Here is a 72,089-nt window from a genome sequence, read left to right as displayed (position 1 = left end):
ATGGTGGTGGGGGGATGAAAGAGAGTGTTGGATGGATGGGAAGGATCATTGACAAAGTGTACGCAGTGCTCCAGATAGGTATCTCTACTGGATGGAGGAGAGACCCTGCTGATCATCTCAGGAGCCATCACAATCCTTCGTAGGGTCTCGCAGTCAGGTGCCTTGCAATTCCCATACCAGACGATGATGCGGCTGGTCAGGAAACTCTCAGTGGTTAGAATAGAGGGGTGGGGGGAGCCTCACTCACCTCAGGAAGTGGAGATGCTGCTGTGTGCTGCTGGACTGAAGAGGTGTTGTTGAGGGACCAGGAGTTACATGCACTACCAGAAACTTGGCGCTCCTAACTCTCGTTGCGTGCATAGAGGAGTGGTCAGTCTGCACCTTCCTGAAGTCCACAATCTTCTCTTTAGTCTTGTCCATGTTGAGACTCGAGTTGTTCTGCTCGCACCAATTCTACCAGCTGCTGTACCTCTTCGCTGTCCGCCACCTTGTTGTTGTCTGTGAGGCCAACCACTGTTGTGTCATCAGCAAACTTGATGACTTGGTTTTGGATCTGGTCGTGCAGTCATGCATCAGCAGTGGGCTGAGCACAAAGAGAAGCAACAAAGTTCATTTATTTTATTATCTAAAGGTATTCACCACTGGTGATAACAAATTGTTTGGAAACAACAAGTAATAATTATAGAGCCACAAACTAACATGGCACAGAAGCCAGTCTTTTGCCAACTTGTCCATGCAAGCCCCAGTGCCAAGCTGAGCTGGTCTATTTACCTGAGTCTGGACTATATGCCTCTAACTCTTTCCTATCCACGAATGCGCCCAAATGTCTCTTAAATGTCCCCGCCTCTACCAATTCCTCTGGCAGCTCATTCTATACGCATCACCCTCTGTTTAAAAGTACCTTTAAACATGCCCCTTTAAATCTTCCTCTAATGTCTTAAACACAGGGCATTGTTTTAGTCTCCCCTACACCAGGAAAATTACTGTAACCTTAATTATACCCCTTGTGATTTTATAAACCATTACAATGTCACCTGTCAGCCTGCCGCACTCCGGAGAAGATAGTCCCAGCCTGCCGAACCTCTCCTTTCACTCAAGCCTGTCAGTCCCAGTTAGGAAATGTTGGTTCGTTATGAATTATACACAGCGATCATTCCAACCCACCTCGAAGTATTAAGTGAGATCTTGTGAGACTCAATTTTCCATCCTTAAAAGCGTCTTTGCCATTTTCATTGAGTCATAAGAACATAAGAGATAGGAGCAGGAGTAGGCCAATCGGCCCCTCAAGCCTGCTCCGCTATTCAACAAGATCATGGCTGATCCAATCTTAACTCTAGTTTTCACCGAATCCCACAAGGCAACAGTGCCAACCAACAGGGCACCATGCCGCCCATTTTATTTTATTATTCATCCCACCCAAACCCATGTGATCACCCAGGGAAAAAAAAAACAATTTGCCAATTGAGGAGAAAAAATCTGGAAAATTCCTCTCCAACCCATCCAGGCTATCAAAAACTGGTCCAGGAGATCACATGGCTGATCTAAATCTAGCCTCATGTCCACTTACCTGCTCGCTCACCGTATCCCCTAATGCCATTTTTATCCAGGAAAATGTCTATTCCGTTTTGAATTTATTGAGTGTAGTAGCTTCCACAGCTCTCTGGGGCAATAAATTCCACTGCCCCACTACCCTCTGAGTGAAGAAATTTCTCCTCATCTCAGTCCTGGAACGGCATCCCCTATTTTAAGACTATGCCCCCTAGTCCTAGTTTCACCCATCATTGGGAACATTCTCCCCGCATCCACCCGATCAAGCCCCTTCACAATCTTATATGTTTCAATAAGATCGCCTTTTATTCTTCGGAACTCCAATGAGTAGAGTCCCAATCTACTCAACCTCTCATCATACATCAACCCACCCATCCCTGGAATTAACCTAGTGAACCTTCTCTGCACTGCCTCGAGAGCCAGTATGTCCTTTCTTAAATATGGACACCAGAACTGCACGCAGTACTTCAGGTGTGGTCTCACCAATACCCGGTACAACTGCAGTAAGACCTCCCTGTTCTTATACTCCATCCCCCTAGCAATAAAAGCCAGCATTCCATTGGCCTTCTTGACTACCTGCTGCACTTGCATACTAACTTTTTGTGTTTCCTGCACCAGGACCCCCAGATCCCTTTGCACAGAAGCACTTTCCAGTTTCTCTCCATTTAGATAATAACTTGCTCTATTATTTTTCCTGCCAAAGTGCAAGACCTCACACTTTTCAGTATTATATTTCATCTGCCAAATGTCTGCCCAATCACTCAGCCTATCTATGTCCCCCTGCAGGGTTTCAATGTCCTCCGCACTCATTACACTCCCATCTTTGTGTCAACAGCAAACTTCGATACGTTGCACTTAGTCCCTTTCTCCAAATCATTAATATAGGTTGTAAAGAGTTGGGGTCCCAACACCGACCCCTGCGGAACACCACTAGTCACCAACTGCCAGTCTGAGAATAAACCATTTATTCCAACTCTCTGTTTTCTGTTAGAAAGCCAATCCTCCACCCATGCCAGAATATTATCCCCAATCCCATGATTTTTTACTTTAAGTAATAATCTTTGGTGTGGCACCTTGTCAAATGCCTTTTGGAAGTCCAAATACACCACATCCACTGGTTCCCCTTTATCTACCCTATATGTTATGTCCTCAAAGAACTCCAACAAATTTGTCAAACATGATTTCCCTTTTGTAAAGCCATGCTGACTTTGTCCTATTAAGCTATGTTTATCCAAATGCCCTGTTACTGTTTCCTTAATTATCGATTCCAACATTTTGCCAACCACAGATGTTAGGCTAACTGGCTTATAATTCCCAGCCTTCTGTCTATTGCCCTTTTTAAATAAAGGAGTTACATTAGCATTTTTCCAATCTGCCGGGACCATTGCCGAGTCCAGCGAGTTTTGAAAAATTATCACTAATGCATCCACAATCCCGACCGCCACTTCCCTTAAGACCCTAGGATGCAAGCCATCCGGTCCAGGGGATTTATCCACCTTCAGTCCCATTAATTTATCAAGTACCATTTCCTTGGTGATTTGAATCGTAGTTAGCTTCTCTCCCCCTAGAGCCCCCTGCTTATCCAGTGTTGGGATATTTTGAGTGTCCTCTACTGTAAAAACTGATACAAAATATTTGTTCAGCATTTCCGCCATCTCCATGTCCCCTACCATTAATTTCCCAGTCTCAACTTCTAGGGGACCAACATTTACTTTAGCCACCCTTTTTCTTTTTATGTAACTATAAAAACTCTTACTATCTGCTTTTATGTTTTTTGCCAATTTACTTTCATAATCTATCTTCCCATTCTTAATCAATCTTTTTGTTATTTGCGGCTGATCTTTAAAAGCTTCTCGATCTTCAATCTTCCCACTAGATTTAGCTACCTTATATAACTTTCTTTTTATTCGTATACTTTGCTTTATTTCTTTACTTAGCCACGGATAACTATTTTTTCTTTTACACCCTTTTTTCTTCAGTGGAATATATTTTTCTTGATAGTTGTAAAATAACTCCTTAAATATACACCACTGATCAAGTACCGATCTACCCTTTAATCTATTTTCCCAATCCATCTTAAGCAATTCCGCTCTCATACCATCATAGTCTCCTTTATTTAAGCTCAGTACGCTTGTTTGAGATCCAACCCTCTCATCCTCTAATTGAATATGGAATTCGACCATGTTATGGTCACTCATTCCAAGGGGATCCTTTACTAGGACATTTTTTATTAGTCCTGTCTCATTACACAGGACCAGATCTAAGATTGCTTGCCCCCTTGTCAGCTCAGTAATGTATTGTTCAAGGAACCCATCCCGAATACTCTCAATAAACTCTTCTTCAAGGCTGCTGTGTCCGACTTGATTAGTCCAGTCAATATGAAAGTTAAAATCTCCCATAATTATAGCTGTTCCCTTATTACAAGCCCCAACTATTTCCTGATTTATGCTCCGACCAACTGAGTTACAGTTGTTTGGAGGCCTATAGACTACTCCCACCACTGCTTTTTTCCCTTTACTATTTCTTATTTCTACCCAAATTGTTTCATTATCCTGATCCTTTGAGCCAATATCATTTCGCTTTATTGCAGTGATTTCTTGCTTTATTAACATAGCCACCCCACCTCCTTTTCCTTCTTGCCTGTCTCTCCTAATTGTCGAATACCCTTGTATGTTTAATTCCCAGTCCTGGTCACCCTGCAGCCACGTTTCCGTAATTGCCACAATATCATAACCATACGTAATTATTTGTACCGTCAACTCATCAATTTTATTCCTAATACTACGTGCATTCAAATAAAGGACTTTCAAATATGTTTGACACTTATTTCCTACCTTTTCCTTTTGTACAACGTTACACTTATCTCCATACATTCTTTCCCCTCCTGACACACTCTGTCTTTTTATTCCTCCACTTTTACCTACATCCATTACCTTCTCCATTGTCTTTTTAATTATTTGCTCTCTAGAATCCTCCCCCCCACTAGTTAGTTTAAAGACCTCTCTGCAGCCCTAGTTATATGATTCGCCAGGACACTAACCCCAGCCCGGTTCAGTCACCTGATTCATTTTACCCTAGCCTTCTGATCACCCACTAAGGTTGAGGTTGTCCAGACTAATTATTTTAAAATGAAAATTACGCCTGATTCCAGGAAATATCCTCCTGTTTGAGACAAATGTCTAATCATTCCATAACCTCGCAGTGAATTGTACTCCATCGATATATTATCCCAGCTGATTATGGACAATCACAAATTTAAAGGGTAAATAACCATATAACTATATAACAATTACAGCACAGAAACAGGGCATCTCAGCCCTTCTAGTCTGTGCCGAACGTTTACTGACGCTTACCTAGTCCCACTGACCCGCACTCAGCCCATAACCCTCCATTCCTTTCCTGTCCATATACCTCTCCAATTTTACTTTAAATGACAATGCTGAACCTGTCTCTACCACTTCTACTGGAAGCTCATTCCACACAGCTACCACTCTCTGAGTAAAGAAATTCCCCCTCGTGTTACCCCTAAACTTTTGCCCCCATCTCTCAACTCATGTCCTCTTGCTTGAATCTCCCCTACTCTCAATGGAAAAAGCCTATCCATGTCAACTCTATCAATCCCCCTCATAATTTTAAATGCCTCTATCAAGTCCCCCCTCAACCTTCTATGCTCCAAAGAATAAAGACCTAACTTGTTCAACCTTTCTCTGTAACTGAAGTGCTGAAACCCAGATAACATTCTAATAAATCTTCTTTGTACTCTCTCTATTTTGTTGACATCTTTCCTATAATTTGGTGACCAGAGCTGTACACAATACTCCAAATTTGGCCTTACCAATGCCTTGTACAATTTTAACTTCTAAATCCTTTCTCATCTCCTCAAAGTTAGCCTTTCTCCAACCAAAAATCTCAACCCTAGGTCCAGTCCTGTCCTTCTCCATAATTATATTGAAACTAATAGCATTGTGATCACTGGACCCGAAGTGCTCCCCAACACATACCTCCGTCATCTGACCTATTTCATTCCCTAACAGAAGATCCAACACTGCCCCTTCTCTAGTTGGTACTTCTATGTATTGCTGCAAAAAACTATCCTGCACACATTTTACAAACTCAAAACCATCCATCCCTTTTACAGTATGGGCTTCCCAGTCTATGTGTGGAAAAATAACATCTCCCACAACCACAACCTTGTGCTTACTACAAATATCTGCTATCTCCTTGCAAATTTGCTCCTCCAATTCTTGCTCCCCATTAGGTGGTCTATAATACACCCCTATAAATGTTACTACACCTTTCCCATTCCTCAATTCCACCCAAATAGCCTCCCTAGACGAGCACTCTAATCTATCCTGCCAAAGCACCGCTGTAATATTTTCCCTGACAAGCAATGCAACACCTCCCCCTCTTGTCCCTCCGATTCTATCTCACCTGAAGCAACGAAATCCAGCAATATTTAGTTGCCAATCATACCCCTCCTGCAACCATGTTTCACTGATAGCTACAACATCATATTTCCAGGTATCAATCATTGCTCTAAGCACATCCACCTTTCTTACAATGCTCCTAGCATTAAAATAAATGCATTTAAGAAATTCTCCACCTCTTCCTTTCTGTTTATCATTAACGGTGCAAACAACTTTACTGTCTTCTTTTTCTTCCTTCTCCCATACATCTGTTCCTACACTCTGGTTCCTCTCCCCCCCCCCCCCTTGTATCTAGTTTAAATCCACTGGAGCCTCTCTAGCAAACCTACCTGCATGAATATTTGTCCCCTTCCAGTTCAGATGTAACCCGTCCCGCCGGAAAAGGTTCCACCTTCCCTGGAAAACTGCCCAATTATCTATAAATCGGAAGCCCTCCCTCCTGCACCATGTCTTCAGCCACGTGTTGATCTGCACTATCTTACTATTTCTAAACCCACCTGCACGTGGCACTGGTAGCAATCCTGAGATTGCTATCCTGGAGGTCCTGTCCTTTAACTTGTTGCCTAACTCCCTAAACTCACCTTTTAGGACCTCCTCACTCTTCCTACTCATGTCATCGGTCCCTACATGGACCACGACATCTGGCTGCTCACCCCCCCCCCCCCCGAGAATACTGGGAACTCGATCTGAAATATCGCAAACCCTGGCACTAGGGAGGCAACAGACCATCCGGGATTCTCAATCTCTTCCACAGAACCTCCTCTCTGTCCCCCTAACTATCGAATCCCCTATCACCACTGCTCTCCTCTTTTCCCTCCTTCCCTTCTGAGCTGAGGGTCCATTCTCATAGCAGTAATGGCAAAAGTGCTCTACACTGGTTTCTCGAGAAATTTACATAGCGTGTAAAATATTCTACATTTTACGTAGCTGCGTGACACCTTCGGCACCCCATCAAGTGGAGCACAGCCGCAAGCCGCCTGGACACGATCGGACAGCTCAGCCCGCTCCTGGGTCAACTTCCTCTTCCTATCCAGGTCCCTCACGGTCAGATCGACCAACGTCACGCTAGTGTACGTCTCTGACCACGACCTTCTGCAAGCCTCCTATGGAAGGACCAGAAAGCTGCCAGGGGAATGTGGAAGCTGAACGTTAAGCTGCTGACCCCAGAGAACATTAAGGAACTAGAGAAGGAGTACACAGCTTGGAGAACCTTGAAAACCTTCTTTGATTCCCCGGTTCTCTGGTGGGAAGCCACCAAGGAGAACGTCAAGAGGTTCTTCATCCACAAGGGTACCCAGAGAGCAAGGCAGGAGCAGAGGGAACTGCACAAACTCCAGACTGAGTTGCAGCAACTCCTCCTTCTGCAGTCGAGGGGGGTGGACGTCAGGGAGGAACTGCGGGAGATGAAGGGCCGGCAGGCCCAGCACTTTGCCACCGAGTCCTCCAAGATCATCTTCTGATCGAGGGTCCAAACCGTGGAGCAGGACGAGACGTGTTCACGATTCTTCTTTCAAAAGGTGCACGGGGGTGCTCTGTGATCCACAACCTTAGGGAAGAAGATGGCTCAGTCGCGTCCTCACAGACAGACATACTGAGGATCTGCAGGTCCTTCTATGCCGGTCTGTACGGAGAAAAGGCCACAGACTCCACAGCCTCCTGCAGCTTCCTGTCGTCTATCACGCAGGTCTCAGACGACGGCAAGCGGGAGAGTCTGGTGCAGCCACTGACCCTGGACGAGCTGACTGGCTCCATCTGTTCCTTTGAGTCGGTAAGACTCCCGGAAGTGACGGCTTACCGGTTGAGTTGTATTCGGCTCTGTGGAATCGGGTGGGCCCCGACCTGCTGGAAGTGTACAACGCTACGCTCCTGGCAGGCAGCATGTCAGAATCCATGAGGAAGGGCATCATCACCCTCATCTACAAGCAGAAGGGGGAGAGGGAGGATATTAGAAATTGGAGGTCCATCTCACTCCTGAATGTGGACTACAAGATCCTGTCCAAGGCTGTCGCCAACAGGGTCAAGTCTGCACTGGAGCAGGTGATCCACCCGGACCAAACCTGTGCTGTACTGGGCAGGAAGATCTCGGACAGCCTCACACTGCTGAGGGACACCATCGCCTACATGCAGGATGGGGGATGGACGCCTGCCTGGTCAGCTTGGGCCAGGAGAAAGCCTTCAACAGGATATCGCACACGTACATGGCGGATGTACTCTTCAAAATGGGATTTGGGGAGGGAATCCAGAATTGGTTCAAACTGCTCTACACAGACATCTGTAGTGCAGTCCAGGTCAACGGGTGGGAAACAGACAGCTTCCCCATCAGGTCTGGAGTCAGGCAGGGCTGCCCTCTCTCCCCTGTCTTGTTCATGGGCTGCATAGAACCTTTTGCCAAAAGTGAAATTTTATCTCTTACTAAAGGAGATTATAGTCAATGTCGATTAATAACTCAATTTAGATGGCCGACAAATGGTATAAAATATTTAGGTATAAGAGTTGATAATGATATAAAGAACTTACATAAATTAAATTACTTACCATTACTGAAAAAAATTCAAGAAGATCTTGATAAATGGATGGTATTACCAATAACATTAGTAGGTAGAGTAAATACCATAAAAATGAATATATTTCCTAGACTACAATACTTATTTCAATCACTACCAATACAACTACCTCAGAAGTTTTTTCAAGAGTTAAATAAATATGTGAGGAAGTTTCTTTGGAAAGGAAGCTGTCAAGAATATCGTTGGAAAAATTGACATGGAAATTTGATCTTGGAGGGTTACAACTTCCAAATTTTAAGAATTATTATAAAGCAATCAACTTAGATTTATTGCATCTTTTTCTGATAAAGAAAAACCGGCATGGATTAGAATAGAACTAGATAAAATAGGAGAAAATACACCAGAAGATTTTATATATAAATGGGAATCTAAATGGATACAGGAAAAAAAAGAATCTCCTATATTAAAACATTCGATTGACTAATGGAATAAGGTAAGTATTGATGATGAGACAAAGAAATTTTTATTAGCAAAGAGATCTTTAATTCAAAATAGACTTATTCCTTTTACAATGGATAATCAACTTTTATATAATTGGTTTCAAAAAGAGATTAGATATATAGGAGATTGTTTTGAAGGAAGTATATTAATGTCATTTGATCAATTAAAGAATAAATATAAAGTATCAAACAATACTCTTTTTTGTTACTTCCAACTAAGAGCTTATTTAAGAGAAAAATTAGGTCAAACAATGTTATTGCCGAAATCTAATGAAATAGAAACTTTAATTCAAAAAGGAAAGATTAAAAAATTTATCTCTTGTTTGTATAACTTGATTCAAAAACAGGCAATTAAACAAGGAGTCCATAAGTCAAGACAAAAATGGGAAAGGGATTTGAATATTAAAATTGAAGAAACAAATTGGTCAAGACTATGTCTTGATAGTATGACAAATACAATAAATGTCCGGTTAAGATTAGTGCAGTATAATTTTTTACATCAATTATATATTACACCACAAAAAATAAATAAATTAAAACCAAATTTATCCAATCAGTGTTTCCAATGTAACCAAGAAATCGGTAATTTTTTACATTTTACTTGGTCTTGTTCTAAAATTCAACCTTTTTGGACAAATTTAAGAGTATTATTGGAACACAACTTCCACATAATCCAATATTATTTTTACTAGGCGATATTGAAGGGATAAAACCGATATCCAAATTGAATAAATATCAGAAAGAATTTATAAAAATTGATTTGGCAGTAGCCAAAAGGGCTATTGCAGTTACTTGGAAAACGGATACATACTTAAGTATAGATCGTTGGAAGAAGGAAATTTATGGCTCTATTCCACTTGAAAAAATTGCTTACAATTTAAGAGATAAATATGAAACATTTTTGAAAATTTGGCACCCTTATTTACAAAAGACAGGATTAAATATATAGGTGCTCTGAAGATGAAATAATTGGTTATTTGGGGAAATAAATAAATATATATACAAGTTATTATGAACTCCGTGGAGCATGTGGGGATCTTCCGATATCCAGGCATCCTTTCTTTCTTTTTTTTCCCTTTCTTTCTTTTTTTTATATAGGGATGTTAGGGGGGAGGGGTTAAGGGGGAGGGGGGAAGGGTATAGATACTTTTTATCATATATTTTCTTTTATTTCTGTAATTATTTGAAAAATCAATAAAAAAAGTTTATAAAAAAAAAGAACCCTTTGCCGAAGCCATCAGGAGGGATGAGGGCATAGGAGGGGTGACGCTGCCAGGCAGTGGAGGGAGCCAAGTCAAAACCTCCCTGTACATGGACGACGTCACCGTCTTCTGCTCTGATCCGAGGTCGGTTCACAGGCTGATCAGCATCTGTGAACAGTTCGAGCAGGCATCGGGGGCCAGGGTCAACCGCACGAAGAGTGAAGCCATGCTCCGACAACTGGCCTGACCGATCCAGCGTCCCCTTCACCATCAGGGCTGATCACATGAAGGTGTTGGGGAGCTGGTTCAGAGGGGCCGAGGCGTGCAACAAGAACTGGCGGGAGCGGACTGCCAAGGTGAAACAGAAACCGGGGCTGTGGGGAGGGCACTCCCTATCGATAGCGGGCAGGAACCTGGTCGTCAGGTGTGAGGTGCTCTCGGGGCTGCTGTACTTGGCGCAGGTGTGGCCAGTCCCCCGCTCCTTCAGCTTGGAAATCACCCGAGCCGTCTTCAGATTCCTCTGGGGATCCAAGATGGAGCGGGTCAGACGGACCACCATGCACAAGTCCCTGGACAACGGGGACAAAAACGTCCCCAATGTCGCCCTCGCCCTGATGGCCAGCTTCGTGTGTGGCTGCATCAGGTTGTGTGTGGATCCCAGATACGTGGGCACCAAGTACCACTACGTGCCCAGGTTCTACCTGTCGCCCTGGCTACGAAGGATGGGTCTGGCCCATTTCCCATGTAACACCCCTGTCAGCTGGTCATTGGCACCATACCTGTCCTTCGTAGAGAAGTTCTTTCAGGTCAACGCCTTTGACCACAGGGCCATCAGGCAGTGGTCAGCACGTAAGGTCCTGCAGGCACTGCAGGAGAAGGACGTGATGGACACAGTGGGGTGGTTCCCTGAGCAGACTGTCCAGTTCATCTGGCAGAATGCCTCATCGCCAGACCTCACCAACAGGCACTAAGACCTTGCCTGGCTGGTGGTGAGAGGGGCCCTCCCAGTCCGATCCCTCCTGTACGCCCGGAATGTCGTCTCCACACCCCTCTGCCCACGAGAGGACTGCAGAGAGGAGGAGTCGGTGACCCACCTCTTTGCACACTGTGGGTTCGTGGAGAAGGTGTGGAGGAGGATGGAAGGGACAGTGTCGAGGTTCATCCCCAGCAGCTGCGTAACAGAGGACTCTCTGATCTTCGGGCTGTTCCCGGGGACACACACTGAGACCAACATCTGGTGCTGCTGGCAGATCATCAACTCGGTGAAAGATGCTCTTTGGTCGGCCCGAAACTTGATGGTCCACCAGCACACGGAGATGTCCGTGGGGAATGCTGCCGACTGGCACATTCTCGGCTGAGGGACGCACTCAAACTTGGTGCAGCCACTGCAAGAGCCCAGTGGGAAAGGACCATGGTTTAGGGTTCTTCTCCCGTGGGAGTGGGAGGGGTAGGGGGCGGGGAGTTTACCCGCAACAATGGTGGGTAAAGATGAACCAACAGAGAGTCATGTGAGTGGCGGAAAGTGTGGAAACGTCTGTAAAGGATTGCGAGTCAGTGAACGGTTTATTGTAAATAATTTTATTTTGAATAAAGAATATTTTGTTTAAATAAAAATAAAATCAAACTTAACTATAAATGGCAAGGAAGAATTCCAGTACTACCAGCTACCAGAAACAAGCAGGACAAATGCCAGCAGTGCTTTCCAACTACATCATTCAAACCACCAATTTAACACTCCAGGTGCTTGAAGCAGTGCCCTTACTACAGAGCGCCACATAGCAGGTCATGGATAACGTTACCACCAACAAGACTGTGGGCGCCATGGAAAATGTAAAACATTGTTTTTAAAGTCTATGGTTCTACTGTGAATGCCTGCAAGAAATGAATTTCAGAGTAGTATATGGTGATGTATGCACACATTGATAATTATTTATTATTATTATTTAAAGATACAGCACAGAATAGGCCCTTTCAGACCTTTGAGCTGTGGCAAGCAGTTTGCCATTAACTTATTTACCAGCATAATCCAAGGGCTCTCGATGCAATTACCCAGATGGGACCTTGTGACCTGGGAGCTAATCATTTCTTTTTAAATGCAGTATTGTAATAGCTGAAATTGAGTTGCAGAATTCTTCCCATTCTTTAAAAATAATGAATAACATTTTTCTTACATATAAATGAAATGTTAAACCAATATCCTGCTTATCCTGGTGAAGGGTCTCAGCCCAAAACGACAATGTGTTTACTCTTTTCCATAGATGCTGGTTGGCTGTCTGAGTTCCTCCATCACTCTGTGTGTTTTTCCCGCTTATCCTCCCAGGATAACAGAAGAAAACCCGATCTTCCTTTGACACTTCTTGAAGAAGAGGATGAGTGATATCCTAACGTCCATTCACCAACATCATAACAAAGTTTTAAATTTGAAACTGATTTTCAGTTCCCTCTACTGCCTTCACACACCAACGCCCATGCACCAAGTGCCAGTCTTTTAGCCTTCATGGCGATAATCCAGTCACGTGTCAAGGCACAAGGTAAATTTGTGAAGAGCCACACATCTTGACAGGGAGTTGTACTGCATTATGCGTGAGCACTTGTCCGTTGTCTTTGCCATTCAGGATTTGAATAAAGCTAAATACATACGTTCACTTTTTGTCCGTTGTCTTTGCCATTCAGGATTTGAATAAAGCTAAATACATACGTTCACTTTTTGTCCGTTGTCTTTGCCATTCAGGATTTGAATAAAGCTAAATACATACGTTCACTTTTTATCAGTGTGTCTCTTGTATACAGTGAATTCAGCATAAATTAGATACCGATCGATTAATCAGGAAAGTTGTGTGATAGGTTAAAGGTGCAGGTGGCTGTTCAATCATTAGTATGAACTGTCCGGGGGAAGACTGCACTGTGGTGCAGATTCATTGTTTCATTGTAGGTGGCCTCAGAGCAAGCCTGACCATTTTCAATGATCCCGCAAAGGTCTGTGAACTCGGTGGTGTTGGAGTCCATCGCCTTGAGAAACTACAGCCTTACATCAAAGTACATGAAAGCTTTCGGGAAAGAAAATTGCAGTGAGCCCTTCTTGTGAGTCAATCATCCACTTTGGTCTCCTCAACAACCTTGGGAATCTCCAACAGCATTAAAGCCTTCTTTTTTGTCTCTTGAGACTGGATTCTGGCAATATGACTCTCACCTAAGTTCCTTCTATATTACTGTTCCAACTATCAAGTAATTTCCCCACTTCCACAAACACTGCCTACAAGCTCTGTGGGGTTTCACTTAATCAATTATTTGTCCTTTACTCAGGCATTCACGGTGGAACCCATTGCAAGCGATATTAAAACTATTGCCTGTTCATATTAAGATTGATCATGATATCAAGATTCTCTAAAATGAATACAAAAAATTAAAACAACTTCAAAAAAGTATGCAAATCGTTCTTTTAATTTTAAAATTAAATTTGAGCAAGTCAATAATTACGTAACCTGAATAGCAACTGTACTTCAAATCCATTATTTGAACCGTGCCAAAGGAATTTAAGCGAGTGGGGAACCCCAAAGGATTAGCAAACACTGGGAAATGGAGCGGCAGACTGCACCTGCCTCATTGCAGAGTAAGAACTCTAAAAATGTTAGAACTAATGCCTTAGCTAAAACAGGAATGACAAAGGCTAAGTCAAACCTTGCAGTTGTTTGACTAACATCAACTAATTACCCCAGATGTATTGTAAAGAAGATTAAATAGTTTGGTTTGAAGATGCCGGCCAATGGGGAGCTACAAAGCATACAATCCATGCTAACGCTGCGCCATCTAGTGGTAGGTGATGATATAACACCAACCCAAAAAAAAAGTGAGTGTTATTATTGAATTGAAAAGCAGTTTGGATCCTTTCTGAACTATTTTTTAAACATTTGAATTGTTATTGTTATTAAAATATAGATCTGGGCTATTATTATAAAACACTATATGGTAAAGTACTCTTTTTTTCCTCTTTTTGTTACTAACCAGCTTTATCTTGGTAATGGGTGTAGATTTTTTTATAATATAATTAACCATATTATTGTATTTAATAATTCAATTTATTTTATTTGATTGATTATGAATATGGATACCGTGATTCTATCAGTGTGATTTATATATAGTGCATTTTGTGCTATCTTATTTTGATTTATAATAAGTATCCTTACAAATTCTGTATTTGTGCATATGAAATTAAATTAAAAATATTGGGAAAGCAGTTAACATGGAAACGTAGAAAACATACAGTGCAATACAGGCCCTTCAGCCCACAAAGCTGGGCCAAACAGGTCCCTACCTTAGAACTACCTAGGCTTTACCCATAGCCCTCTATTTTTCTAAGCTTCATGTAGCCATCCAGGAGTCTCTTAAAAGACCCTATCATTTCCACCTCCACCACTGCCACCGGCAGTCCATTCCACGCACTCACCACTCTCTGCGTAAAATACTTACCCCTGACATCTCCTCTGTACCTACTCCCCAGCACCTTAAAACTATGCCCTTTCGTGCTAGCCATTTCAGCCCTGGGGAAAAGCCTCCGACTATCCACACGATCAATGCCTCTCATCATCTTATACACCTCTATCAGGTCACCTCTCATCCTCCGTCGCTCCAAGGAGAAAAGGACGAGTTCACTCACCTACTCTCATAAGGCATGCTTCTCAATCCAGACAACATCTTTGTAAATCTCCTCTGTGCCCTTTCTATGGTTTCTCCTCTAAATAACCTCCAGCATTGTCTTTTTTAACTAGTTCCAAAAGCACACATTTCTCAGAAGAGTTGTATGGAAATTCCATTATAGGAACAATTCCGTACACGTTGAAGAGTAAGAATTTGTTCAACATGTATTCTTCAAAGCAGTCAGAATCAGGTTCATTATCACTGACGTGAAATTACTTGTTTTGTGGCAGCAGTATGGTGTAAGATGTTCTAAAAAAAATAAATAAACAAACAAACAACCTGAAAGAGGAGTGGCAAGGTAGTGTTCATTCAGCAACCTGATGGCAGAGGGGAAGAAGCTCTTGCTGAAACACAGAGTGTGTGACTTCAGGCTACTGTACCTCCTTGATAGTGGCAATGAGAAGAGAGCATCCTGGATGGTGAGAGTCCTCAATGATAGAGGTTGCTCTTTTGAAGATGTCCAGCAATACTGGGGAGGCTTGTGTTGGAGTTGCCTGAGTCTTCAACCTGTCACTCCTGTGCATCGGAGACTTCATACCAGGTGGTGATACTGATTGTGTATGATCAGCCATGATCACAGTGAATGGCGGTGCTGGCTAGAAGGGCCGAATGGCCTACTCCTGCACCTACCGTCTATTGTGATGTAACCAGTCAGAATACTCCCCATGGGAGATCCGTAAAAATTTGCTGGAGTCTTTGATGATATACCAAATCTCTTCTGAAAGCTCCTAATGAAATATATCACAAACAAAAGGAAATCAGCAGATGCTGGAAATCCAAGCAACACACACAAGGTGTTTCTGCCTGAAACATTGGCAGTAATCTTTTTCAAAGATGCTGCCTGGCCTGCTGAGTTCCTCCAGCATTTTGTGTGTGTTAATGTAATAAGTAGTCGCTGGCATTCACTCTTTGTGATTGCATCAGTATGTCCTCTGAGATGCTGATGCCCAGAAATTTGAAACTGCTCACCCTTTCCAGCACTGACCCCCTCACTGAGGACTAGTGAATGTTCTTCTGTCTTCCCCTTTCTGAAGTCTACAATCAATAGACCAGGCAGCATTTTGAATGTGTTGCTTGAATTTCCAACATCTGCAGATTTCCTCGTATTTGCTCTACAATCAATTCCTTGGTCTTGTTGACATTGAGTACAAATATTTTGCTGTGGCATTGCTCTCCCAGCCGATCTGTCTCACCCCTCTGCACTAACTCATTACCATCGGAGATTCTGCCAACAGCACTTTCATCGGCAAGTTTATAGAATCTGCCAGGTGTGCATTTTGAAGCTGCTTTGTAGCTACAAATTGTTAGATAAAGACAAGCATTTAAAGTGTTTTATAAAGCTGGTGTAAAGTGATTTTCTATTGTTAATGCCTCACAAACTGCTTTAATCAAGAGTATTTTACTACGTGCAGAATTTAATTTGAATTGAATTGACTTTATTACAAATTGTTCACATATATGAGGAGTAAAAATCTTTATGTTACATCTCTGTCTAAATGTGAAATTTAAAGTAATTTGTAATAAATAGTATATACAACAGGACAGTCAATATAACATAGAAATACAATTATATCAGTGTGAATTACTCAGTCTGATGGCCTGGTGGAAGAAGCTGTCCCAGACCCTGTTGGTCCTGGCTTTTATGCTGCGATACTGTTTCCCAGATGGTAGCAGCTGGAACAGGTTGTGGTTGGGGTGAATCAGGTCCCCAATGATCCTTCGGGCCCTTTTTACACACCCGTCTCTGTAAATGTCCTGAATAGTGGGAAGTTCACATCTACAGATGTGCTGGGCTGTCCGCACCACTCTCTGCAGAGTCCTGTGATTGAGGGTAGTACAGTTCGCATATCAGGCAGTGATGCAGCCAGTCAGGATGCTCTCAATTGTGCCCCTGTAGAAAGTTCTTAGGATTTGGGGGCCCACTCCAAACTTCTTCGACCAACTGAGGTGAAAGAGGCGTTGTTGTGCCTTTATCACCACACAGCCACGTGAGATCCTCGGTGATGTTTATGCTGAGGAACTTAAAGCTGTTCACCCTCTCAACCCCAGATCCATTGATGTCAACAGGAGTTAGCCTGTCTCCATTCCTCCTGTAATCCACAACCAGCTCCTTTGTTTCTGCGACATTGAGGGAGAGGTTGTTTTCCTGACACCAATGTGTCAGGGTGATGGATTCTTCTCTGTAGGCTGCCTCATTATTATTTGAGACTAGGCCAATCAGTGTTGTGTCATCAGCAAATTTAATTAGCAGATTGGAGCTGTGGGTGGCAACACAGTCATGGGTATACAGAGAGTAAAGGAGGGGGCTTAGGACACAGCCCTGAGGGCCTCCTGTGTTTAGGGTCAGAGGGGCAGAGGTGAGGGAGCCCACTCTTACCACCTGCCGGTGATCTGACAGGAAGTCCAGGATCCAGCTGCACAAGGCAGGGTGAAGGCCGAGGTCTCTGAGCTTCTTGTTGAGCCTGGAGGGAATTATGGTGTTGAATGCTGAACTGTAGTCCAGGAACAGCATCCTTCTTCTCCAGATGTGTAAGAACGGTGTGTAGAGTGATAGATATTGCATCATCTATTGATCAGTTCTGTCGGTAGGCAAATTGTAGGGGGTCCAGCGTGGGTGGTAGCAAGCTGCAGATGTAATCCTTGACCAGCCCCTCAAAGCATTTGCTTGTTATTGAGGTGAGTGCGTCAGGACGCCACTCGTTCAGACATGTTACCTTGGTCTTTTTAGGTAAAGGGACAAAGGTGGTTGTTTTGAAGCAGGAGGGCACTCTACACTGGGAGAGGGAGAGATTAAAAATGTCAGTGAACACACCTGCCGGTTGTGCCGCGCACATCCTGAGCACCCGCCCTAGGATGCCGTCTGGTCCCGCAGCCTTGCGACTGTCCACTTGTTGTAAACAACTGTGGACTTCAGCCTCAGAGATGACCAAGGTGCAGGTCACTTCGATGTCTCTCCTCAGTGTTGGTGACATCAATCCGAGCGTAAAAAAGGTTCAGCTTATCTGGGAGAGAGGTAGCGATGTTGGAAACTCCACTGCGTTTAGCTTTGAAGTCTGTGACGGTATGCAGACCTTGCCATAAGCTGTGTGTGTTGTTGGTGGAGAGTTGTTTCTGGAATAGCGTCTATATCAGAGGTTTCAACCGCATCCGAAAACAGTGGCATCTATATTCCTAGCCAGAATGAAGGTGATTAGTTAACTCTCCAACAATCACACCTAGAAACAACAGCTGGACTTATTTTAAAAATATGAATTACAGAATCACTAACCTGTAGTCCGAGTATTTGCTGGAGAATTTAATGCTTCTTTGGATACTGTTGTTAAATTATTACACTGGTACAGCACATGAGACTGGAAATATGACGTTATTAGGCAGGAACTTGGGAGCAGATGTTCTCAGGGAACTGCACGGCAGAAATGTGGGAAATGTTCAGGAAACATATGCATGGAATTCTGCATAGGTATGTTCCGTTGAGGCAGGGAAAGGATGGTAGGGTACAGGAACCATGGTGTACAAAGCATGTAGAAAAGCTAGTCAAAAAGAAAACAAAAGTTTCAAGAAACTAGAAACTAGTTTAGAGCTCTAGAAAATTACAAGGGTGCCGGGAAAGAGCTCAAGAATGAAGTTAGGAGAGTCAGAAGGGGCCATGAGAAGGCCTTGGTGAGCAGGATATAGGAAAACCCCAAGACATTCTACAAGTGTGTGAAGAGCAAAACGATGAGCCGTGTGAGAATAGGACCAATCAGATGTGAGAGGGGAAACACACGCATGGAGCCTGAGGAGGTAGCGGAGGTACTTAATGAATACTTTGCTTCAATATTCACCAGTGAAAAGGACCTTGGCAATTATGGGGATGACTTACAGCAGACTGAAACACTTGACTGTATAGACTAAGAAAGAGGATGTGCTGGTGCTTTTGAAGTTAGTTAAATCACCGGGACCAAAAGAGATATACCACAAGCTGCTGTGGGAAGCGAGGAAGGAGATTGCTGAGTCTCTGGTGATGATCCTTGCATCATCAGTAGGGATGGGAGAAGTACCAGAGGATTGGAGGGTTCTAAGCATTGTTCCCTTGTTCAAGAAAGGGAGCAGAGATAACCTTGAAAACTATAGACCAGTGAATCTTACTTCAGTGGTGGGCAAGTTGTTGGAGAAAATCCTGAAATGCAGGATTTATGGGCATTTGGAGAGACATAGTCTGATTAGGGATAGTCAATATGGCTTTGTCAAGAGCTGGTCGTGCCTTACGAGCCTGACTGAATTCTTTGAGGATGTAACAAAACACATTGATGAAGGTAGCAGTGAATATGGATTTCAGCAAGGCATTTGATAAGGTTCCCCAGGCAAGGCTCATTCAGAAAGTAAGGAGGCATGGGATCCAAAGAGACTTGGCTTTGTGGATCCAGAATTGCCTTGACCACAGAAGGCAAAGGGTGGTTGTAGAAGGTCTTATTCTGCATGGAGGTCAGTGACCAGTGGTGTGCCTCAGGGATCTGTTCTGGGACCCCTCCTCTTTGTGATTTTATAAATGACCTGGATGAGGAAGTAGAAGGGTGGGTTAGTAAGTTTGCTGACACAAAAGTTGGGGTTGTTGTGGAAAGTCTGGAGGGTTGTCAAAGGTTACAGCGGGACATTGATAAGATGCAAAACTGGGCTGAGAAATGGCAGATGAAGTACAACCCAGATAAGTGTGAAGTGGTTCATTTTGGTAGGTCAAATTTGAAAACAGAACATAATATTAATGGTAAGAATCTTAGCAGTGTGGAAGATCAGTGAGATCTTGGGGTCTGTGTCCATTGGACACTCAAAGCAGCTACACAGATTGACAGTGTTGTTAAGAAGGTGTACGGTGTGTTGGCCTCCATCAACCAGTTCAAGAGCCGTGAGGTAATGTTACAGCTGTATAGGACCTTAGTCATACCCCACTTGAAGTGCTGTGCTCATTTGTGGTAACCTCATTATGGGATGGATGTAGATACTATAGAGAGGATGCAGAGGGGATTTACAAGGACATTGCCTGGATTGGGGAGCATGCCTTATGAGATAGGTTGTGTTGACTCGGCCCGTTCTCCTTGGAGCAATGGAGGATGAGAGGTGACCTGATAGAGGTGTACAAGATAATGAGAGGCATTGATCATGTGGATAACCAGAGGGTTTTTCCCAGGGCTGAAATGATAGGGTCTTTATAGAGACCCTTAGACAGGTACATGGAGCTTAGAAAAATAGAGAACTATGTGGTAGGGAAATTCTAGGCAGCTTCTAGAGTAGGTTACATGGTCGGCACAACATTGTGCACCGAAGGGCCTGTAATGGGCTGTAAATTTCTGTTTCTAAAATGAGTTGACTACAAGTTCTGCCCGGCCACCATTTTATTAACTCATACAGTGGTATCAATAGGCACACTGCACAACTGCAATGCCAGGCGTTCTTCCCACTGCAGTTGTTACTTCTAGCCACTAGATGTCGCTGTAGATGAGGCAATACAGAGAGCTCTCTGCAGAGTTCATGTCCATCCCCACCTAGTGTTAAGAGTTGGAATTGCACCATCAAAATGTTTACCGGGCAGATCACTTCAAAAAGTTGGAAATCGGATCTGAGAAACACAAAACAAATATTTTTTTTTTAGCTCAATTTTTAATCAATATAAAAGTGATGAAACTTCAGAAGGAAATAAAGACACAAAATGATTTAATTAAAATGAAATATTAAGAACTTATCCAGGCACAGTAGTATTGTGGTTAGCAGGACACTTTACAGTACAGGTGACCCAGGATAAATTCCCGGCACTGCCTGTAGGGAGCTTGTATGTTCTCCCCATGACCACGTGGATTTCCTCTGGGCTCCAGTTTCCACCCACAGTCCAAAGATGTCCCAGTTGGTAGGTTGTAAATTGTCCCATGATTAAGCTAGGATTAAATTGAGGGACTTACTGGGTGGTGTGGTTCAAAGGCCCAATTCTGCGCTATATATATCAACAATAAATAAATTGTTTTAAGTAGGTTAGGTGAAAAATATTTGCTGAGCATCAGCCTTGAATAATTTAAACCAGAAAGTGTAAGGAAATTCCACAATGTCAGATGAGCAAAATGCGTCAACTAGATTGCAGAGAATGGTTTAATTTGAAGTGTACTAATCACTGCATCAATAAAATACTGAATTAATTGTAAACCAACATTAAATTAACTCCAACTAAAAACTGACCAAAATTTCTGAACCACCGGGAACAATGGGATTTCTAAAGAAACTTTTAAAACAGAAGTGGCTGAAGAATTTGTGAATCGTGTCCGTAGATGATTGACCCATAGTTGCAATTAATCCATCTGCTTGCTCCACACAAGGAATTATGACATAGAAGTACAGAACTATGACTTCAGAAGCAGGGGTAGACCCCTTGGCTCCTCACCCCTGCATTACCTGCCAATTAAAAAAACGATGACCACAGAATTTTCATGCTCACAGATTATTGCTCATTATGATCATTTATGTTCAACGTGCTGAAAACTGATGATAGTTACTAGCTAAGTCACCAGAATCATGGCCATGTGTGGTCTTATTTGGAAAACTGTAGTACTGTAAAGAGATGGGCATTTGTACCAATAATTTGTGATTTTTTTGTATTAGTAAAAGATGGTAGAAAAATCTCTGACAGTATTTCAGGAGGAGGTGAGAGAAATTATGGAGGATTTCTAATACACACCTGTTATGACATGGACTCAACAGGCCTAATACCCTTCTTCCATAACGTGAAGAAATATACTAGGAACAGCCAACGTCTGTGACAGATAAGAACTGAGTTATTCTTATGTCAACTAGATTAATGTAAGTGTGTGTGTACTAAATTAAGAAAAATGTTACTAGTTTCCACACAAAAGGGCTTGGTATACGGCTGTTGTTAACAATATCACTCTAATGTGTGAGCTGACGTTAGGCTAGGAGTTCTGATATCAGATCAGAATCTGTTTATTCTGGAACAAGTTGAACTTCAGCAGCATGGGGTGATTTGAACCATACTAGGTGGGTGGAACACAGTGATGAACTGAAGGGAGTTCTGGGTGAAATCAGTCACCATCAGCTGCTACAAAGCGTTAGGTGGGGCGCTGAAAACGTATAAACCACTGGGGTGAGAAACCTACAACTAGGTACAAAAGAACAGTGAATTTGGATCTCTATAATAGGGCAAACACATGTCCAAAAACGGTGAAAAATAATAGCAAGAAAGAATGCAACAAAGCACCAAAAAATTAATAAACATGCAGACTGGCAAATTAATTTCAATCGAGTGTGAGGGGATGCATTTTAAGAGAAGAAATAAAAAAGCTACAAACTTTAGAGGAAACATATTTAGCATCATGATTACTAGAGCATGGAAGCTTGTTCTTCCAAATGCATCAAAATTCAGATCTTAATTTGCAAAATTATCCCTCTCTGCAAGTATATCATTCTTCTTTTGTGCATCAGTGTGCAATGAATTAAATCAAACTTTATCTTTGAAACACTGCATGGTTCAGTAAGCATTTTTTAGTTTGAATGGTGACATGGTTTGCTGTTCCATCTTTTGTTCAACCCACTGATCCTTTATAGAGAGAAATCCGTGATACTTATCAAGAAGGAAGCTGCCATTTAAAATTGTGAATAGCCTGTCTGCAAGCAGACTATTTGGGTGCTGCTAGCATTGCATGTCTATCCCTGATCACCCTTGAGAAAACAGTGATGAGCCTTCCGCCTGAACCACTCAGATGCGTTTGGCAGGAATTTCCACAATTTTGAAGCAGCAATGATGAAGAATCAGCAATGTACTTCCAAATCAGATCTGTGCATAACTAGGAAGGAAACGTGCAGGCAGTGGTCCGCTCAGGCATTTTCCTTTCAAATAACCACATTTTGTACACACAAGACAAAAAGTAATAGGTAACGTTGATAGCATTTATCACTTGTGGTAATCATCAACAATCACCTGTTGTAATTTGTGTCTAAAATGTTGGAGGTTTTTTGTTTGGTCTTATCTGTTGCTTCAAGGATGAGGACACTTGCCTGGATGAACATAACATGCTGGTTCAGTGTCAAATTAATCTGAAGGTTCATTTATATATGGCACACCATTTATTCTTGTTGGTGCAACCTTCAGATTCAGTTATAATTTCCTGTACACAAATGCAATGGAGAACGAAATAATCATTACTCCAGATCTGATGCAGCACAAAAAACCACAAAAGGTAAAGAACACAACAATAATTTTTAAAAATCAAAATATCACAAACAGGTCTGCAGATGTTCGAAATCCAAAACACACGGAAAATGCTGGAGGGACTCAGCAGGTCAGGAACCATCTCTGGAAATGAATAAACAGTCCATGTTTTGTGCCGGGACCTTTCTTCAAGACTGAAAATGAAGGGGGAGACAACCGAATAAAAAAGGGGGGGGCAATGTTCCTTCTAAGGTGCATGCACACATCTTTAGCTACTAGCGCACAAAGGAACTTAAACTGCGCACAAAAGATTGTCACCGTCTACCTCATTGGCATGGTCAGCATATTTCACAATCATACACAATCACGTTTCTTTCCCCAGTTTCTGATGCGGACCTTCTTGACAATGTGGAGTTTGCGATGATTTCTCTACAGATTTCACAACAGGCTTATACTGCTTTTATTGAAGAAATTATTCAGTGCATACATGTCATTGGCACTGGGCAAAACATTGCACAGCACAAGATTTTTGCACACACTGGTCATTACAAATTAAAGGGAATATCAGTTGGGGGAAGGACAATATCTAGAAGGTGACAGGTGAAGCCAGGTGGGTTGGAAAGATAAAAAGCTGGAAAAGAAGGTGATACGAGAGGAGAGTGGACCATAGGAGAAAGGGAAGGAGGGCACCCAGGGGAAGATGATAGGCTGGTGAGAAGATATAAGAGGACCAAATGGGGAATAGAATAAAAGGGGAGGGGAAGTAACATTTTATCTCACCAGTAGAAATCAATATTCATGCTATCAGGTCCGAGACTACTCGGACAGAGTGTAAGACAGACAATAAATACATAGCTTATATACATAGTTTGATTGCATGTCCATAAAGTGATGCTAGGCTGTACATAAGGTGACTGACAAGAAATAAAGTAGTGGTGGAGTTAGTGGGTGGAGGTGTTGATCAACCTTACTGCTTGTGGACGCTACGAGGCCTCCTCCCTGATGCCAGTGGGTGGAATTTTTCATGATGTTACCGGGCCTTTTCAGCACCTTCCAGCACCATGTCCTTGATGGTGGATACACTGGCACCAGTGATGAACTGGGCAGTTCCAACTACCCATTGTAGAGGTTTCCTGTCCATCGCAGTGCAGTTTCTGTACCAAGCGGTGATGCAGCTGGTCAGGATGCTTTCTACTGTGCACCTGTAGAATGATGAGAGTATGGATATGCTCTCTTCAGAAAGTTGATAAGCATATGAGCTTTGACTGTGAAAAATGTGTTCTGAAACCATGAGGCGACGTGTGATGTGCACTCCCAGGAGTTTGAAACTGCTCACAGTCTCCACTGTCATGCCACCAGTATGGGGGGGCGGGTGAATTCTTCTGAAGTCAACAGCCCTTGTATTGTTGACATTGGCCTGGCACCAGGCCTCAAGCTCTTCCACCTCTTCCCTGCAGGTCACCTCATCATTGTTGATGAGCCCCACCACTGTTGTGTCCCTGAACCTGCGAATGTGGTTACTTGGGAGTCTGTGCCGTCAAGAGTGAGCAAAGTGTACAGCAATGGGCTCAGAATACAACCCTTAGGGCGGGGGTCGGCAACCCGCAGCTCCGGAGCCACATGCGGCTCTTTTACCTCTGTGCTGCGGCTCCCTGTTGCTTTGGGAAATAATTGGTCTTTTGCAGCATCCGCGCCCATGGGGGCCAGGTTGAGGGAGGCTTAAAAGCAAGGCTGTTTAGTTCGAATAAAGTTATTCGACTGCAGTTTACTGACTGCGTGAGCACACCGCTACAACGTGTTTTTATCGCTATTAATATACGTCACCACTGCCAATACCTGACACCCGTCAGTGCGCGATTTCTTTAATTTTTCGATCCAAGGTAGGCCAACTATGGAGAATTCTAAAAAAAGAAAAGTGACTGAAGAAAACAAAACGTTTAATGATACGTGGACAGATTCATTTGCTTTCACTGTTGACGAGACTGGTTTACCAGTATGCTTAATATGCAATGAGAAACTAGCAAACAGCAAAAAGTCAAATGTTGCAAAGCATTTCTAGAATAAACACGCAGCCTTTGCTCAAAAATATCCGGATGGAGATGAGAGAAAAAAAGCCGTTTCGGAACTGATGCGGAAGGTTGATCTGAGCAAAAATCATTTCAAGCAATGGATGAAGTCCGGAAAACCAACGACATACGCTAGTTATATTGCCGCTCAGGAAATAGTCAGGCACGGGAAGCAGTTTACAGATGGTGAATATATAAAAGAATCTTTCATTAAGATTTCAGAACATCTATTCACGGACTTTAAAAACTAGAGTGAAATTGTACAGAAAATCAGGGATATGCCCCTCTCTGCAAAGACTGTCAAAGACAGAACCATAAAAATGGCAGAAGACATCACAAGACAGCAAATTAAAAACATCAATTCAGCTGTGGCCTACTCGATTGCCTGTGACGAGTCTAAAGACAAAGGTGATATTGAACAAATAGCGTTGTTCTGCCGGTATGTAAACTCTGCCGGGCCACAGGAAGAACTGATTGAGTTGATACCTCTGAAAGACCAAACACGGGGGGGGGGAGGACATCTGTGAGGCTGTCTTGAATTGTTTAAGAGCCAAAGGAATAAAGACTACCCACCTGGTGTCAGTAGCTACTGATTGGGCACCGAATATGACGGGAACGCACAAGGGAATTGTGGCTTTACTGCATAAGTCGCTGGACAGAAAGCTGCTGATTTTTCACTGCATCTTGCACCAAGAGGCACTGTGCGCTCAAACATTTCCTCCGGAATGCACAGAAGTAATGGATGTTGTCATTCAGATTGTCAATAAAATAATGGCAAAAAGTTTAAATCACCGTCAATTCCGTTTGTTACTGGACAAGCTGGAAAGCGCATATTCTGATCTCCTGCTGCACAACAAAGTCCGGTGGCTGTCCAGAGGGGAGGTGCTGAAACGCTTTGTCGCATGTCTGGAAGAAGTGAAAACTTTCCTGGGCAGCAAAGGGCTGGAAAAGCTACCCTTCATGGTAGACATGACAGCGCACCTGAACACGCTGAACACAGCTCTTCAGGGGAAATGACGTACAGCCCTACACATGTTGGAGGAGTTTTGGCATTCGAGCGCAAGTTGACAGTGCTTCCCAGAGATTGACAGAAAGGTACTTTGTCTCACTTCCCCAATTTGAGAGAGTTCAAACAAGGTCATGACATGATAAGTTCGGAGTATTTACATTCTGCAATCATCGCAATGCAAACATCGTTTGGGAAACGCTTCTGTGAGTTCAGAGAGGAAAAAAAACACATTATCCTTCCCGGTCACTCCCCCAAGCATCGATTCATCTCTACTGAATACGACTGCATTGGCAGGTGTGAGTAAACCTGATCTTGAGATGGAACTGGCCGAAATAGCCGACAAAGACATATGGGTGTCCAAGTTTAGACGCTTGACAGCAGACCTTGCAGATGTTGCCCGTCAGAAGGCCGTTCTTGCTCAGAATCACAAATGGAGTGATATTGAAAACCTCGATAAACCAGACAAACTTGTGTTCGAAACATGGAATGCTATCCCCGACATTTATGTAAACACTAAAAAGTATGCGCTTGGAGTCCTGTCGATTTATGTATGTGAGCAGGTGTTCTCCAACATGAACTTTATTAAAAACAAACATCGTGCACGCCTCACAGATGACAACTTGCGATCCTGTGTAAAGATGAAGGTGACGTCGTACAGCCCTGATGTGCAGATGCTGTGCGCTGAGGTCCAGGAGCAGAAATCCCATTAACCAAGTATGATACATATTTTAATTGCCTATTATTTTATGTATATTCATATTTTTTCATTGTTCAGTGAAATAGTCCTTTTATTTTTCAGGTTGACAGCTGGCTGATGTTATTTTTGGTTTGCTGCTGGCGGCAAATTTAAGTTCGGCGTTTTTCATAAATACAAGAAGGACTCAAATAGACATTGAGTATTTTACTTAAAAGTAACCTTCAACCCAACGTCTTTTTTTCGGAGTTCAAAATGTTTTTGTTGCATGCAGAAATGTAATTTCGTTTTCTCTGCAGGAGTTCATCAATTTCATAAATGCAACACATTATAGTTTGTTTATACATAGCATAAAGGCAAAAAAAAAACGTTGTATGCAGTGTTATTTCATTTTAAATGTCAAACGGGTTTTGCGGCTCCCAGTGTTTTCTTTTCTGTGGGAAACGGGTCCAAGTGGCTCTTTCAGTGGTAAAGGTTGCTGACCCCTGCCTTAGGGGATGGGGGAGCACCCACATTGAGGATGACGGGGAGGGAGGAGCGGTTGTGCATCCTGACTATCTGAGATCTATTGGTTAGGAAGTCCCAACTCTCAGTTGAAGTGGTGTGTTTCGACCAAGGAATAGGAGTTTGTTCACCAAAGCCCATGGGACAATAGTGTTGAATGACAAACTGAAATCCAGAAGCAGCATTCTTAGACTACGTCCACACTAGACCGGACAAATCCATAACCAAAGCTTTCTCTCTTCGTTTTGACCCTCCATTCACACTGAAACGGTGTTTTCCTCCCCCAAAAACAGAACGTTCTCCAGAGTGGCTGAATTTGAAAGCACTGATTGGGTAGTGGACGGGGTAACCGGAGATTTTTAAAAACACTGTTGTGATGTGCCAGAACAGATGGTGGCAGCAACACGGCATTTCATTGTTTTCTTGAATGCAACCCCCCACATAACCTAACTATTTCAGGACAGACGGCAACAAGACTGAAGCCAGAAGAGTTAGAAATGTACTCAACAAATACTTTGACCCATAACTTACTGAATAAATAAGTATACTCACTTTGCCATTTTCTGTCCTTGCTCGTATGAAGGTGGTTTACCTATTTATGCAAATACCTCTGACAATAGATGTTTGACAGTCTAATGTAACATTGTATGGAAATGCAAGATAACACTGATGCAGACATGTTTTATACATTTAACAAGGTGCTTTATTAATGCAACAGGGTTAGTCAGTTTTTGAATGTTTATCAGTTGGGTCACACTGTCCGTGAACTCCCTGTCGGTTGCCTCCATATGCTCCAGTATTTGTTTTTTAAGTCCTCCTGCGCGAGAGCCAACTGTCTGTCATTTGGTAATTTCCTTTTAAGTTTTCCTAGTCTATTTATTGCACAAACGCACTTTCACAGCGAGATTCAACATCAAGCATGTCGTTTGCTTTCTGCAGATATGTCCTGCATATACCCAGGAGGAGATTCGCCCAAATACCTGTTTTAATGTGGACAGAGGTATTTTCAAAAAAACTTGGTGTGGACACATATCGTTTTTACACGAAACTGGCATTTTCAAAATTATTCGGTCTAGTGGGAATGTAGTCTTAAATAAGTGTCCTTGTTTTCTAGGTGTCAGTATCTGTTAAGTGATTGTCCGAATCTGATTAACGATTTTGGTCCAAAACATCCACTGTTTCCTCTTTTCCACAGACGCTGCCTGACCCCACCAGAATTTTGCCTTGCTTTGGTAAATATCCAATGTGGCAGTAATGGAAGTTTTTAAATATGTGCCATTATCAGCCACTCAAAGCACTGTCAGTACCACCAGATAGTAGTCATTTAGTTCTGAAGGTGTGGAGTTCTTTGGTAAAGGGATGATGGTGGCTGATTTGAAGCAAGTGGGACAGTGGCCTGGATGAGTGAAGTGTTGAATATGTCCTTGAAGACGTCAGTGAGCTAGTGAGCATTCCCCGAGTACTTAGCCTGGGCTGTTGTCCAGCCCAGCTGCCTTACAAGAGATTGCAGAGTCCTTCTCGAGTGCTGCTGCTGCTTCTGACAGTGGCTACTCACCTGGGAGGGGAGGAGTTTTCGTGGCTAGTGTTGTGTTGCGTAAAACTAAGAGGGAGCGAGGCACAGAGGTGTCCTGATACAGTCCACACCACTTTTCCTTGCGTAATGCCATTAATGCCCAGCTACATACACCAAGGATTGTTAACGGGGAGGTGTTACTGAAATTTTCTGTGCATAAACACCCTTTGTCCTCTCGATGCCTAAGATGAGGTTTCTCCCGACTGCTCCAAGAGCTGTTCTGTTACTGCAAGCACAACAGACCTTTTGGTCCACTGTCTGTTCTGCAGAATTAAACTAAATTACTTTTAAATGACCCATCTTTCACTCAGATTAACAGCTTCTTAAACTCCCTTTCCTCTATCAGTGTCAAAACAACTTTCCCCCTCTCACCATAAATAAATTTCCTTTAGTACTTGACATTTTTACCCTGGGGAAGTTTGCCAATCCTATCCACATCTCTCAATTTTAAACTTAAAATTATCAGGTCTCCCCCTCAGAATCCAACATTCCAGCAAAAAAAAACGTTTGCTTAAGCTTTTCTTATAGTTCATAACAACTAATCATGGCAGCATCCTGATAAAATCTCTTCGGCATACTTTCCAAAGATTCCACAACCTTTCTTAAACAACAATTGTACAGTCCCTGGGGATCAAGGATGACTTGCTGCCAATCTGCTTTTGAATGTAAAACTTAGTGAGACCATTGTTGAAACCATGCTCTCTTCCAGAAAAAGAGCACAACCTGGCTGACAGGATGTTGCATTTCTTAAGTGAGACATTGAAGGCATCAGATTCATTCAGAAACACGTGTCTATATACAACAGACAAAAATTGCTGGAAGAACTCAGCAGGTCAGACATCTATGGAACAGGTAGAAAGGGTAAACAGTTTACATTTCAGGCCAAGACAAAATGAAATATGCATCATATATATCATAAAATATATAAAACTGTGCAAAAAAATCAAAAATAGTGATTTAATGATCATGGACTATTCAGAAATCTTAATGGTCCACGAGGTGAGAACATTCCTGTAACATTGTCTTCAGGTTCCTATACCACCTACGTGGGCACATCCTGGTGGTGGGGGTACTTAATAATAGATGCCGCATTTGAGTTATTTTCTTTTGACCTCAGTGCTGAGACTCATACTCATGATGGAGCTCTCCAAGTTTACAACCCTCTGCAGCTTTTACCAATCCTGTGTAGTGGCCCCTCCGCACCAGATGGCGATGAATGCTCTCCACAGTACAGCTGTAGAAATTTGCCAGTCATCAGTGACATACCAAATCCTCTGCAATGACAGAGCTAGGTAACAAGCATTTGGGGAACCACTGGGAATACAGAAAATCTGTAACCTGAATGTAACTAGGACCTCAGTTCAGGGAGGCATTGGTTCACTTTAAGTATTTTTCCAGTGCCTTGAGATACCAGTCTCAGAAGCACAAGGGAAGTGATTATTGCCCAGCAGATTCCAGGTCCCCAAATTAACTTCCAAGTGTTGAAATTCCTCCATACGTTTTTATTCCGCTGCACATTGCTCAGTATAACCCTACACCACAAGGGGTTGAAAATCTGATAAACTGCACTGAGGAATCTGGGCTCCAATTTAATTCAAACCATCATATTGAGGCCTGTTTGGAGACAACATTTAAAAACAAAAAGGAACTCAATGGACCAGGTAGCATCTCTGGAGGTAAAGGGATGCTTGACACCCCAAGTCAAGATCCTGTACCAGAATAGATCTGTAAGTATCGTTAGCAGGCCACTACAAGTTGTGAATTCAGAGCCTTAAATCAAATTTTACCTCATCGCTCATTTCCAAGATGTAGTTTAGAAAGCAATAATGGTGTTGGGTGAGACTTCCCTATGACAGCTTGAGTTCAAGATGGTAGTGCAAAGCACTCAGAATATAATGACTATAGTGACATTGTATAAGAACTTCTGCAGAAAGCAGGAGGAAAAGGGGAACTGGAGAGAAGGCCAGTTGAGAGACTGAGGGTAGTTCAGAAGCAGATAGGGAATTACTAAGAAAAGATTAAGATGCACGGAACAAGGGGACAAAGGTTTACACTTCTAAAATCACAAATGCAGAAGAATATATTTCCATTCTTCAAGAATGCTTTCTAGACTATGACATGGAATAACTCAAAATTCTACTCGCATCCTCAAACCCATGCCAGACCAAAGATGCAAATGTGTAAGATCCTGAACTTCAGGTCTATGTTTTAAATCCAAACTCAACACCAAGGTTTCTGCCAGAATACACAATTTAGATCAGTCTCTCACCCTTATTGATAGTGCTTGGACTGTTTCTAAACACACACCACTCCATTTCACCAACGTGCTTATAAATTTCCAAGTTGCATTTGAGTAGCAAAAGCAGCCTAGAACAAATGCTGATCACACACCCAATACAGTTAATACTATGAAAGACAGGTCTCAGCACTAACAAGAAGGAACTTTATTTACAAAATTGGAGCATTACAAAACGTTTGCTTCTGTCAGATGATCACAGCTGAGTAGGTCAGGGTTCTTTTTCCTCATTGCAGTCTTGCTCCATTCGTAATTTAGTCCAACTACAGGAAAAAAAAACATAAGATTAGGCATTTCAATCAGAAAAGCATTTACAATCAAAAGGTAACAACACATCAGACATTCACAGCACACAAACATGAACAGTGACTCATTCGATTCTGACAGTGTACTGAAATAGCAATCAGTGCAGGAATCGAAGTGGTAGCTTCTCTATAAAACGGATGGAATCCAAATACCATTTCCCACAGAAGTCGGAGTCTTGAAATAGTTTATACCCCACTTATGTTATCCTACCCGCAATGAACTCCCAAAACATGGGGCGACGTTATTTCTCCATCCAGCCAGCCAGCCAGCAGCTCAGCAGGCGAGCAAGGGGAGAGGTGGGCCAGGTGCCCGATTCTTACCTTGACGAAGCCGATGTCCTTAGCGTACTGCCGAAAGCATTGCCGGCACATGTTCAGACCGTACTTCCGGATCAGTCCGTGACGGTTCGCGCACACGCGGCTGCGAAATGACAATAAAACAGGGGGATTAGGAGGGCGGGATGGTGAACCGGGCTCCAGGCCTGGGATGGGCCCGAACGCCGCCTGAAACTTAGGCTTCATCTGCCCCTTCCTAATGCCACGGATGCCGCTGCCCCATGGCCCGGGTACCGAGAGACACCACGGCGGCAGAATACGCACCAGGAGCGGGAGCCCTGTCCGAACTTTCGGGGGTGAGACCAGTAGAGCTGCTGATGGCCCATGTCGGCGCGGCGGTGGATCCGAGAGAGAGAGAGAGAGCGTGTAGGCCGCGCACGCGCTCTTCAATCCCTTCCCAGCGGCCCCGGCGTTCTCATTTGAATATCACGTTCATTAGCATGCGCCGTGACGTAACGCAGACCCCGAAAGTTGCTGTCTTCCTGCAAATTTCCTCTTGCTACCCCACCCCTGCTTTGTTGGTATTGGCGTGGGTATCGACATACAGTAACAAAATAATTCCATACACCTATTGAAAGCCTAAGGTTCTGCAGATGCTGAAAACCTTCAGCAACACACAAAATGCTGGAGGAACTCAGCATCAATAACGGGAAATGTTCTGCTGAAGGGCCTCAACTGGAAACATGGACTGTTTCCAGCTGCAGAGGGCCCCACGTTCTGTTTCTGTTCACGTTTCCCTTTTCTCCTTTGAGGAAACCCTTAAAAATGTCATATTGCCCACATATATAATCCTGATGTGAAATGTTATTTGATAATGTATATGAACTGCTCAAGAATGTTTCACTACATTAAAAGAACTAATTAAATGCAAAGCTGGAGAATGGAAAGCTGACATAAAAGCAGAAAATGCTGAAATAATGATAAGGTGGAGCAGCACGCAAGGAAAGGGTTAGGTTTTCAAGTCAAAGATCTAATCTGGAAGTTACTTTGAAATTATAAATGTTCCTCTGAAAAGAAGACATTAGAAACAGAAAAACCTACAGCACAATACAGACCCTTCGGCCCATAAAGTTGTGCCGAACATGTCCCCCCACATCTTAAAAATTACTAGGCTTACCCATAGCTTGCTATTTTACTAAGTTTCATGTACCTTTCCAAAAGCCACTAAAAAGACCCTATCGCATCCTCCTCCACCACCGTTGCTGAGAGCCCATTCCACACACTCACCACTCTCTGAGTAAAACACTTACCCCTGACATCTCCTCTGTACCTACTCCCCAGCACATTCATGCCTCAATTTTTCCTGACTAACGATATAATCATCCTTGTAAATGATTTAAAAGAGTATTGTACCTTGGGTGGCTGGAAAGTATCTCTTGCACAGGGGAATGTTGACCTAAGCATTCGACCAGTGAACTAGTATGTGGACAGGTTTATCGGGGTTGCTAGCCAATGTTTCTGGTGGGTTGCAGCTGTATCATCATGATGTGCCAAGTTGTATGAGCTGGGTAATCATGGCCTCGACCATGATTGTCTATGGCAGCTGTACCAGGGGTCTTAATTGTGACCTGAGACCACTTCTTCCAACACTTCCTTTCATGGCATCTGAGTGACACTGCCCAGCACCCAAGTAATTGGACACTTCAGCTGACTGGGTGAACTGTCTTGGCCAGGGCCATGTTATTCCTTACTGAGTCAGTTCACATTAGTTGAAATTTAGTTGATGGTCTCGTTTAAGCCAAGGAGTTATACAAAACAGACACAAGCCTAAGGTGTTGCTGCCAACCAAGGTGCCTTTGTGAGCTAGTTCCATTTGCCTACAATTGGCCTGTATCCCTCAAAACCTGTCCTTGCCTTGAACCTGTCTCAACATCTTTCAATTGTTGTAATTATCTTCATGTCTACCACTTTCTCTGGCTGCCCGTTGCACTTAACTGCCGCCACCTGTGTGAAACACCTGCCTCTTGGGTCCCTTTTGCCTCTTACTTTAATTCTATGCCCTCAAGTTTTAGACTCCCCTAATCTGTCAAAAAAAAAAGATTCCTCGTGATTTTATAAACTTTTATTAAGTCACCCCTTGACTTCCTTCATTCCAGGGAATACAGTACCAACCTATCCAGTCTCTCCTCATCTCAAGCCTGCCAATCCCAGCAAAATCCTTATGAATCTATTGTGCACCCCCCCCCCTCACTGAAACACTTCCACCCAACATTATAGCAACTGGAGCTGTACACAATATTCCAGGTATGCCTCACCTCACCATCTACAGCTGTAATATGACATCCCAAACCTGGTACTCGATATCCCCTCAGATAAAAGCAAGCATGCTCTGCGACCGCTTTGCCTACATGTGTCACCCCCTTTCAGGGGACTGGTATGTACGTGTACCCCCTACACCTTCAACAGTATTCCTCAGGGTCCTCATTATGTAAGCTCTGCCCTGGTTAATCTTCCAAAGTTCCATAATTTCCCATTTGTTTAAGATAAACTTGATCTGCTTTTCCATAGTTCACTTTCCCAGTTGATTGAGATCTTATTTAGAAACTTTGACAGCCTTCATCACTGTCCATCGCACCATCAATCTTGGTATCATCCACAGATTTAGGAATCAATATTCAAAGTAAATTTATTATCCAAGTACGTATGTGTCACCATATACTATCTTGAGATTGAATTTCTTGCAAATGTTCACAGTGAACAGAAAGAAACACGATAGAATCAATAAAAAACCACACAATGCTGCCGGACCGGACGGCATCCCAGGGCGGGTGCTCAGGATGTGCGCGGCAAAACTGGCAGGTGAGTTCACTGACATTTTTAATCTCTCCCTCTCCCAGTGTAGAGTGCCCACCTGCTTCAAAACATCCACCTTTGTCCCTTTACCTAAAAAGACCAAGGTAACATGTCTGAACGAGTGGCGTCCTGACGTACTCACCTCAATAACAAGCAAATGCTTTGAGGGGCTGGTCAAGGATTACATCTGCAGCTTGCTACCACCCACGCTGGACCCCCTACAATTTGCCTACCAACAGAACTGATCACTCTACACACCGTCCTTCCACATCTGGAGAAGAAGGATGCTGTTCCTGGACTACAGTTCAGCATTCAACACCATAATTCCCTCCAGGCTCGACAAGAAGCTCAGAAACCTCAGCCTTCACCCTGCCTTGTGCAGCTGGATCCTGGACTTCCTGTCAGATCACCGGCAGGTGGTAAGAGTGGGCTCCCTCACCTCTGCCCCTCTGACCCTCAACACAGGAGGCCCTCAGGGCTGTGTCCTAAGCCCCCTCCTTTACTCTCTGTATACCCATGACTGTGTTACCACCCACAGCTCCAATCTGCTAATTAAATTTGCTGATGACACAACACTGATTGGCCTAGTCTCAAATAATAATGAGGCAGCCTACAGAGAAGAATCCATCACCCTGACACATTGGTGTCAGGAAAACAACCTCTCCCTCAATGTCGCAGAAACAGAGGAGCTGGTTGTGGACTACAGGAGGAATGGAGACAGCCTAACTTCTATTGACATCAATGGATCTGGGGTTGAGAGGGTGAACAGCTTTAAGTTCCTCAGCATAAACATCACCGAGGATCTCACGTGGCTGTGTGGTGATAAAGGCACAACAACGCCTCTTTCATCTCAGTTGGTCGAAGAAGTTTGGAATGGGCCCCCAAATCCTAAGAACTTTCTACGGGCACAATTGAGAGGCTGCATCACTGCCTGATATGGGAACTGTACTTCCTTCAATCGCAGGACTCTGCAGAGAGTAGTGCGGACAGCCCAGCACATCTGTAGATGTGAACTTCCCACTATCCAGGACATTTACAGAGACAGGTGTGTAAACGGGGCTTGAAGGATCATTGGGGACCTGAGTCACCCCAACCACAAACTGTTCCAGTTGCTACCATCCGGGAAGTGGTATCGCAGCATAAAAGCCAGGACCAATAGGCTCCAGGACAGCTTCTTCCACCAAGCCATCAGACTGATTAATTCTTGCTGATACAATTATTAGACAATAGACAGTAGGTGCAGGAGTAGGCCATTCGGCCCTTCAAGCCAACGCCACCATTCAATGTGATCATGGCTGATCATCCACAATCAGTACCCCGTTCCTGCCCTCTCCCCATTTCCCTTGACTCCGCTATCTTTAAGAGTTCTATTTAACTCTTTCTTGAAAGCATCCAGAGAATTGGCCTCCACTAATTTCTGAGGCAGAGCATTCCATAGATCCACAGCTCTCTGGGTGAAAAAGTTTTTCCTCAACTCTGTTCTAAATGGCCTACCCCTTATTCTTAAACTGTGGCCTCTGGTTCTGGACTCCCCCATATTTGGGAACATGTTTCCTGCCTCTAGCGTGTCCAATCCCTTAATAATCTTACATTTCAATCAGATCCCCTCTCATCCTTCTAAATTCCAGTGTATACAAGCCCAGTCACTCCAATCTTTCAACATATGACAGTCCCGCCATCCTGGGCATTAACCTCCTGAACCTATGCTGCACTCCTTCAATAGCAAGAATGTCCTTCCTCAAATTTGGTGACCAAAACTGAACACAATACTCCAGGTGTGGTCTCACCAGGGCCCTGTACAACTGCAGAAGGACCTCTTTGCTCCTATACTCAACTCCCCTTGTTATGAAGGTCAACATGCCATTAACTTTCTTCACTGCCTGCTGTACCTGCATGCTTACTTTCAGTGACTGATGAACAAGGACACCTAGATCTCATTGTACTTCCCCTTTTCCTAACTTAACACCATTCAGATAGTAATCTGCCTTTCTGTTCTTGCCACCAAAGTGGATAACCTCACATTTATCCACATTAAACTGCATCTGCCATGCATCTGCCCACTCACCCAACCTGTCCAAGTCACCCTGCATTCTCATAACATCCTCCTCACATTTCACACTGCCACCCAGCTTTGTATCATCTGCAAATATGCTAATGTTACTTTTAATCCCTTCATCTAAATCATTAATGTATATTGTAAACAGCTGTGGTTCCAGCACCAAGCCTTGCAGTACCCCACTGGTCACAGCCTGCCATTCTGAAAAGGACCCATTAATCCCTAGTCTTTATTTCCTGTCTGCCAACCAATTTTCTATCCATGTCAGTACACTACCCCCAATACCATGTGCTCTAATTTTGCCCACTAATCTCCTATGTGGGACCTTATCAAAGGGTTTCTGAAAGTCCAGGTACACTACATCCACTGGCTCTCCCTTGTCCATGTTCATAGTTACATCCTCAAAAAATTCCAGAAGATTAGTCAAGCATGATTTCCCCTTCGTGAATCAGTGCTGACTCAGACCGATCCTGTTACTGCTATCCGAATGTGCCACTATTTCATCTTTTATAATTGACTCCAGCACCTTCCCCACCATTGATGTCAGGCTAACTGGTCTATAATTCCCTGTTTTCTCTCTCCCTCCTTTCTTAAAAAGTGGGATAACATTAGCTACCTTCCAATCCTCAGGAACTGATCCTGAATCTATAGAACATTGGAAAATGATTACCCAGGATTTCTAGAGCCACCTCCTTAAGTACCCAGGGATGCAGACCATATGGCCCTGGGGATTTATCAGTCCCATCAGTCTACCCAACACCATTTTTTGCCTAATGTGAATTTCCTCCAGTTCCTCCGTTACCCTAGGTCCTCTGACCACTATTACATCTGAGAGATTGTCTGTGTCTTCCCCAATGAAGACAGATCCAAAATACCTGTTCAACTCGTCTGCCATTTCCTTGTTCTGCATAATAAATTCACCCATTTCTGCCTTCAAGGGTCCAACTTTGGTCTTAACTAATTTTTTCCTCTTCACATACCTAAAGAAGCTTTTACTATCCTCCTTTATATTCTTGGCTAGCTTACCTTCATACCTCATCTTTTCTCCCCGTATTGCCTTTTTAGTTATCTTCTGTTGCTCTTTAAACGTTTCCCAATCCTCTGGCTTCACGCTCATCTTTTCTATGTTATACTTCTCTTTTATTTTTATACTGTCCTTGACTTCCCTTGTCAGCCAAGGTTGCCCCCTACTCCCCTTAGAATCTTTCTTCCTCTTTGGAATGAACTGATCCTGCACCTTCTGTATTATTCCCAGAAATACCTGCCAGTGTTGTTCCACTGTTTTCCCTGCTAGGGTGTCCTTCCAGTCAACTTTGGCTAGTTCCTCCCTCATAGCTCTATAGTCCCTTTGTTCAACTGTAATACTGACACTTCCGATTTTCCATTCTCCCTCTCAAATTGTATTTCTATGTTATATTGACTGAACTGTTGTACATACTATTTATTATAGATTACCATAAATTGCACATTGTACATTTAGACAGAGACATAACAAAAAGATTTTTACTACTCATGCATATGAAGGATGTAAGTAGAAAATTCAATTCAATTCAACAAGATTGACAAACAACCAATGTGCAAAAGACAACAAGCGGTGCAAATACAAAAAGAAAAAAACAAAGAAAATAATAATAATTAAATAAGCAATAAACATCATGAACATGAGGTGCAGATGAGTCCATAAGTTGTAGGAATAATTCAGTGATGGGGTAAATGAAGTTGAGAGGTTATCCCCCTGGTTCTAGAGACTGATGGCTGTTCCTAAACCAGGAGGTGTGGGTCTTGGAGCTGCTTCCTGCTTCCTGATCGCGGCAGCAAGAAGCAAACATGACCAGGGTGGTGGGGGTCCTTGATGATGGATGCTGCTTTCCTGTAGATGTGCTCAATGGAATGGCGGGCTTTACCCATGATGGACTGGCCATATCCACTATTTTTTTTATAGGCTCTTCCTTTCAAGGACATGTTTCCAGACCAGGCCATGATGAAACCAGTCAGTATACTCTCCAACATATATCTGCGGAAGTTTGTTCAAGTTTTATATGACATGCTGAAACTTTGCAAACTTCTAAGAAAGCAACGCTACAGACTGTAACATCAAAATGGCGAGTTTGTTTCCCTCTTGGTTGTGGAAGGAGTGACATCTCTGTCTCCCTTCTCAGTGAGAGTGGCTGAAGGATGTTGAACTGTTGGGGTGAACAGCATTTGTTGATGGACTGTAGACCATGGTCTCCCTTTGGGGCCTTGCTGTTACTTGCATGGTGGGTGGGGGGCAGGGGCTTTGGGGCTCTTACTTTTTTCATTCTTTGGGGCTTTTTTGTCTGTTTCGAGGATGTCTGCAGCAGGTAAGGATTTCAGGTTGTATACCGTATACATTTGAAAGTCGAGGCGTTGCCAGACATCTCACCTCTCCCGGAAGTTCCAGGACTCTCCCGCATATTGATAGCGGCTCCCTGACACCTACAGATTATATACAATATCCCAGAAATCGATTTTTTTGAGAGGAAGAGGAAAAGCAAGAGCGAGAGTGAACATCCTGATTGGTCTCTTTTTGTGCTAAGTAGACCTATCCGTTTTCTTTGTGGGCGGGCTTTACAGTCAACCTCAAAAATAATGACAGCATTGCTCACTGCACTGTTTGCAACAGTGACTGTTCTATTGCCCATGGTGGGTTAAAATGTAAAAGACATGTTGAGGTGAGTTTGACAGGTGTCATTTGTTCATTATTTGAACTAGCTGGCTAGCTGCTAAGGAGCTACTCTATTGATGTCCTACTTGACCATATAACCATTGAACCATATAACAATCACAGCACGGAAACAGGCCATCTCGGCCCTCCTAGTCCGTGCCGAACTCTTAATCTCACCTAGTCCCACCTACCCGCACTCAGCCCATAACCCTCCACTCCTTTCCTGTCCATATACCGAGGCCAAACTCCCTGTAGACTTGCTTAAAGTTGTAATCGAATAAAAAAACAACTCCATGATAATATAAGTACATATTTTAATGTCACATTTTCTGCATATACCCAAATTGGTTTACAGATTGGACAAAATCACTAAACAAAGTATTACATACACCCTTGGAGGGGTTGACGGGGGGGGGGGGGGGGGGGGGGGGGGGGGGTGTTATCTCTCAAATGAGTTTTTGCAGGGTGGGATGTCTGTGATGCCATGTTTTCTTTGCAAAGACGTTATAACATTATATATATTCCCATACAAATTGTTAATATATTTTACAAGTAACAGAGGAACTAGCACCAATCCCTGCAGAATACCACTGGTCCTCCACTACCACTTCCCACCAGTCCAATTTTGTATCCAACTGGCCAGCTCACCCTAGATTACATGTGATCTCAATTTCCAGATCAATCTACCATTGGTAAATATAATGAATTAATGGTAGCAGAAAGAGTTAAATTTAACTTGCAGATTTTCCATGCCTGAAAGAAGTCAACCACCACATGCCAGAGAGAGCTGAAACTTTTGGAACTGAAATACCTACATAAAATAATCTTTGATCGATCTGGAAAATTATGCTCTGTTTTCCTCTCCACGGATGCGGCCTGAGCTGCTGAGCTGCTTTCATGTTATAAGAGCCCTTTCGTTTCCAGCTCCAGTTCCACGGCACGTTGTGACTCCACAGCGCCGCCTCTGGCTCCAGCGAGATCACACCCTGCGTGAGGAGGGCGGGGTCGCCGCCGCCGCTCTCGGTTGCTATTGGTGGGGATTTGCGCCAATCGGCTGCCCGGGTGGGCGGGGCGCCAGACGCGGGCAACCTGAAACCTCCGGTGGCTGGTGCACGGCGGTCCGGGTTGTTATTGCTCGGTCGGTGTGAAACGGTAAGTATACCTCAGTTGTAGAAAGGGTTGTGAGCTCGGCCCCTGGGGGGTTAAATTCAGCGGGGCCGGAGGGAGGGAGGGTGGGTGGGTGTCATCGCTCTCCCTTACGTGTTGGGTCCGTTCGAGGCCTGCTGGTCTCCGTGACGGTTCGTGTACTTTTACTACCCCACCGGTTTTCTTCCCGCGTCTTGAAGATGGTCCTCCCCCCGTCTGACAGAATAACAATAAAAACAAGATCAGTTACTCAGGAAGTCGGATAACACCTGAGGGGAAAGAAACAGTTGAATTTTTGAGTCATTGACTGTAGTAAAATATTGCAAAAGTGAGAAAGCTTGCAGTTTACTCCCTGACCTACTGAGTATATCCAATACTGTCTTCCCTTCTGAATTCATGTTTCTGGAGTTATGAAATTATTGCCTCAGGTATGTTTCTTCATTGTTTTTGACAATTGGACATTTGCTGACTCAAGCATTTATTATGCATTCTTATAAGTGTCTTCAAAGATGACAGTAAACCTTGAACTGCTGAAGCCTTTTGGGTGAAAGTATTACCACAGTGTTGTTTGAGAGGGAGTTGAGTTGGACTGTAATAGTGAACAAATAGTATATTTTCAAGTCAGGATGATATGTGGCTTGGAGATGAAAATAAAGATATTGTCCAGTACTTGTTTTCCTTGTCCTTCATGATGGTAGACTTTGTGAGCTTGGGAAGTGTTGTATACACTTGGATATAGGAGTGGAATTAGGTCAGTTGGCTGAAATAAGCCTTCCATCCACCATCAAACTATGCTATCAAATACCTTGCTATGCTATCACTTACCTGAATTTAATCAGCAGCCTTTGGTAATAAGATAGCTTGGTGATAGAAATACTTGTATGGATAGTAGTTAAATGTCAGAGTACTGACTTCAATTGGACAGTTTACCACATTCCAAGCACACTCAGGGTTTCTACTGAGAAGAGTTTCCCAATCAGTCCAATCTCTCCTCGTAACTGATATGTGTGATTCCAGGCAACATCCTGGCGAATCTCTAATGCAATCCCATTCTTCCCTAATTGTGGTGACCAGAACTGTACACAGTTCTCCAGCTATGACCTAACCAAAGTTTTGAAAAATTGTGCCATTACCTCCCTTCACTGGTACTCGGTGTTGTGACTAACACTGTCCACTTCGTGGGTTCTTGGACTTCTCAACTGAGGTCTCACTGTTCTTCAGTATTCTTGAGGACTTTGCTATTTATTGCATATGTCCTACCCTGATCAGTCAGATGGTCCTCTGACAACATTTAAATACTATTTATACAAGTACTTCATTCCTTTCAATAATTAGCAAGTAATTCTTTGGTTATGAGCTAGCTGATGGGAACAGGGCAGCAGTAATAAGCATCGCAGTGCCAAGGGACAAGCCAGATTGCTGTCCTATAGCTTGAATAACAAGATGTTTATGTGACCATTGAAGGTGAACATTTTTACCTTGACAAAAAGATGCCCCATCGGTGATAGGAACTGAAAAATGCTGGTCAGACACCATTTGTGGAAAAGCAAAACAACAGCTACTCATCACGGCCTGGATGGTGAGGGTCCTTGATAATGGATGCTACTTTCCTATGTAAATGTGCTCAGTGCTGGGGAGGGCTTTACCTGTGACGGACTGGGCCATATCCACTACTTTTTGTAGGCTCTTCTGTTCGTGGGCACTGGTGTTTCCGTAGCAGGCCATGATGCAGCCAGTCAATATACTCTCCACCACACATCTGTAAAAGGTTGTCAAAGTTTTTGATGGCGTGCTGAATCTTCATAAACTTGTAAGGAAGTAGAGGCACTGCCATGCTTTCTTTGCAATTGCACGCATGCTGGGCCCAGGACAGTTCCTCTGAAGTGCTAACACCAAGGAATTTAAAGTTGCTAACCTTCTCCAGCTCTGATTCCCCTGATGAGGTCTGGCTCATGGAGCTCCAGTCTCCTTCTCCTGAAGTCAATAATCAGCTCCTTGGTCTGCTGACATTGAGAGAGACGCTGTTGTTCTGGCACCATTCAGCCAGATTTTCAAGCTTTCTCCTATATGCTGATTTGGCCAATCCCAGTGTGTTGTCATAGGAAGTCATTCCCGTCTGTGGCCATCAAACTTTACAACTCCTCCCTCGGTGTGTCAGACACCCTGAGCCAATAGGCTGGTCCTGGACTTATTTCCACTTGGCATGATTAACTTATTATTAATTATTTATGATTTTATATTGCTATATTTCTACACTATTCTTGGTTGGTGTGACTGTAATGAAACCCAATTTCCTTTGGGATCAATAAAGTATGTCTGTCTTGTCAGCAAATTTAAATATGGCATTGGAGCTTTCATAATCTTCACCTTGTCCTTGTACTGTCAAGGATGAATTGACATGCACTGCATATCCCTGTGTTCCTCTAGACTTGAATATTTTACCAGTTGTTGACCTGATGAAAGTCATAAGTTATTGAAACCAAATTTGTTAATACCAAACATTTCCCATAGCTCTTGATCAGACTTTCACAATGGTGAGGAGGAATTTTAGACCATTCCTCCATACAAAACTTACAGTTCAATGATATTTCTTGGATAACTTGCATGAACAACCCTCTTTAGATTATGCCACTGCATCTCAATTGCGACAAAGGTCTGGACTCTGACTTGGCCATTCCAAAACACGAATCTTCTTTTTAAACCATTCTGTTGTTGATTTTCGCTTGTGTTTCAGATCATTGTCTTGTTGCATCAACCACCTTCTATAAAGTTTCAGGTGATGGACTGCTACCCTGGAGTTCTCCTGTAAAATATCTTGATACAATTTTGAATTCATTGTTCCCTCAATGATTGCAAGTTGTCCAGGCCCCAAATCATGATGCTCCTTCCACCATACTTAACAGTTGGGATGAGATTTTAGTGTTGATGTGCAGTGCCCTTTTTTCTCCAAACATATCAGTGTGCATTCCTGCCAAAAAGATAAACTTTTGCTTCATCTGACCACAGAACATTGTACCAGAAGTGTTGTGGAACATCCAGGTGGTCTATTGGAAACTTGAGACATGCAGCAATGGGTTTTTTTTAAGAGAGCAGTGACTTCCTTCGTCTTTCCATGAACACCATTCTTGTTCAGGGTTTTTTCTTATAGTGGACACATGCACAAAGACTTCAGTGAGTACTAGAGATTTCTGCAGATCTTTTGCAGTTAACCCTTGGGTTCTTTTTCATCTCCTTCAGCATTGCACGTTGTGCTCTTGGTGTGAACTTTGCAGGATGCTGACTCCCAGTGAGAATAGCAACAGTACTGAGTTTCATCCATTTGTAGACAATTTCTCACACTGATGAGTGATGAACACTCAGGTCTTTAAAAATGCTTTGTAGCCTTTTCCAGCTTCATGCATCTCTATAATTCTTCTTGTAAGGTCCTCTGAGAGTTGTTTTGATTGAAGCATGGTGCATATAAACAGATCTCCCTTAAGAAGAACAGGTTCTGTCAGTAACCTGAATTTGTGTCCTTTTTTTTAAATAGAGCATGACACCTCGCCAACCCTTGCTTCCAATCTCATCTCATTGATTGGAACACCTGATTCCAAATAGAAGGCATTACCCAGAGGTTCACATTTTTCTTTGAAAGTAGACTGTGATTGTTTAAATGGTGTACTCAGTATTGACAAGAAGTACAATTGTTGGTGTGTCATTAGTTTAGGCAGATTGTGTTTGTCTGATATTAGTCTGTGTTTGTCAGATTGTGACTTAGATAAAGATCAGACCACATATTATGAGTGATTAATGGGGAAAGCCAGGTAATTGCAAAGGGTTCACAAACCTTTTCTTGCAACTGTATATAGACCACGCTTCTTACATACTTGTATTTCCCCCTTTTGTTTGTAAAGGTATTGCTATCTTGTCGATCCAATATTCTACTCTCTTCCTAAAAGCAGCACCTGTGTCAACTATTAGAACCAGACTTGCATCACCACATTTGTTGTCATTTATCAATCTCTTAATACATTATTATCTTCATTTTGTAATCCTCATTTCCTCTATATTATTTGATTTTTTAAAAATTTACCTGTTAACATTCCCATGTACTCTGTGCATTCCTAATCCACCACTTTGTTTCTTTCACTCTTGTAGCTTTAGCAATAAGCTCTGACTAACTGTCACAAGTCTTTGTCAGTCTTCCTAGAGCTTGTATGTCCTTGATTCTAATCCCTGTCATTGATTGTTCTGCCTTTGGGTTCTGGACCCCAAGCAGCTGGAGTTATCACTCTAACCTTTTTTAATTTTTTAAGTCTTCAAACTCCATAATCAACTTTTTGAAACGTTACACAAGCAGTTCTTCCCTTGTTTTGGGGGTGGGGAGAGTCTGAGAATACCGTATTTAATTTTGCCAAAGGTGCTGTACAAATGCATGTTCCAAGTGATAAGAATTTATCTCATAGAAAAAATTGTCCTGGCATTTCTGATCATCTTATGGAATTAGCAAAGGACTGGGAAATGATGACTTTCTGTAGATTATGTCAAAAGAAACAAATGGTTTATGAAGAAGAAAATGTTTTTTAATTGTTAAGAGCATTTCATGGATTCTGGAAGGTTTTTTTTCTCTATATAGGTTCCAGAGTCTAATAAATGTTCCTTTTATACTCTTATGTATATGAGGCTGCACTGTAGAGTCTTCATAGAGGCAAGATGTTTCATTTTGTAAGAAAAATGTATTGAAACCAGCAGCTCAGAATCTTCTGAGTGGACTGACAGGATAGTGGGTTACTGACTCAACATCCTGCATTCTAGAATCCTGAATCACACTGAAGTCAGCATATAGTTTTAACTTAAAACATTCAGATGATGATGAAAGACAGGGGAAAAACAGGAAATGTGGAAAAACTCAGATCAGCTGATATCCAAGAAAAGATCTAAACAGTCTGTATTTTAAGTCAAAGACCTTTCTCTTCAGAACTAGTTTTAAAAAAATCAAACATGTTTTAAGTTGCAGAGAAGAGGAAAAGGCAAAAGAAATTGATACACTTGAGGCCAAGAAGTGGCGTGTCTCAAGAAATATTGACAGACATGAGCAGTAGTGAAGTTGGCTGATGGAGGTAATTGATTTATCTATAGCAGATGTTAATAGGAAGACAATGAGAATAGGGGAGAATTTTTGAAAAATGCTGAAACCAAGATATCGCAGAGATGGAAATCTGAAACAAATCAGAGAATGATGAAAATATTCAGCCTGTCAAGCATGAACAATGAAGAAAGGGAAACCCTGAATTAATGTTACAGATCACTTGCTTTTCATCAGAACTTGCCAGTTCTAGAACAAGCTAGAAAGACAGTTATCTTAAATAATTGAATTCGTTGCCATGTCTGGGAGCTGTAAGGTGCATCATCAAAAGGTGAGATAACAAGATAACAAGGATATCTTGTATGTAGGATCATTGTCCTGCCAGGCACATTCCAAAACTCAAAACTCAATATTGAATTCGATGATTCTAAATAACAGACCTTTTCATTTTGTTCAGATCTGGTCAGTAATCTAATGCTGTCTTTTTTTTCTGCATGTTACCTGATTTGTTTCCAGTATTTTACAATTTTATTTTAGTTTTCCAGCATCAGTTTCAGATTTGCCCATCAATAATGGAATTAGGAGGTGTGTTTTGGCATCCCCTGAAATGGACTTTATCACAGGCTGGGTGATAAGCAGCCCTATTTAGTGAATGTATTGGTGGTTCACTCTTCCAAATCCCTCAATAAAGTCCCTTTAGTTAAGTTGCAACTAAAGATGCTTAACTATACAAGTTTATTGCAAGGCACTTTGAAGCTTTACTGAAGTGTTGCTTGTTATTGGCAACATAGCTCCTGCAAGCTACATGTGTTGACTTCTTAATGGTGATGGTGGTAACTTCCTAATGGCATCGTCCCTGTGGGTTTTCCCCTGATTCTCTGGTTTCCTCTCAGTCCAAAGACAGTACCAGGTATGTTCATTGGTCCTTGTAAAATGGTCACATGATTAGGTTAGGGTTAATTGGGGTTTCGGGGTTGCTGGGACAGCTTGGCTGGGCGACGGAAAGGTCTACTCTGTGCTGTATCGCTAAATAAACAAAATCATAATTTTGAATGAAGTCATTTAGTTAATGGTAAACTTCCTGAGACATGTATAACGTCTGGTGTGAAATATTTCCATGTTTGTAACAGATTTTTTTCAAACAGAGGATCTTGTTAAAAGTTTTGAGCTATGGAGGAGATTCAGATGGTGTCTACTCTATTTTGTATAAATCAGTGAAGAAATGCACTGAAACTGGTGCAATAAGAACTTGCATTTGTATGACTTGAGTCTTTTAGCTGACAGAATTTGCACCACACCGGAAGTTTTGCGTTTGTGTCCGTTGGCTAGTGTGTACCACAAGGACAAATTTTATTTTGGAGATTCATTATATAAAAATTTCTATTAACATTACCTGTCGTTGTTATTTATTAATGTTGGGTTCTTCAGAACCTCAGCTGAAGTAAATCTTTACTATTAAAGGTATTGAACACTATAAATTATTGTCCCGTTGCAAAAATTGTTAGCGTTTGCATTGAATCGTCCTCAAAACTTAGCAGAATTATTTTGAGAATACTTGGGCGTTTTTCTATCAAATAATAACTAGAAAAAGCGCTTTCATATGGTAGTAACAAACGAGGGGATTGACGCGGGCTACAGGAGTAAGGGGTGAATTCCACGAGAGGGTCTTTTCCACCCTGAAATATGCTCATTAGTTACAAGCATCTCGCTGCGATTTGTTCTCGGCTTATGACGACTACTGATTTGCATAAAGATGTGGCGAACACGGCGAACGTGACGGAGTCTTGTTCACAATGTTCTCTGGTACAAAACTGGCCTCTTCGGTCTCAGCTTTTATTGGACCCTCGTGGTTGTATTGTACGTGCCACGGCGGCGTTTCCTCATGGCGGTTCCAGCATGTAAATAGTATCTGAAAGATATTACATTGGATGTGGACAGTCATATGTTTTGCAAACAAAATTGAAGTCTTGTTTAACCAGTCTCTGCGAACTATTGTGAACTTTAGTAATCATTAACTCAATAAGGGACGTATGAAAAAATCGTTTGCGAGGATATGTTATAGGTTTAAATCCTGTTTATAGTGCTGACAAAACTAAAGCAACATCGAAGTACAATAGAAAGTGTGTATATTTATTGGAGATTGGGAATGGCACTTACCGGAATATGGGTACGTTTGTACAGAATGAAGCAAGTGACCTTTCTCCCAGTTGGCATTTTTTACAAAGCTTTGGTCCCTTTACAAGATTATTTAAAAAAAAACAATTTTCATAGTTTATTGAAATGAACTAGTTTCCCTCTTCTCTAAATATTCTCCCTCCCCACTGTAGATTTGATCCCCGAATCTCCCGTGTCCGCCTGTTATTCAGTTCTCCCTCTTGACCGCTGTAATTCTCAATGACCCACAGCTGTATTCGGTTGATTGCCGCGGAGGAGAGGGAAGGGGGCGTTTTCTCCATTGTGTGACACCATCTGAGCTGCCTTCGGAGTCGGCTTTAACCGCAGAATCAGCCAATCGGGAATGAAAATACACTGCATTCATGCTAGCAACTTGTTTATGTGCTAGGCGTCCAAGGGAATGCTGTATTCGCCAGTAGTCCAGAATTATGTCTACAGTGAGCGATCATTTTATTACAGATACTATGAAGCTCCAGTGTGAAGTGGAAGTCATCAATCGGATGCTCCCAACCTTCGGTATGAGGAACAGAGGGAAGGGCAACCGAGCAGTTCTGTCAATAGGAAAACAAAATGATCGAGGCATCAAAAACAACTCGGCAACCATTCATCTCTTGATTTGTACAATAAAAGACAAATCGGGCTGTAAATATAAGGTGAGTGTATTCTTACATTACATGTGAACTTTATAAAGCCTAGAATATATTTTAATGAATATCTCCTTGCAGCTGAAAGAAAATATAGAACAGTTTTTCACTAAATTCGTGGAGGAGGGAAAAGCTACCATCAGACTCAAGGAGCCAGCAGTGGATGTCTGTCTAAATAAGGTACAAAGTGACATTTTCTCATATCTCAGTTTTAAAAGTTAAACCTGTATGTGTTAAAATTGAAGTGATTCATTATTACTTAAATAGGTTCAAGGAGCAAGTGTACACACTCTGAGGTTTTGCTGTGATTAATGTAGTAACTATGATAGCAGCCTTTTTTCTGCTCAGATCAGCAAGATGGAAGTTAGGGCACAACTTCAATGAAACTTGTGTGTGGCTCATAATGGTCCTATGCTACTTTGGACAAACCAAGCACAAATTGTATCACCATTTTGCAAAACACCCCTGTTCAGTCTGCGAGGATGACTGAGCTTCCAGTTGTCTAACACTTTTTATTTTCTATTCCATTTCCATTCTGGTCTGTCTTACAGTGTCCCAGTAAAGCCCATTATGAGCTTGAGAAAAAGTACTGATTCTTTGACTTGGCACATTACAACCCTTATAATCATATTCAATAATTTCAGATAGCCAGCCTTTTGCAGTCAGTGTTCAATCAGGTCATTTAACTCTTTATTGTTTCTGTCTGACCTGTTGAATATTTCCAGCATTCCTTCTAATTAGTTTTGCAGCAACTGCAGAGTTTCTCTCACTACAGTATTTTTTGTTCTTTCCTCTGATCATTTTAATTTCCTTCTATTTGTATCTCTTCCAGACAAATCAGCAGTACTTAAAAAGCCTTTGTCAGCCTTTCTCAGCTAACACCACCATCACATGTTTGTCATCCCCTCTTGGTCTCTGTCCTCTTAGAGACATTCCCTTTGTTCTCTCCATTGCCATGACCCCCACCCCAACCACCCGCCCACCACCACCACTTCTCTATAACTTAAAACATACTTGAATTCAACTATTGCTGACTACAATGCAGGTTATCAGCTGTTTCTTCAGTCCCAACAGAGAAATTGCTGTGTATCCAGCATTTTTTTTACCATTATTTCAGAAACTTGGCAGGTTTATCCGGTTCAGAGAACTATCAATATGCATATTTGTCTCGAACAGTCAAGGATCGATGTTCATATCACATGTATAGAACCAGAGAACATTACAGCACAGAAACAGGCCTTTTGGCCCTTCTTGGCTGTGCCGAACCATTTTTCTGCCTAGTCCCACTGACCTGCACCTAGACCATATCCCTCCATACCCCTCTCATCCATGTACCTGTCCAAGTTTTTCTTTAATGTTACAAGTGAGCCTGCATTCACCACTTCAACTGGCAGCTCATTCCACACTCCCACCATTCTCTGTGTGAAGAAGCTCCCCCTAATGTTCCCTTTAAACTTTTCCCTTTTTACCCTTAACCCATGTCCTCTGGTTTTTTTTCTCCCCTAGCCTCAGTGGGAAAAGCCTGCTTGCATTCTCTCTATCTGTACCCATCGTAACTTTATACAGCTCTATCAAATCTCCCCTCATTCTTCTATGCTCCAGGGAATGAAGTCCTAATCTATTCAACCTTTGTCTGTAACTCAGTTTCTCAAGTCCCGGCAACATCCTTGTAAACCTCTGTACTCTTTCAACCTTATTAATATCCTTCCTGTAATTAGGTGACCAAAACTGCACACAATACTCCAAATTGGGCCTCACCACTGTCTTGTACAACCTCACCATAACATTACAACTCTTATACTCAATACTTTGATTTATAAAGGCCAATGTGCCAAAAGCTCTCTTTACTACCCTATCTACCTGTGATGCCACTTTTAGGGAATTGTGTATCTGTATTCCCAGATCCCTCTGTTCTACTGCACTCCTCAGAGTGTCCTACTATTTACCTTGTATGTTCTACCTTGGTTTGTCCTTCCAAAGTGCAATACCTCACACTTGTCTGCATTAAACTCCATCTGCCATTTTTCAGCCCATTTTTCCAGCTGTTCCAGATTCCTCTGCAAGCTTTGAAAATCTTCCTCGCTGTCCATTACACCTCCAAACTTTGTATCATCAGCAAATTTGCTTATCCAGTTTACCACATTATCATCCAGATAATTGTCATTGATATAGATGACAAATAACAATGGACCCAGCACTGATTCCTGTGGCACACCACTAGTCACAGGCCTCCACTCAGAGAAGCAATCCTCCACCACCATTCTCTGGCTTCTCCCATTGAGCCAATGTCTAATCCAATTTACTACTTCACCATGTATACCTAGCAACTGAATCTTCCTAACTAACCTCTCATGCGGGACCTTGTTAAAGACCCTACTGAAGTCCATGTAGACAACATCAGCTGCCTTTCCTTCATCCACTTTCCTGGTAGCCTTCTTGAAAAACTCTTAATAGATTGGTTAAACATGACCTACCACTCACAAAACAATGTTGACTCTCCCAAATAAGTCCCTGTCTATCCAAATACTTGTAGATCCTATCTCTTAGTACTCCTTCCAATAATTTACCTGCTACTGACGTCAAACTTAACGGCCTGTAATTTCCCTGATTACTTTTAGAGCCTTTTTTAAACAACGGGACAACATGAGCTATCCGCCAATCCTCCAGCACCTCACCCGTGGATACTGACATCTTAAATATATCTGCCAGGGCCCCTGCAATTTCAACACTAGTCTCCTTCAAGGTCCGAGGGAATACTCTGTCAGGTCCTGGGGATTTATCTACTCTGATTTGCCCCAACACAACAAGCACCTCCTCCTCTTTAATCTGTATAGGTTCCATGACCTCACTACTTGTTTGCCTCATTTCCATAGACTCCTTGCCTGTTTCCTTGGTAAATACAGATGCAAAAAACCCATTTAAGATCTCCCCCATTTCTTTTGGTTCCATACATAGCCGACCACCCTGATCTTCAAGAGGACCAATTTTATCCCTTACTATCCTTTTGCTCTTAACATACCTGTAGAAGCTCTTAGGATTATCCTTCACCTTGACTGCCAAAACAACTTTGTGTCTTTTAGCCCTCCTGATTTCTTTCTTAAGTATTTTATTGCACTTTTTATACTCCTCAAGCACCTTATTTGCTCCTTGTTGCCTATACCTGTCATACATCTCTCTCTTCTTTATCAGATTGCCAGGAGCTTATGTTTCTCAGTTCTGACACTGTTTGAATGTGTTCTCATAGTGGCCTGTAATATGGCCAGTTTCTTGAAAGTTCTTAATTGCAGCGTCTATGCAGTAAAAATGTATTTCAAAAACAAACTTTTTCAGTTTATGCAGAACAACCTCCAACAAAATATGATTACCTTGTCCTTTCTGATCATTTGGTTTCTAACCATATCAGCTAGATAATTTTCACCCATTATTCAAATACTTGCAGGCATTTCTTCAAAATTCTTATGATCTTCTTTAATGTTAAGATCCATAACGAACACTTTACCTTTCCTTCCAGTCTTTTCCTTGTTTTCAGTGGTGGAAATTCAGACAATGTGCTCTGCACTTTGCAAACTCCTTCCTACGCCATTCCAGCTATCTACCTCTACCCCGTTCCAAAACATGCCTCCCATTTTCATTTTGATGCCTTCAGCTGCTTTACAAATTTCAAATTACACAAAAGATGCTGTATAAATGTCATCATTCAGCAGGAGCATGCTTTTTTCTTTAAGTTGAAATGCCATGGTTTCAAAACCTGTTTTGGGGATTGAGGGCATAACCCAGGCTAACACCTCAATGTCTTGAGGGAGTGCTGCATGATCAAACTGAATCCACCGATTGGCGGATGTACTGATCTTTTTTTGATTTATTTGGGGAAAAACAGGCTCTCTGAAACAATGTTTGTTGTATAACTTTTGTGAAACCTGACTGCGGTGTTCCTTATGTTAGAACATTGGCTACATTTCAAGATACTTTGCTCACATTAAAAATAGAAGATATTATTTTAATTCTTGTTTTGAAGATGAGCTGATTTGATCAAAGCAGATAAGTTCCTGAGGGGTTTTGACAAAGTGTTTGTGATGAGCATGTTTCTTGTGTAAGTTCCTAGAAGTAGGGGTTGCCAATTTAAGACAAATGTGATGATGTTTTCAAAAAATTAGAGGCTTATGAGTCTTAAGGATTTTCTGCATTGAAGGTATCCTAAGACCCTAAGCCACTGCTTCTTGAAGAGTTAAGCAGATACTTAACGAGGACAAAAGGTTACTGGAGCAAGTAGGAACATGGATTATAGTCAGATTGGATGTGATTTTGTTGAGTAGCCTTGATTGGCATTCTTCTGCTCTTAATTTGTATGTAAATCCTTTGTTGTTTAAGGAATTGTCTTTCTTAAAATTTCAATTTCAGGCAACTTTGTTTAGCTATATATACTAAAGAATACAGTAGATGGTAGGTGCAGGAAATTAGTTCTGATTTTGAAGGTAGACAGTATAATCAGGGAACATCTGTTTAACTTTTAACAGTTTGACATCATTTAGCCTATTTAAATGTAAGCAATGTAGTACATGAGGTTAATCAATTACACCATATGTGCACTTGTCTGTATGCTTGTAGCTATTTGAATAACCTTTGTTTCATGGAAGTCACTTAGTTATGTTGTCACATTGCAGATCTTAAATGAAATAAATAATTAGCTGAGGATTGTGAGACAATAACCATATAACAATCACAGCATGGAAACAGGCCATCTCGGCCCTCCTAGTCCGTGCCAAACTCTTAATCTCACCTAGTCCCACCTACCCGCACTCAGCCCATAACCCTCCACTCCTTTCCTGTCCATATACCTATCCAATTTTACCTTAAATGACACAACTGAACTGGCCTCTACTACTACACAATGGAATGTTATTGTGTCTCAGGATGTAAAGTCACTTAACTCCATATTTTTCAGTAGTTTCCACCCTGGTCACATTATTAGGTACACCTGTATGCCTCATTAATGCAAGTATTTAATCAGCTAATCATGTGGCAGCAACTCAATTCATTAAAGCATGCAGACGTGGTGAAAAGGATCAGGGTGACGAACGGCTGAGTTGGGGGTTCAACCAGTGGTGTTTTCCCTTAACTTTTGGTTGGCCAGTTTGTTTAATTTTACATATTTTATTAATTTATTTTCCTCCCCTTTATTCAGCCTAGTAGTTTGAAAGGGTTAGTTTCTAGCCTATGGCTGCAAAGGGGGGGGGGGGTGGCTGAGATTGAAGGAGAATGGTGGGTGTCTGTGGAATACTCCAGAAGTAAGGGTAGCCAAAAAAGAAGTGCTTCAAGTGAAAGACCTGATGTGATAGGGGACAACAAACTGAGGAAAACAGGTGACTTAGAGGAATTTGCAGTTCTGTATAAAATTACAGGTCAGATGGAAGGGGAAGGAGGATTTAGAGCCCTTAATCCTTTGAAAGTGGCAGCAGTATTAGAGAACCAAATAGGTAAAGGATTTCAGGCCAAGATTTTGTATAATGGATTGCTGAAAATTTGTTGCAAAGATGTTGACCAATATAACAGTGCTAAAACAGCGGGAAAATTGGTTGTGAAAGTGGAGTGTATTACTCCGAAAGAAAGGAAAGGAGTTAGGGGGGTAGTGTATGGTATTTGGTCTGGCGTGACTGAAAAGGAAATTTTGGACAATATTAAAGGTGGTCAAGTGATTGAAACTAAGTGATTAAAATTGAGAGAAGGAGGTGATTGGGATTCTCCTGTCCTACTGGTTTTTGCAGGTGACGTCCTTCCAACTAGAGTCTATTTGGGAGCATGTCTTACCAAGTTAGAGAATATATTAGACCTCCCTTGCGCTGTTATAATTGCCAGAAATTTGGATACATTGCTAGTACATGTCGAGGTAAAAGATGATGTAAGCGTGTAAGGCAGCGGCACCTAAATGCAGTAACTGTGGAGGGGACCATGTAGTGGCATTCAGAGGATGTGAGTATTTTATCAAGACAAAGCAGAATTCAGGTTGTTAGTAACCAACAAAAAATATATGCTGAGGCAGTAAAGAAAGTTGATAGAGAGCAAAGGATAAGTAAAGAAAATATTTGAACGATGGGGAGTCAGCACATTCCACGTTCTCCAGCTATGGTTCCTGCAGACATGTTATTGATGACTAAAGAGTCTTTTATGGCATTTGTTGTTGATGTGCTGGTTGGGGCTAAAACTACAACCAAGAGGTTGGATATGGTAAAAATAGTTGTTGGAGCTGCAGAGAGATTCTTTGATATGAAACAGGTTTTACCGGGAAAAATTACATGAGTATATGACAGACAGACAATCACTGAATACTTCACAGGGTCACAGAGTATGGAGGAGCTTCATGTGGATGAAGAGGCCAATAATTAGTATTTGAATGTTTTTACTATTACAATGGCATGCAAGAAGTTTAATTGCAAATGGTCAAGAATTAACAAGACTTACTTTACTTCATTGTAACCAAACAATTGATACTAGAGCGTACAATCTTCACAGCGATACTTGATTCTGCGCTTCGTGCTCCCTGAAATAGAAATTGAAGTAAATATAATAAAAATTTAAATTATAAATCATAATTAGAAAATAGAAAAGGGGAAGTAAGGTAGTGCAAGTCAGGTCTGGATATTTGAGAGGTACGGCCCAGATCTGGGTCAGGATCTGTTCAGCAGTCTTGATTTGTTAGAACTTTTAAAGATGACCCTGATTTGATCTGTAAACAGAAGACATGGTTAAAGCCTCATTTACATTTTGTGATCCCTGGGTATGATAGTTTGAGAGCCGACAGAACAGGTAAATCTGGTGGAGGGTGTGCAACTTTCATAAAAACAGGACTTCAGTTTAGACTTGATTTTAAATCTAACCTTGAAATTGTGGCTGTGGAGGTTTGGAGCTCTCGTGGTCAAACAACTTTGATTAACTTTTATTATCCATGTGATATGATGGTATCAGATTTTGATGAAATTATGAATAAGGTAAGATCCCCAGTAATCTGGGTTGGAGATTTCAATGCTCATAATCCTATATCGGGTAGTGAAAGTAAAGATAGTAATGGAGCGGTAGTAGAGGGGTTTCTAGGTAAATACAACATGGTACTTCTAAACGATGGAAAGCCTACAAGATTTAATATTGTAAAGAATACATGTAGTCACTTAGACTTATCAATCACTTGCTAAAAACTTAGCCAGTGTTGGGGAATGGGAGGTTGTGGACAGATGCACACTAGGAAGTGATCACTATCCTATATTATGTAGATTTGGTAGAAATTTGATAGTAGAAGTTGAGGAGAGGGCTGCTATGTATAATTTTTCATTGGCCCATTGGGATGAGTACCAGGAGAAAACTGTGGATATAATAGAGGAGACTGATAGCGAGGGCTTCATAGACAAATTAATTCCTCTGTTCTATAATTCATAAAATTGGTCAGTTGACTATTCCGCTACGGAATGTTCCTAAGGCTCGAGCATTAGTTCCGTGGTGGAATAAAAATTGTGATATAGCAGTAAGAAACAGAAATAGAGCTTACAAGAAATTAAGGAAGTACCCAGTGTTAGATAATGTTATGGAGTATAAAAAGGAAAGAGCAGTAGCAAGGAAAGTAATTAAAAATGCAAAGAGGGATAGTTGGAGAAGATTTTGTGGAATCCTGGGCACTGAGACACCTATAAAGCAGCTATGGATGATCATTCACAGAATGTCAGGGATATACAGAAAACCACCTATCCCAGTTTTGCTGCAAGGAGGTATTGAAGCTGTAACCAACAAAGAAAAGGGTGATACGCTTGTAGAGGTGGTCCAAGTGTTAGAGTTCTGGAGAGCCAGGTGATTTGAGAAAGAAAATTATGTTAAAGTTGGAAATTGGACAGGAGTTTGGATGATAATATCTTCAAAAGTTTGTTTTTCTCCCTTGAGAAATTGCAGGAACCTGTCCAATCAGGTTCAAACACTTCTGGTAGGGATGGACTGTGTTATGAATTGCTTAAGCATTTAGATGACTCTGTATTAATAGAAATGCTAGCTTTGTTTAATTCAGTGAGGAAAGAAGGAAAATTACCAGTAGAAGGAAGCATGCAGTGGTAGTTCCAGTTTTAAAGCCAGGTAAAGGTGTGTCTAGCCCTAGTTCGTATCGGCCTATAGCTTTAACATCAGTGCTTTGTAAAGCTATGGAACGAATGGTCACCAACAGACTTGTTTATTTTTTAGAAAATAAGGGACATTTTGCTGCCTATCAAAATGGTTTTAGAACTGGAAGATCAACAATGGAATCTGTTGCCCTTTTAGATCATGATATTAAAAAAGCATTTCAAAATAGAGAAGTAATGGTAAATGTATTTCCAGATATTGAAAGAGCATATGACTCACTGTGGAAGGACGATTTATTAATTTATGTTGTGGAAGAATGTTTAATTGGATCAAAGATTTTCTTAAGGAAAGGACAATTCAAGTAAGGATAGGTAGAACAAGCTCCAAGTTAGTTAAAATAGGTGATGGTACCCCTCAAGGAAACATCATTAGTTCAGTTCTTTTTAATGTCATGATAAATGATATCTTTGATCAGGTAGGGACAGGATTTGGCAAATTGCTGTTTGCAGACGATGGTGCAATCTGAAAAAGAGGAAGAAATGTCAAGTATATATTAAAACAGGTACAAAAGGCTTTAAGTTCAGTTGAAAACTTGGCAAATAAATGGGGTTTCAGCATTTCTGCTTCTGAGTCCAAATATGATTTTTGGCTTTCGAAGAAAGATTCCTGATTTTGAATTGTGTCTATATGATTCTCCATTAGAAAAACTCAAGGTATTCAAGTTTTTAGGTGTCTAGTTTGATGAAAGACTTACTTGGACAGTTCATATAGATAAAACAATTGGAAAGTGTGAAAAAGTTTTAAATGTTGTGAGAAGTATTGCTGGATGTGGCTGGGAAGCAGAACAGGAAACTATGTACTTAATATATCTAGCAATAATTAGGTCAGTTATTGAATATGGTTGTATTGCTTATGGTTCTGCTGCTACAGCAGTGTTTGAAAAATTAGACTCTTTGCAGTCTAAAGCACTTAAACTCTGTTGTGGAGCTTTTAGAACAACATCAGTCCCTATATTATGTGTGGAGATGGGAGAAACGCTTCTACGTTTAAGGCGAGTTAAGTTGGGCCTGCAGTATTGGGCAAAACTAAATGTCTTCAATCACAGCTGTCCATCAAAATGTCTTTTGCAGGAGATGTTGGAGCATCAAAGTAAAATTAAAAGATGTCCATTTTTAGATTTGGTTAATAACTGGGCTGTGAAATTGAAACAGATCGAGGAAGACATAGTTGACCAAATGTGCTTACCACCCGTTCCTTTTTGGCTTTTGCCAAAACCAGAAGTAGACCTATTTCTCCTTTTTCAGCTTCAAGGAAGCAGGGCAATTTCAACAGTGTCGATCATAAATGAATATTTAAATAATAGATTGGAATCTTATCTGAAGATTTTTACTGATGGCTCAATGGACCCAGAGAGCAGCAAGGCAGGATTTGGGATGTACGTGTCTCAACTTGGAATTGAGATTAGTCACCGGGTTTCAGATGGTGTTTCTGTGTTTGCAACAGAATTATTAGCAAACCTCTGGGCCTTATGGTGGATAGAAGACTCTCGACTATGCAGGGTTATCTGTTCAGATTCTGCTGCTGTCTTAAGGGCTATAAAAGGGAATAAATCAAAAGCTTGTCCTGACATAGTTCTTTCCTTTCAGTTAGTCCTGACGAAGGGTCTTGGCCCGAAACGTCGACAGTGCTTCTCCTATAGATGCTGCCTCCTGCTGTGTTCCACCAGCATTTTGTGTGTGTTGCCTGACATATTTATTGAGATTCTCTTAGTTTTGTTTAGAGTAGGGAAGATGGGTTGTGAAGTCAGATTTACATCGATACCCGGGCATGCTGGGGTGGAAGGAAATTAAATTGTGGATGGCATTGCAAAGTCTTCCTTGCAGAGCGGGCAAGTAGGAATTAGAGTATCCCTAGGCAGAGCAGAATTGAGAAGTAGGATTTTTAAAAAAAGGTATAGAGAAGAAATGGCAGGAGGATTGGAAAAATGGATTAAAGGGAAGGCATTTCTTTTCTAGTTACCCACTATTTAAAAAAGGTCTCAGACTGTTAAACTTTAAATCATAGAGATATGGTGAAATTAACAAGACTTGTGTTGGGTCATTGTGGGCTAGACTATTACTTAAAGATAATAGGAAAACATTCCACTGGATTATGTGACTGTGGTAGTCCAGAGATAGTTCAGCATGTTTTGCTGAGTTGTAATCCATATAAAATTGAAAGAAGCATATTGTTCAAGAGGCTGTCCAACTTAAATGTATTTTGTTTTTCTATTAAATCTTTGTTAGGCCACCAAGAGAACCACCATCTGATTGAAGAGTTTATTATTCAGTTTCTACGTGTGACTAGTTTATTTTCGAAAATTTGAGTTTCTTGAAATTCCATAATTAATTATACATCCTGCGGAGGGCAGTAATATGCCTAGGTGTGTCTAAACTGCCAGAAATAGAAGAAGAAGAAAAGGATCAGTTATTGTTCAGACCAAACATCAGTATGGGAAGAAATGTGATCCGTGATTTTCACCATGGAATGATTGCTGGTGCCAGATGGGGTGATTTGAGTGCCTCAGAAGCTGCTGATCTCCTGGGATTTTCTCACACAGCATTCTCTAGAGAATGGTGCAAGAAAACAAATACTACCTAGTGAGCAGCGGTTCTTTGGGTGAAAACACCTTGTTAATGAGAGAGGTCAGGAAGGAATGGCCAGACTAGTTCAGGCTGACAGGAAGGGGACAGTAGGCCCTCTGATCTGGGTCGACCATGAAGGTTGCATCCTACGCAAGCCAGTGCAGTCCAACGTGGAGAGCAAGCTGTTGCCCATGCAACAGGCTCCTCTCGGCACACAAAACTGTTAAGTCTAAAGGGGCAGCTGAGACCAATCAGTTTGACACCAGCAACAGCACAAGAGTTGCCAGTCAACATTGAACTCGATGTAGGACTGCCTTAGGCACTCCAGCTCTGGATTTCTTTCCCCATGAGTGGGTATAGTTGCAAGGCAACAGAGGTTTGAGATCAGTGCTTTTCTTCTCCTAGATGAGCTGCCAACCATGGCTGATGAGCCCCATCTGCCTGAAGTGACTGGTCTTAAAGTGCCAGTAACCCATCTCTTCCCCTTTTGTCAGTAGAAATGGTCCTGCCAGACTTAGTAGATAAGCCACATGTGGTTGTCAAAGGCTATTTGAGATGCACGCCATTGGAAGCATTTAGTAGGTAGTAAAGGCTTATCTCCATTACTCACCCCCCCCCCCCCCCCCCACCGGCTATGTCAACGTTAAGGAACCAGAAGGTGACACTAGCCCAAATAAAATGCATTACAATAGTGGTGTGCAGAAGCATACATTCAGTGGCCGCCTTATCAGGTACAGGAGGTACCCAATAAAGTGCACACTGTATATATTTCATTGAAAGGAAAATTGTGACGACAATATTTTGAAGTGGTTCCAAATTGTTCAAAAGTGACAAGCATATGCATGGGTAAAAGATTTATCTCTAATAAAAATTTGCTAAAGGAAAAAGTAGAATGATTCAGAAAGCTGAAAAGAAGTTAATACTAGGAAGCGTTTAAAGAAGCTAGACATACTTTATAGACGAGAAATCCATCAGTTAAAAGTGAACTAACTATAACTGTGTTCCTGAATAAAAAGAGCATGAGACACATAAAATGCTGGAGGAACTCAGCAGGATGGGTGATATCTCTGGAGAAGAATAAGCAGACAACATAGGGGCTGCCTGACCTACTGAGTTCCTCCAGCATTTTGTATTTGTTGCTCTGGATTTCCAGCAACTGTAGAATCTATTAGATTCTGAAAACAAAGTTGCACTGTATAGAATCTGGAAAGTAAAAGTAAATTTCAAGTCATATAAGTCAGTGATAATAAATTTGATTATAATTCTGAGCCGAGTGAGCCAGTTGATGTGATGTGTTTAGAATCTCAGAAGAACTCTTAAGTTGCAACATTATAAAGTCGTCGTCATGATCAGAAGTCTGTGATGTATATCAATGGGGGAATCAAGTGTAATATATCCAAGTTTGCTGCTGATATAAAACTGGTTATACTAGGATGCACAAAGGTTCTGTGGGGATATAATGAATGGGCAAGTGCATGGCAGATGTAATATGTAGGAAATAAGAGGTCATCCACTTTAGTAGCAAAAACGAAAATTTAAATAGTGATATTGAATTTGAGGGACCTGGGTGTGTATCAATTAGATTACATGTAAGAGCAACAAGCACTTAGGAAAATATCTGGTCAGATTGCATCTAACATATTGTGCACAGGTGTGGTTTCCCTAACTAAGCAAGGTTATAATTGTAATAGAGGAGGTGCAGTGAAGGTTCACCAGATTGATTTGTGAGATGGAGGATTTGTTAATCGAGGAGAGATTAAATAGACTGTGCCTATGCACTTAAAGAAGAGTGAGTGATGATTTCATGAAAATGTTAAAAAAAAATTCTCGAGAGGCTTGTTAAGCTAATCAGAGTAAATATTTCTCCCTACTGAGGTGGGGGAGGGAGTCGCAGTTTCAAAATAATGGGCTGACTATTCAGTTCATGGAGGAGAAGAATGGACTTTTTCAACCAGAGGGTGGTGAATCTTTAGAATTCTCTATCCAAGAGGATTGTGCTGTAGTATATTCAAGGCCAAGATCAATAGATTTTTGGATATTAAGGGAATCAAAACCCTCATGACTGATCTTTCCCATTAAAAGATGAGTTACCTTTAACTCCGTTTGCCAACTTATGGTGTATTGGTACAATATTTGTAAAACTACAAATGTAGAGGGGTTCTATTAAATGTACTTTTTGGACAAATGCACATGTGTGTGTGCCTCTCAGTGCTTCATTTTGATAATTCTATGTTTTCATATGTAATTGTTCAAAACTGAATACAAACAAATTTAAAAATAAGTAATGCTGCTTATTTGCATACAACTAGAACACCCCTCCTCCACTAATGTCAAAATGAGCATGGGTGCTGTACCTAAATTATTAATAGAGTGTTAGGAAGTGAGATTAGGGGAGGATTAATCAATTACTTGTGAGAAGCAGAGAAAGAAGGGTTCTAGTAATTGGACTGTAGAGGTACTTGTTTTAATTCACAGAGACTGAAGATACATGGTAATCGTTTCTATCCTGATGATTATTGTAATAAATGACAAAAAGAAATGTCTTAATTGCTATTTCAAAATAGTCACATAAACTGCTCACGTACAGTCATAATCCAGCTTTACTATTGCAGCGTGATAAAAATCAGCTCAAGTATTCAATACCTACCACTTTAACAATGGTGGTTGAACTGGACTTGAAATAGCACTTTTAATTCTGTGTTGAACAGTATGAAAGTAAAGGGTGACATGAGACTACAGTAGCAGGAACCTGGAGCAAAAAAGAAGTTGCTGGAGGAACTTAGCAGTTTGAGCAGCATCTGTTTTTTTTGGGGGGGGGGGGAGGGAGGGATGTAACAAATCACTGACTTCTTGGTCAAGACCCTGCATCAGGACTGAGGTGTCTAGGTTGGGATTGGTGTGGAGTGCTGAGTGTTCGGATGGGATGAAGTGAGTGGGGAAGTTAAGGCAGTTGATGTGATGGCAGTAAGAAATGAAAAGGTTAAGAGAGGATAAAAGGCCCAAATGGGGTGCTGAAAAGAAAGGGGAGTGTTAGAGATCTGAAAAAGAGCTATCAGCGAGGGGAGAGGAAAAAAGCGCCATTTTTCTGCACAGAAGAGTGGGTCCAGAATTCATCATGCTGGGGCACAAGAGTACAAAAGTAAGTCCTTGGCAGATGATTAACCACACGGCATCAAAGGGGGTAGGTCAGAAGGGGTGATCGGGTGATGTGATGAAGACCCGACAGGCAATGGGACAAAGCCTATATGGTCAGAAGCGGGAGACTAATGGGAAGGGAGGGTGAGGTGATGGGGGGAAGAGGAGGTTCAGGGAAAGGGGAGAGAGGAAGAGTGGTGCTGCAGGTAGGATACCAGGTGGGGGAGGGGCAAGGAGCCCATGGTGAGAACTGTGACATGGGAAAAAGGAGTAAGATCCAATGGTGTGTTATGAACCTGGAGCTGAGCAAGTTTCTGATCCTTCTGAGTTGATACAGCAGAGGTTGCAGAAGAATTTCAGACCCTGGTACATCTGGGAGCGTGAGATCCCAGGGCTGCAGGAGGGAATCAAAGGCATGGCAGAGTATGGGATGTAAAGGGAAAGCTGGGGAGGAGGGATGAATTGAATGCACGTACTTGAGATCGTAGCTGGGGGAAAAACTGCAAAAAATAGAAATAGAGCTGGAAGCTTGCAGAACAAGATGGCAATGAAGACATGTCCTGATGAAGGTTGTGGCTGTAGTAATGTGTTTTAATAAGAATGTCTGAAGAGCTGGGGCAACGGTGAGAGGGAGTTGGAAAACTGCTGTCAAAGAGATGAAGTAAATCTCTTCAAAATCAGCATGTCTTGAGGAGACTTTGCAGTGAAGTTGCAGAAATGAGAGGCAGATGATGGAATCTGGAGCACAACCAAATAACAGGAGGAATTCTGATGCAGAGTCCCAACCAGTAATGTTGAAAATTCCGCCCCACCTTCCCAATTATCCCACTGCAGATCATGTCCTACCAGCAGTTTGATTTTTATTTTGAAAGTCAAAGTTAGTTGACCTTGGGTGATTTGGATTTCAATACCTTGCCTTGGGTTGACTTTTTTTTGGCTTGAATGTGTTAAGTATCTAAGTACTTGTAATGAGGAAATGTTGAACTACTCCACCATAGCTGCCACTTCTACATGCACAGCTTTACAGGAAGTAAATTTCAACAAGGAATGCTATGTAGATTGGTTATACCTCTATCTCCTATTACAATGAAACTCCGATAATCCACTATCCCATTGATGAGAAATCCCAATTGTTTAATATCTGGTTCACCAGGCACCTGTTCCCATTGAGATAGAGTTATAACCAATCTATACAACATTCCTTGCTGGAATGGACTTCCTGTGTGCCATTTTTAAAGATCTTTTCAAAAATATTATTCCAATAATTGGAATATTTGCCTACATGTATCAGTAATCTTACAATCTGATTCCACTGTGTTTTCTGGAGAATAATTACTTGATGGAGCATAGCTCAGAATGGTAAAACAAATGTCTTATCAATAAATCAAAGTATTTTTAAAATAGTACTTAAATGAAAACATCGAACAAATATTTGATAAACTGTTTTCTTTTGCTAACAGGCAGATGTGAATAATTTGAGGAACTTCCTTTCAGCTTTAAGGCTGGCTCACCGAGGTAGTGAAATAGACAGTATATCACTGTCCAACCTGACTCCAGTGAAAACCTCTGAAGTCGAAAAACCAAAAACCAAAATGGTAATAACATCAAGAAAGGATTATCCTATTACTACAAATTTTCCATACTCTCTAGAATTTCTGCAGGTTTCCTTCTGCAAACTGGCACGTGTAGATATGCGAATGCTTTGCCTACGAAGACTACGGAAACTAGATCTTAGTAATAACCACATACGCAAACTTCCAGCTACCATTGGAGACCTTGCTTGCCTATCTGTGCTTGTTTTGCATAATAACTACCTGGAAACATTCAGCATCGGATTGTGTAATTCCACTTTGCAAAAATCACTGCAATTTTTGGACTTGAGCCACAACCATTTACGAGCTCTCCCTCTTCAGTTTTGTCAACTGCAAGAACTCGTTCATCTAAAGCTGGACGATAATGAGTTAGTCCAACTTCCTTACAGGATAGGACAGCTAACTAAACTGCGCTTCCTTACAGCAGCACGCAACAAGTTGCCTTATCTTCCGTGTGATTTCCAGTTGCTGTGCCTTGAGAATGTGGATCTATTTGGAAATCCCTTTGAACACCCCAACCCTCTCATTCCAACAATACATTTGCAGATACCAATGACTCTATTAGAGTCTGCAGCAAGAGCAACAATAAATTACAGGTAAAAGATCTTGACATTTTGTTTAAATTACAAAGATTATTAATGAATTTTCTGTAGTTTAGCAGCAATGTAAAATGGTCAATTGAGCATATTTAAAGTTACTTTCAAGAGATAATTAGTATCTAAGATCTAACTGCATTTCACACCTCCCACCCTCCCTCATTTTTCTTATTTTTGTTTGCCAAAACCCAAGGGTTCTAGAGCAACTGCAATATCGCACTAAATGAGATTTACCTGAACCTTCCTTTTCAATAGCCTTGACTAATCAAACTGTTGTACTTTAGTAAGTTCATCCAAATTAAGGGGGAAATACTTTCCGTTAGAACCTCTTTGCTTTCTCCCTTCTCCCAAGGTGAATGCGATGTGGCAACAACCTAATGACATTGATAGGGGAACTATAAATTCAAATTCATGGTTTGGATGAGCCTCTGGATCATCAGCCTCTAGGTATTCAAATGATACCTAGCTGCCTCAAAAAGATTAGAGCTTTTAAAATAACACAACATAAAGTATTGCAACAAATCAACCTATTAATATTCTGCATCTTGCGTTTTAAAAAAAAAAAGGTCTGGAATAGCTTTTGGGTACATTGTTGTTTAAAGGTTGCTTAAGTCGCTTAGATTCATTCAGTTCTAACTAAATATGTTTTTTCTTTGCTTTTTCTAAAGAATTGCGTATGGGCCTCATGTCCTTCCAGCTCACCTGTGTCAAGATCTGGATTTGTTTAAAAGATGCCTTTGCAGAAGACCTTGCCTGAACTCTTTCATTCAAATTGTCGTAAATCTGAATTTACATCAGGTGTCCCATACGGTGGTCCTGGTGGACAATATGGGTGGTACTGAAGCCCCAATTCTCTACTATTTCTGTTCTTTAACTTGTTACTCTCAGTTCCTTGATAAGTATCAACAACGTAACAGATAGTCATGAAATGTTCAAGTTAAATGGTAAACTGTGGAATATTCTGCCAACATTAATTTTTAACAATCTTAAGCAATGCAGTAACTTGATGTACATGTTAGCTGTTTTTCTAAGATACCCAGCTTTGCTACATACTACTTTGGTGAGTGAAGCTGAACAAAATGTACATTCTAGAACATCGTGGCAAGGTTTTGGACTACAAAACTGAAAACAGTATTTTTGGGACAAAGACATTAACTTTAAAAGTTCTATATTTTAGGTCTTGAGTTAAAATTATCTTTAGCTGTTTGGCTACTATATTTTGTATGTACTCTGGAAAATTTTTGATAGGAAAACTTGCATTAGTAAACAAAGCAATTTAAGTAGACCTTGAGACTAGATTAAGTCATAGATAATTGAACTTTATAGAAAAAATTGCACAGCAGTATTCTGTGTAAAGAGATCACTGTTTTCTTTTTGCAATTCTTAAACCTAAAATACAGTATATGCATCTTTTTATTGAGAAGACAAATGTTTAATGAATTTCTTCCATTGTGTGTGGCATTTTCATTTATATTTAATTTAAAAAAAGTTATCATGTTCACTAAAATATACCAGACCAGTATTAAGTTAAAATATGCATTAAAATCATGCTTGACTAATCTTCTGGAGTTTTTTGAGGATGTAACTATGAAAATGGACAAGGGAGAACCAGTAGATGTAGTGTACCTGGACTTCCAGAAAGCTTTTGATAAAAGTCCCACATAGGAGATTAGAGGGCAAAATTAGGGCACATGGTATTGGGGGCAGAGTACTGACATGGATTGAAAATTGGCTGGCTGACAGGAAACAAAGAGTGATGACTAACGGGTCCCTTTTGGAATGGCAGGCTGTGACCAGTGGGGTACCACAAGGTTTGGTGCTCGGACCGCAGCTGTTTACAATATACATTAATGATTTAGATGAAGGGATTATAAGTAACATTAGCAAATTTGCTGATGACACAAAGCTGGGTGGGAGTGTGAAATGTCAGGAGGATGTTATGAGAATGCAGGGTGACTTGGACAGGTTGGGTGAGTGGGCAAATGTATGGCAGATGCAGTTTAATGTGGATAAATGTGAGGTTATCCACTTTGGTGGCAAGAACAGGAAGGCAGATTACTATCTAAATGGAGTCAAGTTAGGAAAAGGAAGTACAACGAGAGCCAAGTGTTCTTGTACATCAGTCAATGAAAGCAAGCATGCAGGTACAGCAAGCAGTGAAGAAAGCTAATGGCATGCTGGCTTTTATAACAAGAGGAATTGAGTATAGGAGTAAAGAGGTCCTTCTGCAGCTGTACAGGGCCCTGGTGAGACCCCACCTGGAATATTGTGTGCAGTTTTGGTCTCCAAATTTGAGGAAGGACATTCTTGCTATTGAGGGAGTGCAACGTAGGTTCAAAAGGTTAATTCCTGGAATAGTGGGACTGTCAAATGTTGAAAGATTGGAGCGACTGGGCTTGTATACACTGGAATTTAGAAGGATGAGAGGGGATCTGATTGAAACATACAAGATTATTAAGGGATTGGACACACTGGAGGCAGGAAGCATGTTTCCGCTGATGGGTGAGTCCAGAACTAGAGGCCACAGTTTAAGAATAAGGGGTAGGCCGTTTAGAACAGAGATGCAGAAAAACTTTTTCACCCAGAGAGTGGTGGATATGTGGAATGCTCTGCCCCAGAAGGCAGTGGAGGCCAAGTCTCTGGATGCATTCAAGAGAGAGTTAGATAGAGCTCTTATAGATAGCAGGGTCAAGGGATATGGGGAGAGGGCAGGAACAGGGTACTTAATTGTGTATGATCAGCCCATGATCACAGTGAATGGCGGTGCTGGCTAGAAGGGCCAAATGGCCTACTCCTGCACCTACTGTCTATTGTCTATTCTTGGAAATTTTATTCTATAACAATTTGTCATATTTATTTTAATAAAATCTTGTATTTTACTATTTGTAAATCTGGTTCCAAAATCTAAAGCATTTTCTATCTTCAATTTCAAGTAGGACTTGTGGTTTACAAGATAATTAATTTGAGATGCTGCTGTGTGACCCCCTTCCTTCTTTGCATCAATGCTGCAAACCTTACCCAGATCCTGGATGTGAGAGTTTTCAGCCATAGGTTACATAACCAAGATACTACATCCTGTTCAAAAAAAAACCATTGACAATGAACCACATAAGATGCCAAAAGGCATGTTGCCAAAAGCTCTGTCAGAGGTGAGTTTTAAGGTGTAACTTGAATGGAAGATGGAAGGATATGCAAACAAGGAAGAAAATTTTTAAATCAAAAACTCAGATTTGAGCTGCCTAACAAGGAATCAGTTTAAGTCAGCAAGAAGGAGATAATCCATAAATGGTACATACAAGAATACAGAATAGTATTGAGTCATGCAACATGCTCTCCATTTTAATTTGTCACGTACATAGCTGCAGTTTATGGAAGAAGAGAGCCTAAAGGCAGAGGAAGAATGTTCTGAATGTCGAGAAGTTTAATATATCGTTGTTTAGTGCCCTGACTCTGTAAATGGATGTTCTAAACCAAGTGCAGGTGTTGACAATGTATAACATGCACAGGTGCTTGGATGTTTAAATAAGTACATGAACGATGTACATTAAAGATGATGATACCAAATATTGATAACTGAAATTAAGTCGGACAGCATGAAAAATGTATTATTATTTTTGACAATTTATAAACAACACTCAAACATTGCAACAAACGCATCTGGCAGCTGTTAAAAACTGTTTACAATTAATGTCAGCCCTCTATTTCTCGCTGGCAGCTCTATTGCCGATTGAGTATTTCGGGTATTTTCAGTTTAACGTATTTCCTAGTGGCAAATGGTTGAAAAGCGTTTTTTAACAGCATTCAGCCGCTCTGCAAACCAAATGCTGCCATGACATTGCTTCCATGTAGCCGCAACGTCATAAAGCGGCGACCCACTACTTCGAGGTGCGACGCAATCGGGAAGACAGTAACGCCATGGAGTGACAGCTGAGCTGATCAATCACGACTGGGCTGGCGTTCGGCTGCGCACCAATCAGCGCGGAGAAGCGGCGGACGGAGGGTCTCCGGGGAGCCGGATGAGCAGAGGCGGGCGCGGAGCCGTTGCGGGCGGAATGTCGATGTCGGTTTAAATGTGAGGAGGGGCGGACGGTGGGTGGAAGGGAGGGATACGCCGCGGGCCGGGTACCCGATATCCGCGCTGCGGAGGGAGTGCCGGTTGCCTCCCGTCCTTGCGCGGCCGGCACCACACCACCCCACCCCACCGCCGTGCCTTTATTAACCGGTGCCGCCGTCTCTTGCCAGCGACATCATCCCGTATTTTGGTCTGTTTCAGTTGGGAAAAGGGGCGCCGGACGACATGAGGTTCCGCATCTACAAGAGGAAGGTGCTGGTGTTGGCGCTCGTCGTGCTGGTGGCCGCCTTCGGCTTCTGGACGAGCGGCAAGCAGAGGAAACCGGAGGCATTTCCGAGGGACGCTGAGACATCGCGTTCGCTGCGAGTCGGTGACGGGAAGGTGAGCCGGAAAGTTTCCAACGAGTCTCAGCCGGGCAGGTTGGAGAGACCAGAGGTCGACAACCTGACGCTGGGTTACCGAGGGGTCGTCTACCAGCTGAACTTCGATCAGGTGGTCAGAAACCAGGAGAGCATAAGGACGCGTCCTCCGGACGACGTGGTGGTGGTGATCCAAGTGCACAACAGGCCAGAAAACCTGCAGTTACTCGTGAACTCGCTCAGAAAAGTCAAAGGCATAGAAAACGTCTTGTTAATATTTAGCCATGACTTCTGGTCGCCGCAGATCAACCAGATCGTGGCAAGCATCGATTTTTGTCAAGTACTACAAATATTTTTTCCCTTCAGTATCCAGTTGTATCCCAACGAATTCCCAGGGCACGATCCCAAGGACTGTCCACGTGACATAAGCAAGGCGGATGCTTTCAAATTGGGCTGTATCAATGCTGAGTATCCAGATTCATTTGGCCATTATAGAGAGTCCAAATTCTGTCAAACCAAACACCACTGGTGGTGGAAGTTGCATTTTGTTTGGGAGAAAGTCAAGGTTTTGGAAAATCATAAGGGTTTAGTGCTCTTCATTGAAGAGGACCACTACTTGTCACCTGATTTTTATCATGTTCTGAAGAATATGTGGAATCTGAAAGCTGAAAATTGTCCTGACTGTGATATATTGTCTCTTGGAGCATATGTGCGGGTTAGTAATTTTGAAGATAAAACAAATAAAGTTGAAGTGAAAACCTGGCGATCAACAGAGCATAACATGGGCATGGCTATGACCAGAGAGACCTATCAAAAATTAATACAGTGCACAGATACTTTTTGCAAATATGATGACTATAACTGGGACTGGACATTACAGCACTTAACGGTGTCCTGTTTGTCTCAATATTGGAAAGTTATGGTTTGTGAAGCTCCTCGGATTTACCATGCTGGTGATTGTGGTATGCATCACAAGAAAGCATGCACGCCAACTGTTGAAGTTTCTAAAATAGACAAAATTATTAGTAGTAATATGCAGCACTTATTTCCAGAAACAATGACAATAAGCAAAGTGTATCCATTGGGTGCAATTACACCACATGTGAAAAATGGAGGTTGGGGAGATATAAGGGACCATGAACTTTGTGCAAGCTATCGCCGTCTGCAGTAATTATGTAATAAATTTTATGCCATATCATGTTTTCAGTAGTTTAGTTTTCTCCTGTTGCAAGAACAGAAGCAGTGTTATACAATCTTTGAACTTAAGCCCTAAGAAAATGATTATTCCAATGACATTTTTTCCTCCCAAAAATAGATGTCCTGAAATTTATGGACCACAGAAGGCCTGGGTTTGACCTAGCCTCTGGATTAATTTCTCTCAGTAAGGGATGTTGCAATTGGTTTCATTATCCACCAAGTAGGGAAGAGGGAAGAATCAACCAAGGTTCCTATGTTTGATTGGTGTTAGTAACCACACTGACAAACAGTGCTGGGTGAAGCCTGGGAGTCTGGTCCCCAGGTAAATGTAGCTTTTTGGCATTTGCCATTAGATCCCAACAATAAGGTGCTGGAAGAATGCTGGTATATCAGCATTTTGATGCCTTTGCAAAAGAGTAGCAAAACAAAAAAGATTTTTCTGCCTTTTAAAGAACCTAAGTCCTTTAAACAAGTTACCATTCTTTGTACAGTATGTATTCTGGTAACTGAAAAGGAGGAAATGCACCGTTGATGGCAAAAGTCAAACCTCCTCATTTTACGCCGCTTAGTTAAGGCTCACTTTTCATTGTTTGATTTAATTTACAGGTGATACTTGTTCAAAATCAGCATTGTCACACTGTTCTTTTAATGTATTTACATTAAGAAAACTTTTTAATATGCCTTAATGTGTGATACTGTGGTGAGATTATCTTAATTTTATTATCCAGGTTATTTTTGAAACAAGTGGCAGTACTGTAACTGGGAGTACTTTATACAGTTCAAAATACTCACTACTTAAAATACTCAGAGATCCGAAAGCAAAATCTGCAGCTATATTGGTGGATATTTTGCCAAAATGGAATTGGTACAAAGACTTAAGCAATTCACCACTAAAGTATGTATGAAATGGGGTAGTAAAGGGAAAACACAATCGATGAATGGCTATGTGAAAATTTCACTCATTCATTAGTACACTATATTGAAATCTTAGTCACGATACTGTTCAGTTCTTTCCTTTGAACAAAATCTGTAACTGATACTACAGTGAAATGTTTTTGTTCCTTGTTCGTGATGGTATTCAAAAAGAAACCAGCATGCCTTTTCGCTGTGATTGCATTTATTAGGGTTCATCTGACTTGACAGATGGTGCTTCCCGGCAGTTTGAGATACAGCTGATCCCCGAAACTGCTCATTTTTTAAAAGCAAATGCCTTGGTTCAATTTTTTTGCTTTTCATTGTACAGCCTCCTAAAATAAAAACAATACAATTCTTTTTGTGAACTGGAAGAGATGTAATGAGTCAAACATTGTTCTATAGGTTATCTGTACTTTGATTTCAGTTTCAAGTTGTATGACTTCTGTTATAAAACAAGCTATTTTACTTTCCTATATGTCAAACACCTCCATATAATCTGCTTTTCATTAATGAGGTGGGAGGATAGTGGTGAAGACCCTAAGACAAGGAGCAGAATTAGGCTACTAGGCCCAACGAGTCTTCTCCAGAAGACATTTAAGTTTGATCCCAATGTACCATTCTTGCTATGTTGCCTGCAAGGGGAATGTCCTTTTTATAGTGACCATGCTCAGCAAAATTTCTTAGTCTGACAAAACCTTTTGAAAAATGAAGATAATAATCTTTTCCCCATGGGAACAGATTTCTCCATCCTTTACAGAGGGAAAATCACTGGAAAAATTCAAGCAACAGATTACGGTCATGTTGTTGGCAAGTCTAAATGGAGTAAAACTGTCACTTAGATGAATGGTCCTTCCCCCCCACCACTAACAATCTCCTCTCTTAAATCCTTACCCCCGCTCCAAATCTGAACTCTCATCCCTGCAATTCCAGTTTCAGGGTTCAAGATTAATATCATTTCCTGTATACAAGTGTAAGGAGAACAAAATAATTGTTAGTATGGATTGGATGCAACACAAAAATACACATAGGCTAAAAAAAATAATAAAAACATGATAAATATAAATACATAAGATAGCTTATGTATGTGGATTAATTGTAT

At 41.7% G+C, this 72,089-nt stretch overlaps 3 protein-coding genes across 5 annotated transcripts in view; 2 read left to right on the top strand and 1 right to left on the bottom strand.

Moving 5' to 3' along the window:
- Positions 1–31,329: 31,329 nt before the first annotated feature.
- Positions 31,330–32,273, bottom strand: rps29 (ribosomal protein S29). The gene is made up of 3 exons (XM_059959443.1): positions 32,109–32,273; positions 31,830–31,929; positions 31,330–31,466 (listed from the first exon to the last, which is right to left on the bottom strand). The coding sequence occupies exons 1-3, from the start codon at positions 32,168–32,170 to the stop codon at positions 31,458–31,460; spliced, it is 171 nt and encodes a 56-aa protein (XP_059815426.1). The 5' UTR covers positions 32,171–32,273; the 3' UTR covers positions 31,330–31,457.
- An 8,151-nt stretch (positions 32,274–40,424) lies between these two features.
- lrr1 (leucine rich repeat protein 1) lies at positions 40,425–65,887 on the top strand. 3 transcript variants are annotated; one of them, XM_059959436.1, is made up of 5 exons: positions 40,425–40,531; positions 48,225–48,418; positions 48,491–48,589; positions 63,720–64,447; positions 65,116–65,887. In XM_059959436.1, exons 2-5 carry the CDS (start codon positions 48,230–48,232, stop codon positions 65,366–65,368), a joined length of 1,269 nt encoding a protein of 422 aa, XP_059815419.1. In that variant the 5' UTR covers positions 40,425–40,531; positions 48,225–48,229; the 3' UTR covers positions 65,369–65,887. The 3 variants fall into 3 exon arrangements, with proteins under 3 accessions (XP_059815419.1, XP_059815414.1, XP_059815412.1); XM_059959431.1 differs by lacking the exon at positions 40,425–40,531 and adding an exon at positions 47,506–47,757; XM_059959429.1 differs by lacking the exon at positions 40,425–40,531 and having other exon boundaries at positions 48,059–48,418.
- Positions 65,888–68,051: 2,164 nt separating this feature from the next.
- Positions 68,052–72,089, top strand: part of mgat2 (alpha-1,6-mannosyl-glycoprotein 2-beta-N-acetylglucosaminyltransferase) — a 4,114-nt gene continuing 76 nt past the window's right edge. Inside the window, exons 1-2 of the mRNA XM_059959425.1 lie at positions 68,052–68,519; positions 68,721–72,089. The exon at positions 68,721–72,089 is cut by the window's right edge and continues 76 nt beyond it. Of these exons, the coding sequence (XP_059815408.1) occupies positions 68,745–70,049 (1,305 nt within the window). The 5' untranslated portion in view covers positions 68,052–68,519; positions 68,721–68,744 and the 3' untranslated portion in view covers positions 70,050–72,089. The remainder of the gene's footprint in view (positions 68,520–68,720) is intronic.

The sequence above is a fragment of the Hypanus sabinus genome, chromosome 2 (genome assembly GCF_030144855.1).
Source record: "Hypanus sabinus isolate sHypSab1 chromosome 2, sHypSab1.hap1, whole genome shotgun sequence".
NCBI lineage: Eukaryota > Metazoa > Chordata > Chondrichthyes > Myliobatiformes > Dasyatidae > Hypanus > Hypanus sabinus.
This window is presented reverse-complemented; position numbering and strand designations above follow the sequence as displayed.

Excerpts from the sequence above, each read along its gene's own strand:
- lrr1 (XM_059959429.1), top strand. The coding sequence starts at position 48,194 with ATGTCTACAGTGAGCGATCATTTTATTACAGATACTATGAAGCTCCAG. Across the intron at positions 48,590-63,719 it reads TGGATGTCTGTCTAAATAAG|GCAGATGTGAATAATTTGAG; the intron begins GTACAAAGTGAC and ends TTTTGCTAACAG. Across the intron at positions 64,448-65,115 it reads AGAGCAACAATAAATTACAG|AATTGCGTATGGGCCTCATG; the intron begins GTAAAAGATCTT and ends CTTTTTCTAAAG.
- rps29 (XM_059959443.1), bottom strand. The coding sequence starts at position 32,170 with ATGGGCCATCAGCAGCTCTACTGGTCTCACCCCCGAAAGTTCGGACAG. Across the intron at positions 31,930-32,108 it reads GGACAGGGCTCCCGCTCCTG|CCGCGTGTGCGCGAACCGTC; the intron begins GTGCGTATTCTG and ends GTCATTTCGCAG.